This window comes from Gallinula chloropus (genome assembly GCF_964237585.1).
Source record: "Gallinula chloropus genome assembly, chromosome: 5".
NCBI lineage: Eukaryota > Metazoa > Chordata > Aves > Gruiformes > Rallidae > Gallinula > Gallinula chloropus.
Genome location: NC_140090.1, coordinates 38764169 through 38836257, shown reverse-complemented (window position 1 = coordinate 38836257; position 72089 = coordinate 38764169). Strand labels below are relative to the sequence as shown.

At 38.2% G+C, this 72089-nt stretch overlaps 1 protein-coding gene across 1 annotated transcript; it reads left to right on the top strand.

Moving 5' to 3' along the window:
- Nucleotides 1-22481: 22481 nt before the first annotated feature.
- CALCRL (calcitonin receptor like receptor) lies at nucleotides 22482-48614 on the top strand (the record flags this gene model as incomplete). The annotated part of the gene is made up of 12 exons (XM_084264391.1): nucleotides 22482-22532; nucleotides 23541-23685; nucleotides 24818-24928; nucleotides 25856-25968; nucleotides 28499-28590; nucleotides 33851-33977; nucleotides 35512-35665; nucleotides 36855-36915; nucleotides 37041-37107; nucleotides 42804-43022; nucleotides 43377-43418; nucleotides 48393-48614. The coding sequence occupies 12 exons, from the start codon at nucleotides 22482-22484 to the stop codon at nucleotides 48612-48614; spliced, it is 1404 nt and encodes a 467-aa protein (XP_084120517.1).
- Between the last annotated feature and the right edge of the window lie 23475 nt (nucleotides 48615-72089).

Below are 72089 nucleotides of genomic sequence, written 5' to 3'. Positions count from 1 at the left end.
TTTACGAACTTTCTTTGTCCCCTTCCCTTGTTAATATTTTTTTACTCAGATTGATTGTTGTCCATTCTCTTAGAATTTTTCATTCAAGAGGAGGGTGATGACAATTTTGCAAAATGAAATATAGAACCTGTTCATACTCATTTTTTAATGGTGACTGTATCACTACTGAAGATTAGCACAAGTTAGTGGGTGGTTATTATTTAAGAAAATAACATTTTATGGTTTTACTGTGCTTAGTTTCAGGTGGATTTAATAATGAGTTTGGGTGATATTGCTATATCCAATTCTCCTTACTAGATATAAGTATTTTATAGTTTTAGACCCAGACAGTTACTTTGTTCAAATATTACTCTAGGAGTACAATACACAGAGAAATAATTCTGTAAAAGCTCTGTATTAAAGCAGTGGTCACCATCAGCAAACGGCTTGTTTGCTAGACAATATAGGTGCAGTTGTCAGTGCAATTGCTGTGTTAGTATTTATCAGTAATTAATTCCATTGCTTGAACAAGAGTGCTCAGAGACCATGTTATCATTCTAGCAGAGTCCTGCCAAGCAGCTGGTGCTGTTTCTTGGGTTTGTTTTTTTCTCAGGGAAGTAGAATTGAGCTCACTGGAAATGTTTCTCATCTTTCACTAATATAAATCTGTGAGCATAATCATTCAAAGAAAAACACGTTTGACATACATTGCCTTTATAGACATGTATTATGCAGTGGTGACTTCTGTTGATGCTTCATTGATTCTATAGTAGGTAAACTAGTGAGATATGTGTGGTTTAAATTCTATTTATGATATTAGCATACATATTCTCCTAAAATACGGTTTATTCATTACATAAGCCTAAATTGATTTGCCTCTTAGGAGGAAAAACTCTTTCTGTGATGGATGTGAAGGGAAAAATCAATGATCAGCACACTGTGTGACTACCGAATGCGTTAAGGTGCTCTTCTAGAATTTATCGTTCATTAGTTACATGTATTTTCCTAGGGAAGATGTACTTCTCTAGCACACCTACATACTGCAGCAGCTGCTCTGAGGAAGTATTTGCATATAGGAATAATATTCATAAGATTCCTCTATTAGGTGAGAGAATTATGAAAATATATTCACTGTGAATAAGGGGGGGAAGATACAGTGATACAGCTCTTGGTAGACTGTTAATGTTTTATGCACTGAGCAGACTTGTGCTGGCATTTTTGTGTCAGCCTCAATTCAGCAAATGTTTCATTTCAAGATTGTATTTAATAGGTAAATTATTGTGCCTCTGTGCACTCTGTTCATAATATGGAGGAACTTGCTTGTGCTTGAAAGAACATGAATTATACAGAAAGCTATATGGCTTATCCAAATATGCTGCTACTTGTTTGAATAAATTTGATCATCAGTTCCTGATTCTTGGGTTTCAGATCTAGCACCCTCACACCCTGTCTAGTTTGTACAGAATTTTTCTGTCCACTTAATGTGCAGCATCATTTAACCATGTACCTCAAAAAGAAGTCAGGTCAGACAGGACTTGGTACTAATGGTCTTGACTCCAGTCGGAGATGGCTTAGATATATGCTTATACTTGCTGATAAACTATTTTTTTTTTTTTTGTTTTTCTTTACTCTTAATTTGTGGATTGACTTCTGGCTGTTGCACCTAAGTAAGCAGCTTAGTTTTTACAGTTTTTAAGTGGCTGTCAGGTAACTTTGATAACACAAGGACCAGAAGTTTTCTGCCTGGAGCAGTTTCATGGTATTGATGATCTACATCTGATCATACCATATGTTCATACCATAGTTTATACATATTTGTACTGTGCAACTGTAGCTGTAGCTTAAGAAATGTTGTAAAACTGATAAGCATGCCAAGTCTCCAGTAAACTAAAGAAAATGTGCAAGCTTGTTTATGCTGGGACTGAGCTCTTTTTCCCACTGTCACCTATCCTCCAATCCTGATGATTATTTTTTTTTCTTAAGTTTCTAAAAGTTTGGCTCCACAACAAATTGCTCATAAGACTAATTAAGGTTGTTGTGGAAACAGATGTTTTTGATTTGTTAGCAGTAACATTTTGTTTTCAGAGATCGGGTTATTACAGTTTTGTACTGCAACTCATGCTTTCCTTTTAGAATACTGAATGTTGTTTCACAGGTATAACGGGAGCCTTTGCACTCAAAATGGAGGATTTCCCATCTTGAATCAGATCTGGGCCAGTGAGCTTTGGTATCCTTCGTTTGACTTCTGCCTGTGCCCTGTGCACAGTGCTTCCTGAAATGAACAAAATGTATGCATTACCTCAGAAACCAAATTTATTTTTGCAGTGTTTTGCATAAAGTAGAAATTGGTCTTGGAAATGTACTTATTCCTCTGAAACTCACATATGTTTATCTACAGATTTAGCTAATAAAGATAGTATAATATTATCCAGAGTTTTAAAAAAAGCCACTGACTGAAAGCAGTTGAATGAGAGCTCTTTAGTGTTTATGCAGGCTATATGTTGGGCTATATAAAGTAACACTGGATTTTTATAATTATCAGCTATTAATTGTGTTGACTTCCTTCTCCCTAGCACAGAAAGGAAGGCATGCCTGCGTTTTGTTTAAAGCTTGATCAACAACAGCTCCCTAAGTTTCTGGTTTACGTTTCTGAAGTTTACTTGGCCATAAATGTTTTTTGCCATAGTGACGAAGTTCATGTCTGCTAGCTAGGTAGTACGCTTGTTAAGACTTCAATTTCAGTTCTCCAAGTGTGGTAATAAAACCTGTGTACAAGGACCATTTGATCATCTAGCATTACTGAGGACTGGATCAGCTCTAACCAGCTACTATAATCTTACTCCTTCCCACATCAACATAAGAAAGGTTTTAATAATGTGAGCATGAAGCATTCTGCGTTTTAATGATTTCTGACACCCTCAACATGTTAGTTACATTTTAATGACTAGTTTTTCTCATGATGGCATAAGGGCCAGTAGTGTATGGAGAAGAGTAAAAGAAATATAATCAGTTCCTGTAATGAAGATGCTTTTCAGGGAAAAGTAATTATAACACCCAGGCTTCTCCTGGGCCAAGAGTGCTGACAAGCCACAAAAGCACTGAAAGGGAGTAACAGTGAAGAAGTGACATTGAGCAGTGGATTTGCAATGGCTCATCAATCTGTGAGGACATAAATAACACAGGGAGAATGATAAATGTGTGAAGACTCGCATTTGTAGATGTATCAACAAGTCTGTCTCTGCAGTTAAATCTAAAGACCCCAATCAAAATTAGCTGTCGGATGTACCAAAAAAAATGACAGGACTTACAAACAGATTTTCACAGTTCTAAACAACTTTAAGCTCTTTAACAGTTGCATGGGAGGCAATTTATGTTAATAGCATTAAGACTTGCCTTTAGAAGTTATAGATTTTTGTAACTTAATCAGTTCTGCTTTCTTATTTTAATGGGTTTTAGTACAAACAAGAAATAACGTGTAAATAACACTAAAAGTTATTGAAACATTGCATCTCTTGGATGTAAATGCTGCTAATGCTGCAAAAGCACTTCTCTAAAAAAAAATATTAAAAAAACTGAAATCCATAGCTCAGATAATAGCTTTATACAGTAATTCCTTAGTTATCCCTGTGGGATATAGAAAATACAGTTAGGACAAAGAATGCTAACAAACCTTAGGATGTAGCAGCAAGTATGTCATAACAACTTTTGCCAAGAAACTAACCCGATCCCACAGTGATCAGCTCCACCTATGTCATAGTCCTGTAGGATGTTGCTTCAAGAAACACACTTGAGCTATTTTATGGTAGAAAAGAGTATAGATACATAGGTTTTCAATGATAATTTAATGTAAACCTGGTGAGTTTTTTAATTTTTGGTGTTGGCTTTTGATTTTTATTTGTTTTTGTCTTGAAGGAACAGGTTATTTAAAAAAAAATCCATATTATACTGGTCAAATGTGAAATGTAAATTATATGAAAGTGAATATGAGGTTTTGCACAGCCTAATTTTTTTCTTCCCAAGAAATACATTAGAATTACAAGGTAGCTTTGAAAGCTGGCTTCCTGAATATTTTAAGAAATAAAATAAGTCAAAACCATTGTTTGATTTTTATAGAGTAGGAACCTATTACATAGTATGTAGCAACTTTTATAAATAAGACAGTTTTAATAGTTAAAATACCATTGTAGGAAGGCTCTATAAGCACACAGTGTGGTAGTGAGTGGTGTTCACACAATTTTGGCTGTTGGAAGCTGTATTGTTAGGCTGCTGGCTGGGACTCAGGATATCCCTTACTGCTTTCAAAAAATCTCTTGGGCCCTTAATTTCCAGCTGAACAGTCACCAAAAGTCCATAGAAGAGACCTTGAGCAAAACTTAGAACTACTACAGCAACATGGATGCATTTTATTTTTATATTTTTATTTTAAATGCTATCTCAGTTTGATCCTTTCAGCTATTTCTTATGTGGTGAAAATACTTTGAGAAAACTTACAAATTGTTTCAAGGGACAATCTAGGTTTAAGCCTTGTTCCGTTTCAGGAACGGTGACATTTCTCCTTGAATATATATTTCTTCATCAAATATTGTCTCTACAAAGATGTATTTCTTTTGGGAAGTAGAGAAGAGCACTGGCGCGCTCTTTTTGTAAGATTATACCTTCTGAGCTACCAATTTTTAGGACTGTAGGTTACAGTCACAGAAGCAAGCATTGAAACTCACAAGATAATGATACTTAAGTGAAAATAATCTTTGTTGTGAAAGGATACCACCCTTTCCTCCACCTCCTCTCTACATTAAGATCCTTTGACTCTTCTAGTCACTTGAACTGTGGGAGGAGCTGTTTCCTGCAAAGATTACTCTGTATTTCTGCATTTGTATGTGTTTCTGGTATATACCATTTTTTAAAAAGCCTGTGTAAATGGATGAGTTAAACACAGCCTGCGGTGCTCATCTGCCCCAGTGACTGTAATAGATTAGCTGCTGGAAAGCTGCACAAGTTGCAATTGCCATGTTCCTCGAGCTGCCTTCTGTATTCTGACAACCATTTTGCTATGATGTTTCAGCTCTTTGCTGTGGTCTCACCCAAAAGTTTCATAGTGCTCCTCTAGCCCTTCCTGGGATTTATCTGAAAATGTTATTTACGAATTTGCCTTTTCTTTGCAGTCTTTGGAGGTGGTCCAGTCTTTAAGTGTGACCCTCTTTTCACATGACATTTGTTTTTGAGTTATTTGATTCTGCTCTGGGCATGTAATGACTTAGTGACTGTAGTGAAATTGCTAGAAACTCTAAACATAAACATGCTTTTCTATTCTCAATCAAATTTTCATTTTGGTATGTTTTCTTTTTTGGGTTTTGTTTTTTTTTTCCTTCCTGCTCCTTCAGCTAAACTGTTTCTAGGAAGCCATTAATAAGGGAGGGAATTGTAGTGTTATGCATGATTGCCTGGTACAGGGGTATCTGCCCCTGCCTGGGAAGCCCATCTGGTCTGTGGCTGCCTCCATGCAGGGTACCCTGGACGCACTGGGCGAAGTTTGGCACACGTAGTGTAGTATACATCCCCTGGGCATCTCAAAGGGCACTAGGAGCCTCTGTCTGGACAAGTGAACTGAGCCTTTTGGTCTTTAGCTCTCTCATTACCTATACGTGTGAGTAGCGCTGCAAGATGCAGGCTGTGTGTAGTTAGATCTGAGTGTTTACAGATCGCAACCGTGAAATAAATGGAGTTAATATCACGGACTGATTTATCTACTAGTAGTTTGTAGAAAAATAAAAATGAGAGGCAATTGGGTTATTTCTAAAGTTTTTGCCCTGCAATATTCATATGTGGTTGTTCACCTTTTGTTATTGTCACAGATCAATTAAAAATGAAAAAATGATTAGCCAAGCAGGTCCATTTCCACTGCACCAGCACTTGCTGTGAATGTCCCCAGGGTATTTTTCGGACAGTAAAATTGCTAATGGTGCTGATACTTAAAAGGCTATAATTATCTTCTGAAGTTAACAACCTTTCAATTCTATTGTTTTGATTTGAGTGCAGAGATGTGATAAATCCTTGATGTATTGCTACCACTAAGAATAAATTTCCCCAACTAAAAGGACTTGAGAGTTGCTCAAAGTCACAGTTAGTCTGAGGGAGTGCTTGGAAATTTAAATAAAGACTTGAATCTTATGTCTGCAGCTGTTAGAAAAATATATTCAGTAATTTTAACTATCAGATCCTAGGTTTTGAATGTCCTATGGCATAACATAAATATCTAGCTCTTACATATATTATGCATGCTATTTTGATGTAAGCTGTATTCCATTGTACATTGTTAATATTTTTTACATTTTTAGTCTAGGTATAAGTTCTTTTCTAAGTAATAATTTTCTTATGGTTCTTGTCCTTTCTTCACATTTTTTTCCTCTGCCACATGTATCAGACTACTTATTCACTGTACTTCATTGTGCCACTGTAATGACAATAGTGAGACAGTGAGTTTGGCCTCTGTCACCAGGTGATACTTTAAAAATCAAGATATATTTAAAAACTAATATATGTCATGTGCATTAATTTTGTCTGGGGTGCTGTAGAGATGCATTCAGGATTCTTATCAGTCAGGATGGCTTCATTAACAGCTGTGATGCCTTTGTGATTGTGTGACTGGGAATAGATTTCTAATTCCTCTTACACTTTATGGGAGAAATGAAGGAATCACAAAACTCAGTGTGACTGATAGCCAGATTGTTAAAATCAGCTGTTTGACTCACCTTTAATTCATGCCTGTATAGTGCTGGTGTCTCTTATTTAGTGAAATTTAGCTCTAGTGTTTCAGTATATTTTGCTGTGAAGTAGGTGTCAGTTGAAAATTGCAAGTAATACACAACATGAAGTTAAACTTGGTTGTTTGGACACATTGTGTAAGTGACATCCACAATGCTATACGCTATTCAGTATGCAGAGTGAGTCCTTGAAATGGGTAGCAAGAGATTAGAAAGGGACAGAGCTGGGCACAAGGTATCATGTTAGGTAATGATTATACTTTCACACCAGCGTATGGAGAGAGCCTACTTTGTGTTTCTTAGGTTCAAAGAGAATATTAAGGTAGATTGTCTCACTAGAGTAACATTTTAAAACTGAGAATTTCTTGTGGGAGATGTTCCTTTAAACTAAGCCTCTTAAGTGTCCCTAACCATACCACAGACATTAATGTCCAAATCATAGCCTGAGAACAGATTTTTGTAAGTGATTGATTTTTAAGTAAGTGATTGATAATTTATTAGCAGAAATATTCGGTTCTGTTTTCCTGATTTTTCATTTGTCTGGATTTCCTCTTACTTAGCTGAAGACTCTTACTCTCTTTGTGCGTCCCTTTGATGCTAGTTCCTACAGAAATGGATGGTAAATCCACTGCTATTGCTGAGTGGATATTTAAACATCAAATGTGACACAACGTGCAATGTGGTGATGGGCAAGTCACTTCAGTTATGTCTGGGTGGGTTTTTTTTTTTCATCAGGCATATTGGGGGTTTATTCCTTATATCCTTCAAAATTTATCTGCAGGTTTTTGTAGGCATCTCAAAAACTGTAAGTCAAAGTAGACTGATTCTAAACTCTAAACTGCTTGCTGGTATTCTCTTCTACAGATAATGAAAATTATGTCTGCATTAGCAGTTGAAAGACATTTAGATTCTCAGGACTGTCTGTCAGACATTAAGCTGGTTAAAATACTTCTCACTATAGGTATATCTTTAATATCCAGAATTTGCTTATGAATTCCTTCGCAAAACCCTTAGTGAAGATAGAAACTGACTTTCAACTCTTTGATTCAGGATCAGTATTTTAAATATCTTACTCTCCTCTTCTGTTTCTGTTCTTTCTTGGGATTTCTCTGTGACCTTCAAGGAAAAAATACATTGAAGGGTTTTTTTATTTGTTTCTTGATTTTAGAACTAAGCCCATTTTCTTCATAGTGCAAACATTCTAAATTTGGGAGTACTGTATAGTTTCAGTAGCTGATTTGGCTCCCACATTTGGATTAGTCTGAATTTCCCATCAGTTTGGTAGTCTGATTTTCAACAGATGTTCTTAGGGTCATCCTCCTTGTAAAGTCTGACCCTGAGAGATGACCAGCCAAGTGGGGTTCAAAGTTCAGATCTCTGGGTGATGTCCAATTCAGATTTAATTTCTCCTCAATTCCTTAAAAACACTTGTCAAATGTTTATTTCTCTTCATAGCTTTATAAAGTGGTGTAATGAGCTAGCCTGAAGATCAATACTGACTTCAAAGTTAGAAGTTGTCTGATGGCAATAACAGGAGAATGAATTTACTTAGTCTGGTGGTTGTCTATAATGTTTACTGATATCTCAACATCGCACAGAATGCCTCTCTGGGAGATGATAGCTTTTTCGAATAGACAAGCCAAATATAGCTGAAGTTGTCAGTGTCCCTCTGGACCAGGGCCTGTATCTAATCCATTTTATGCTTTGCTTAGACAAAGCAAAATGTACTTTTCTTCCTAGTCTATAAAATATTTATACAAAATTCACATTAATTAATGCTATCATTAAAATGACACTAGTTTTGGAATGATGTGCAACAACTGTTACGGAGTGCACAATTGGTAAAGATTTGTAATGTTGCAAAAGAGAGTGAAAAATAAATATTTTGTGATTTTTGTGCACTGTCTTCATCATCAAGCAGTTAAAAGATATGCTAGTGCAGTAGTTGTTTTCTAATACTCTCCTGAGAAAGGGAAATGTATTTACTGGGTAGGGGGAGGAACCAATCAGATTTTATTCCTTCGATTTTTTATTTCCTTTGAGAAACCTGAAGATGTTAGGGCAATGAGAAGTTAGCTCATGAAATCTCACCTCTTGTTTGTGGGGCGTAGACGCATAACAAGAGTCAAGCAGTTTTGTTTCTATAAGATTATTTACAGGGTCAGTAAGGCACATACCTGATATGGAATTAATTTGTCAGGAAGATGTGCATCCAGTTAAGAATTAGTACTGAAATTTTATGTCTGTTCTTGTTCAGTTATCTATCTCACCAATAAAGTACTTAAAAGTTCGGTGGGAAGGGGGGAAAAAAAGAGGCAAAAAAAAAAAGCTGGTTTTACAGCTTTACAAGAGAACAGACTTCTCTCTCCACATTATGTGCTGATTAATTCAGAATCTCACATTCATTACATGCTGTGTTTCAGCAAATATCCTGCTCTATCAACAGCAGGAGGAAGCCAATGCAGGAGAAATCTGGATTTCACCAAAGGAAGCTTGGCATAAGCTACCTTGATAGAAATAAATTTAGGAGATTTTTTGTTTGTTTGTTTCTGAATGGTTCCCTTGCATGGAATGAGTTGGGTGATGTTGTTTCCGTTGGCTCCAGCAATGTCAAGGCCATTGATGATGAAAGTTTTGTTCTGTTTTTCCCCATCGCTTGGAAAATTGTCTCTCCCCTCCTCCCCCTCTCCTCCCTGCAACCAAATCCCTGCCAAGCAAGCAGCTGTGAACAGAAATTCTCAGCAAGATGAATTTGAAGTTTTGCATGCGCTGTGGAACAGGATACACAAATACAGCTTTGGGAGGGTAACAGTTGAAGAGTGCAAGTCCAGACTCTCTGAATAACGTGTGTATAGATGAAAGAGATGAGCCTTTTAAGATGTCTTATTAAGTTAAAAGGTGTGGGAATGAATTGAAAAATGCATGCAAAGCTTATTTTTTCATAGTGACTTTTGCTACCTCAGTCTCATGTAAGTAACACTTGAAGGTTTGATGTCCAAGCTGTGCTATTAAAGCCAGTTAGCAAAACCAGTCAACAAGTATTGCAGTTGTGTGTGAGACACTGGCAGACCAATGGCAGGAACAGGTCTGTAGAATTATAAACTCATTGAATGGGTTTTAACTTGGTTTTGGTATAGGTTATCCTTACCAAAGCTTTCCATCAAATTCCATACGTTTTGTTTCCTTAAAGGATTTTTTTTAAAAGGAGGAGTGTGAAATCAATACGAGAACTATGTGTGTTTTCTCCAGGAAAATAAATGCAGGATGTGAGTGTGCAGAAAATACGGACCTATGTTAAAGCCACCTAATATTTTCCATGCTTGTAGTGGAAATTGCCAGTTGCTTGCAACTTTGAAAAGGTTTAACAGATTTTCCATTACATGTTTCTGCCTTTATATTATTATTATTTTTACATTTGGAGGGGAGATAATGTGCTTAAATTTGTAAATGAGATATAAATAACACTTATACATAATTTAGGACCAGAATAGCTGTTATTGATTTCCATTCCTCTCCTGTAGCTATAGTGCTTGTAATGCTTTATTACATTTGGTGTGTAATATTTCATCTTCATGAAATAGGCTGTCCAAGTGAGACTCGAGTTTTACGAAGGCAGTGCTTTTTGTGTCCAGTTTATGTAATATTTTTAATGTTCATAGTTAATTTTATTTTGGTTTGCATTCAGGTAAATCAGGGTGGAATTCTGCAAAAGGATATGGAAAAGTCTGTTTGTAATTAAAGGAACACTAATTGGACTTCAGGGACTGTGTGTAAGATACACTAGTCTTTCCCACGGCCACACCCTGAGCATATGATCTTTTAACTGAATTCATGGAAACATTCACACTGCTTCCTACAGATTGCAGCTGGCACTGTCTATAAAATCTCTGCTTCACAAAGAGCAGAGGATTTTATGTGATAATGTGCAATGGTACATTTCATTGTGCTGCAGTGTTACTACATAACTATGCAAAGCAGATGGAATGCATTGTAAAAAGACTGTAATGTGCAACACAATTATGCAATAATATTGAAATCCTAGTAATGGTCATCCTTGCATTTCTCATTCAGAGGAAGTGAAATAGAGCAGTGCTCGACCATCAAATATGTGTGGCTTACAGATTGCATGCCAGCTAAATTTTTAGGTCACCCACCAACTGCTTTTGCTATTTCAAACTTGTAACATCTTTTCCAGCAGCATAATCTCTGCAAGTAGAATTTTTCAGTGGCACAGACTCACTTTTCTATTAACAGCATGACAATGTAATAGGATGTCAACTGAAATATAAAGTCAGTCAGACCCAGGCCCATCCACTTCGCCACTCAATTTCAGCAGTTGTTAATCTCTGGTATTTCAGGGCAAGACTTAAGATTTTGCGAAATTAACTGATGGTTATTAGTGCCCGTTGGGAGACTGTACATAACACAAGAAAAGTTTGAGACTCTCACGTTTATATTGGTGCCAGTTGTTTTGTGTTCTCCCTGTGCACTTTCAAATCAGAATGAGGAATGCATAGGGCAAATACCCTGAGAGAGGTTAGTAGTGGTAGCAGTTTGCTTCCTGTTTGCAGGATATCACTTCTCATCTTGTTAAGATGGTTTGTTAATTGCCATGATCCTGTAGTCAATTCTTAAACTGTTCAACAACCCTAGCAAAACAACCATTTCTTCACTCCTGGATGCTTCAGTTTGTGTCATAGTTGTGCTTCTGTCAGTATTCCTGTAGGTGCAGTAGGATGTGGATGAAGCTGAATTCCCCTTTAGAAGACAGAGACATTGATGGGATGCTATTTTCCTCAATTAGTCAACACTAATGTTAACTTTATCCGTGGAAAATTATGTTAATATAAAATATCGTTGGCTGTAGCAGCGTCTTAGTACACGTCTTCATTTGAAGGACATGTTGGTAGAGAGAGAAAAACTGTATCACTCTGCCTACTTTATGGCTACTTGATTTCTGCAACTTGCCTGTGAGGAAAAAGAGGAAAAAAACCTCAGGGTATCAATGCAAAGACAAAACCTTTGTGTTCTTAATGTGTACTCTGAGTGTGTGCTTCATTTTATTTCTGTCATTAGAAGGCATTCACAAGCCTTTGCTCTTCGTCACTTTACTGAGTATAGGTCCTGATTTTGGAAGTCAAGACCTGTGTCTGTGGATCTCACAAGATGTGAATGTACTGGTATGCAGCTAGGAATCATTATTGATTTAGAAAAAAAAAAAAAGTATAGAAAACAATTTCTTTCCATACTGTTGAGATTAAATACTCCTGATTTTTAACTTTCTTCAGGCTCACAAACTCCTTTTTGGCTAGCATGGTCTATGTGAGCCCAATTAAAAACATTCTCTGATAAAATGCCATTTTAGAACTGTAATGGATGAAAAAGCATAGGAAAGATGGGACATAGTTGTAGCTAATTAAAAGCAAAGGGGACAAGCTTCGCACCACTAGAATTCAAAAGGTTGGTTTTGGCTGCTGCTTATTCTTGGCTTTTGCTACAGCATGGATTAGTAGTTTTGATAATTTAGCACAGTATAACACGTATTGTTTTACATTCAAAGGGTGAAATATTCCAGGTCTTGCACTTATGACTTCTGGCATGTGAAATTTTGAATTTAAGAGGAAACATTCTGAACTGTGGTTACTTAGGTTAATCTGGTAAAGGCTTTGAAGTAGTGGTGGCTTCTTTTGATTTGAGTAACTATACTGAGTTGAATTTTTCTAAAGCTGACTTAAATTTACCTAAACATTTTTGCATTAGTGAATGCATCAGAAATATCCCAGGAGAAAAAACGCTGGTAACTGGCATGAGTTCCCATGTGAAAATTCATTCTCAGCCAGACCAAAATTATTACTGGTAAAAAGAAAACTTCTTTGGGGATACTTTAGTCCTCAAAGACAAAAACCCAAAAAGGCCATAGTGCTTCTGACGTTTCCATGGAGAGTTTATTTGTAATTTATTTATCAGTTCTGTTGAAGTCATTGACCAATGGTGAACCCAAAGTTTGGACACCAGTTCTGATGCAGTGTCTGAAGCAGCACTGTGTTTATGCTGTCATAAGCAGTTCCTTTTCCTGTCCACCTGCTCCCTTCCCATCCAGCTCTGAGTTGCTTGTGTGGCGTGATCCACTTAAGTATTTTTTATTAAATTATTCATTTTTAACTTTATTAAGGTTTATAAATGTGAATCTAGAAGAAACTGACATAAGACCTGTAGGTTTCATAAAATTTAACTGTTGAACTGGCTTGGAGCCATTGAGAAAAAGTTTGAATGGTAGCCTCTGGAAAATCAAAAGTCCTGATGCATTTTGGTTAATACATTCTCCCATTCTGACCTTGAGAAAACCCTTTGAACCATGGAAATACTGTTCTTGTGAAACTAGCATGTGTCAATGAAGAAGTAACAAAAAACTTTTAAAACAGACAGTTGAGAAAATGACTTCATGCTATAAACATTTTCACAAAGAAACCTTTGGACCTTTTTTAGGTCGTTATTTGTAAACAGCATCAGAGTCATTGAAATAAAAACACTGACTGGAAGGGATACACAGAGCAGCAGTTCACTCTGCAGCTTTTAAGCAGCTGTCTGGGGGAAAAAAAAGCAAACATCTGAGCAAGGTTTTTTATACCAGTGCTAAGATCTATTTGATGAATTAATAAATTCATACTGCCACTGTTTTAGTTCAGAACAATAATAATTTTACAGAGAGGTGGAGATAGCTTCTGTGGAGGATTATACTGTATTTTTCATATATATATCATAGAATCATGGAATACTTCAGGTTGGAAGGGACCTGTAAGGATCATCGAGTTCTACTCCCTGTTGGACTACCAAAACTACATCATATTAGTATCATCCATATATTTTTTTCTTTTTCTCTAGGTTATGCTTTTGTTAGTAGTATCAGCTGGTGAATGCTGAAAAAACCAGCATGGAAAATACTGTTGCTTTCTTAAAGCTGGGGCGTGTGGTTAGGGTCCTCTGTTCTCTCCTTTGCAGTCAAAGTCAATGTCTACTCTCAGTTCAGAGCTCCCGCACACCCTTCAGTGTCTCTTGAGGGCCTCTCCTAAAATCTTTAAGTTCACTTTTTTTAATATGTGTCTGGAATGAAGCAATAGAGAGTGGGCTCAGGCAGGAAAAGTCAGTAGCTCCAATGGCATGCTTGTAATGCTTTGCTATACTGTGTAATTGGGTTTGAGGTTGCATTAGTAACACATCCCTGTGAATTTGGGGGTTTGGCCCTTGAAGTTTTGCAGCTTATGTCTGTGGGTATCTTGCTCCAGTTTCAATTACAGGGTTGGTTTTTCATGTTGAACACATGAGAAATACAGATTGGCAAAGGGTAATGAGGCATTAAATTATACCTAATAAGAATGTGGGAGCACGCCAACTTCTTCGCGTGAAAACTGTGGAAAATGGAGAATATCATGAGCAATACCCTTGTCTTTAAAATAACATGTTAATTGGAACATCCTTGTGGGAGCATAGCAGCTGCTTTGGAGGAAAAGAAATTTCAGGAAAGTTTACTGAATATGGGTTTAGCTACTTTTTTATTTACTGTAGCATAGTATGGTGGGAAAAAAAAAAGAGGACTACCAGCACCAAATCATCTTAATCAATCTGCTATTGGAATTTAATGATTTGTTATTCTACTGTCATCTTCATTTCCATTAAGAATCTTTTCTAGGGTGTTTGATCGTGCCATTTTCACAGATAACTGTTCAGCAGAGCAGCCTTCCTTCTAAATTTCTTTGTGCTTGAGTGAATACCACAAAATTTATATGCCATGACATATAGAAATTTGAACTGAACTTGGTGATTTATGCCTAATAATATATATAGCTATGTGGATGGATTTAGACATTGAGGTACAGTTTGGGTTAGGGCTACGGGTTGAAAAGGGTTAAGCTTTTAAAGTTCGTATAGCAAGTACTTTGTGATTACAGAATGGTAGTCAGAACTCACTAAAAAATGTGTGGAGGCATTAACAGCTATAAACTGTGGGAAATCACAGTTACACCTCAGAATAAACTATGTCAGTCAGTTGGTAAAGATTTGCCTTGCCAGAATCTCGGTTGCCTTCATTTAACTAGTACCTCAAGAGGGAAGCATTTTGGGTGTTCATGTCACTGTGTATGACAGGTGTAATAAAATACTATTTAAAAAATGCAAGCAGTGGGAGAAATATCCCAAGTTTTTGCATTTTTATAAAATATGTAAAGAAGCGTGTTACTGGGGAACTCATTTCTCTAGTAAAGGTTGTTTTATGCTAGCTACCAGCTTTTACTCTCTCATTTCAGGTTAGAAATAAAAGAATTATACTGTATTGCACTACCGTACTCTCTTAGAGTTTTCTGTTTAGAAGCTAAAGTAATCAGTACCTGAGGCAGAAAGCACTGTAAACCATATAACCCTGTGAAATTATTTGGAAGTGTGGAGAAGTGTATCTTTTATGTATCCTAATTAATTTTACTTTGATCTTTTAAACATTTATATAATGCATTTATTTGGCACAGTTGGATATCCTGTGAATATTAGCTGTGACCCTAATTAAGTCCTTGCCTATCTTCCCCGTGGAAGTACAGCATGTGCTGCAGCTGCCTTTGTATGTTCTTCAGTCAACAGAATGTTCCTCATTTTTGAGAAGGAGGATTAGAGGGATCAGAGTTTATGGGAAAAGCATTGAAAACACAGAGGCCAGGAGAAGACCCATCTATGTAAAATACAGGAGGAAATACCCTGCCTTTTATTGTCACTGGAAATCCTGTTTTGAAGAGCTAAAATTGGTGTGATGGATAAAGACACAAAACCATTTTAGCTCTGCGGTCTGCTATGTGGAGAGGAGTAATGTTGCTGAAGAGCAGAAATTGCAGAATATTCTGGGGGGAGAACCTTGTGGAGGTTTCCTCCTCCAAACTCTCATTTGGATGTTTTTTGTTGCGGTGGTTTTTGTAGTTCTTGCTTGACTGTCGTAAGTTTTAACCAGACCTCCGTAGCCTTTGTTTCTTCTCAGGATAATTTAAAATGTTATCCAAATCTGTAAATTGAACAGAAGAAAAGTGTTACAAAGCAGTGAGAGTTTTCTCCTCCCTGGGAAAAACTAATGCCATCATCACTCTTTAGTAAGTTCTTAGGATTTTAGGTATCCTTAGAACTAGCCCAAGAGTGTTGGCAATTACTGCTAGTAATTTCAGTTGGATGCAGGAGGCAAAACTTGGCTGAACGGTAGCCAAATGCTATTAATGGGTAAAAGTACACAGGAGTAATTTAATCTGTGTAATCTTATCTACAGATGGTTCTGCAATCCCTGTGTGGACTCTGGCAAGCAGCTAGAGTGATGCAATAGCAAAACCAAACAAATCTGCATGCTAATAGAGAGAATAGAAGATGTGAAATACATTTGTGAACTGGACCTCATTTTCTACTTGCAATAAGCTTGACACCTTGAGACAGACACAACACATGCCCCAAGAGGTAAACAGAAAGTACTTTATCATACTGAGCTGAACTACCACCTAATGCGTGATGAAGTTGTTATAATACAGTAGTGAAACTGAGTTATGCCACTCTGTTTCTTCTTTATTTGTTTTAATCCTCAAGAAAAGATAAAATGCCATTGTGCCACAAGTGCCCCCTTGGAAAAACTCTTGGAAAGAAAGGTAGAAAGAGGAAGCAGTGTTTCTGTGTGGCATGTGTCTGTACACATGGGGAATCCTGTGGGTTCAGATAATAAGATGTCTAAAGAAATTTGTCTTGTTTATAAACTTTGTGTTTATTTCTTGTGGTACTTTCATGGTGGTTATATGAATATTGCAAATCTTTTCATAATTACTGATTAATTTGTGGAGGTCTTTATGCGCCTTATAAGCCCCTTTGTTCTGTGGTGCAAGAAAGGTGGTACACACAGTGATCTGTCTTAGTACTAATGAGTTCAAAATAGAAGCGTGTTTTTTTTAGTTTTATTGTTCCCTTTTTCCTCATGTGTACCCATCTGATTTGAAGAAAGGAAGTCACACTGGGTGTTTGAAAGAACAACTGCTGTTTGGAGGGTAAGAGTGCTGCCTTATATCAGTTCCACTGGAGTCAAAATTGAGTTGTACCAATGTTTTAAACTGGTATAATAAGCTAAGTTTTGTATATTGGAAAGTTCAACAACATAAGCATCTGACATATTTGGGTAGTTAAGCAATTCATTCAAGTGTATATAAAAGAAGGAAAATACATTTGAGAAAAAAAACAAACCCAAGCCCTGTCACTAACTGAATGAAGATAATAGTGCAGTGAAATTGGTTGGAAGCTGTGATGAGCTTATGCTTCTGTATTGTAAAAATTGTCTCAGGGAGGATCAAACTCTTTTGATCTCCCTTCTCACCCGTTTTAGAACAACTGCTGATGCCTAGGAGATAAGTAGGGAATTTTAGTGTCATGAAACTATGCTACCAAGAGCTCATTAGATTTGTTCCATAACTGTTAATTTTAAGACTTCTTAACACCACAGTTATTAGGAAGATGGAGTAATTGCAACATGTACAGCTGTGGGCTGTTGTGTGATACCATAAGAACAGCTTGGTCCAAATCCCAGCAGGAGAGGTTCCCTCAGAAATGAGGGCATTTTACCTGATTAAGTAAATTGCCCAGCATTGCTCTCCATGATAAGTGTGGAGACTTTGTAGTCCACTTTGAAGACTAAATGAATCTGATGTGTATTAATGTTTGGCCCCTATTCTCCACTTGCAAATCTCTTTTAGTTCGATGAGCATCTGCTCCTCCATGGGATGAGTATTTCTCTCAAAGTTTATGTGAGGGGAGATGTAACTGGATGCCCTATCTGTAGTACCATTTGAGACTGTTGTTTTTTTCTAACAATATACTACTGCCTTTCAAAGTACGAATACTTGAAAAGGGTTTGGCATTTTTCAACTTGTATTTTGCCTGTATCTTGGGCTGAAAATACCAGACATTGCCTGGTTGAGTATACACTTTGAGTTGTATACCTCCCACTAAAAAGAACCGAAAATAACAAAATAGCATGTGTAGGTGTTTCTGAGGTGTACTGCAACCAAACAAAATCAGGGAGTGCTCAAACCAAAGCAAGAGTGTTTACTTTTGGTCAAGACTATAGCCATTCTGACACCCAATTTCAGTCAGAGAGAGGTGACAAACCTGTATTTGCACATGTTTGACTTCAGAGGTGCAAGACTAGAGAACACTGCAAGGTCAGTAATTTATGCTGAAAATATTTTGGGGTTTTGTGGTGGGCACTTTGATCTGCTCAAGGGGGAAAAAAAAAGATTAGCAATTAATGAAAAATATTTCTGCATGGGTGTGAATGGACATGAAATGATGGAAATAGACTTTCTCTCCTATCCCACGCCTACCAAGTTGCGTTCTGACTTGAAGTCACACTTAGGGCAGCTGCTTGAGGTGTAGAACCTACACGTGTTTTTTTCTTTTGTACTAAATGTGGTCAGATGATTGAAGTTCAAAAAAATTATTTTTCTTGCTGACTACTTATTTAGTCCTTCTGCCAGACCGTTGAAATCAGAAGTGTCTGGAGCTCAGCGAACATGAACTGTATTCTTAGGAGGACGGGAAAAGGTTAAAAGTAGAAACAGCTGATGAGGCAAGATGGCTCTGTAGAGAAAGCAGGAGGAAGAGAAATATGAAGTGAACATCTGTTAAAGCTATACCAGTGACTATTTTGGCTAAGTTCAGCTTGCATTTCCTTTTGAATTCTTCCTCCTTCAGTAGATGTCATTGCTACCAGAGACAAACATATTATAGGTCTTTGAAGTGTCATTAATTTGGTTAAGAGGACAAACAGGCAGTTCAAATGAAATATTTTTTTTACTTTTCCCAGCATTCAGTATAACATAGACATAACATAAAAATGACATTTTGAAGATCCAATTTGCTGTTGCAGTTCCCCATTCTCTTCCCACTGACATTTCCTTTTTCTGGGAAAATACGTAAGACAGTTGTGGTGGTGTGTCCACTGACTTATAATTTCATTCACTATATATCATGTAAATCAGTCTTGTTGGCTTTTGTTCAGATCCCACTGTCACTGAGCAGAGTCAGGAGATTCTGTCTAAACTTCCATCATCTTTTCTCTCAAACTCTTTCAATCCACACAAGTTAATCTGAGTCAAATACAGTTGTCCTCTCTTCACCGCGGTAAAATTATCAAAGATGTTTAATAACAGAACAAGAACTTGTTTTATTGTTAAAGAAGCCTAAGAATGGGTCACTCGTTATTGATTTATTTTCCCTGTGCATCTGGTACCTCCCAGTTCTGAGAGGGAGAGAATTTTCTGTAAATTGTGTTTGTTTTGCATCTCTTCAGAACATGATCCAAGAAAGCAGCCTGACTTTCTTAGCAGTACTGGCTTGCTACCTCAATCAGTGGGACTAACTTAAGAAAGTTTCTAATAATCTTGTGAAATTTCTTGCCCAGACTAATAGGAATAAATGTTGAGCGAATTCATGTAGTAATGAAAGAAATGCTTTGCTGGAGTCCTAATGGACATCTGAATTGCCTTCATTCTGAATTGAGTAGCAAAGTCCAAAAGTAGGGATGTTTGAAAAAAGATTTTATCACTCTATATATACAGGTTTTGCAGTTACCAACTGTGAGAAATAAGTCAAAAGCATAGAGTGAATTATAGACTTAATCTTTTCTCTCCTGGTAAGAATTAACAATGTAGGATTGGATATTGGATATTGGAATAGTTGATAGAGAATGTCTACAGAACCACTACTTATGCAAACATTTGGACTGTTAAAGGAAGCAAACTAAGAGGTGACTTCTGATATTGTGAAACAGAAATAATCATGGACTGTGATTCAAAGTAGATACATTCTGCCTTTTTTATATGATATCTGTTAGATAAATAAAAATAAGCAAGACTAAATGAGGGCAGTATTTTATATATGTTTTTAAGTTCACCGTCCATTTGTCTTAGCAAAAGGAATTTTAGAACTATTCTAGAGGAAATTGTTTTGAACTCTTGTATGTATAGATATATAAACTTACAGTAAATTATGGTTGCTATGTTCTACTTGATTGGTCCCTTTGTTTGTCCTATGCACATCATGTATGGCTTTTAACCCTATATAGATGTGCTTTGGCGTACTTTGGGGAGACAAGACTATTCAATTGCTTTACAAGCGAGTAGTTAAGTCCCATTTCCTTAGAAGGCCAGTGATTATTTTCCCCTTTGTAGATAAATGGGCAAAAATGTAAACAATTGAAGGCTTGTAATAGGTTTGAATCACTCTCCCTTGTTCCCAGTTATCACGTAGAATTGAAATATCACCTCCTTGCTAATTTAGACATCTCCATTTATGTTTAGTTTTCAGTCAATCTTTAGTCACTACGGATATTTAGATTTTTCATTAGTTAACAGTTAGTGATTTTTTACAATTATTTATTCTCTGTCATTTTCGTCACAGAGAAGTATTAGCTCAAACTGCAAATGCATTTCAAGTATGCTGATTGATCTTCCTGTTAGTCTTTTAAGAGCCTTCAGAGCAGTGTACTTGAATGTCAGTGTCTCACTGAATTACCTGTGCAATTTCCAGCAATCAGTATTAGAGGATTGCTTACCAGTGTTAAAAATAGAGGGAAGATTACTGATACAGCTTTGGCCTGGGCTAAACAGGCACAGCAGTAACTGATTCCATGATGCATTTCTTGTGTTTGCATCAAGCTGTGCAATAAACAGCAGTGTTTTGTAGTCAGTATATCCTTCAAATGGCTGCTTATTGTATTACAGTTGTGTTATGAAAACCCATTCTCTGTGTAAAATGCTTGCTTTTTGTGAATAAGACAGCACTTGTTTAAAAGATGGGCTTGTGATAAATGACTCGGTCCCAAACAGGATTATAACCAAATTGAACAATTTATTAGACGAATAAAGGCAAGCAAAGGGCTCTGGGGTGCAGAGACAGCGCCGGGTGCTCCGGGAGTCTCCGCTCCGCCAGGACGCACACCGTGCAGTTCCAGTCCCTGGTTTATGCATCTTCCAGGGACAGCATCGCCCGCCGGCTTAAGCTGACAGACTGGAGTGCCCGCCAGGCGACCCCCACAAGACATCCTTTAGGTGAGCTTTAGCTTTTGTCTTGCTAACGAAGTCAGGTAGCTGGTTCTGCGACTTGAGGCAGATTTGAGGAGCCTTTCTATTCTTCTTTTCCTCTTTATCACCTCCTTCTCAGAGACAAGTTGTTTCTCCTGAGGTATCACAATGCACACAATGTGCCAACATTATGGTCCTTTAGGCAAAGCTTTGCACATCCTTTATGTGGTTTGTTGCTGCTTCAACATACTTCATTCAGTACATGCAAAACTCTTAAACTGTCCCTCCCAGGCCCATGGCCATACAAGGGTCTGTCACTATGCACCCCAACATTATTCCGTATTAACACGATCCAGATGGACATATATCACAGGCTTTTTGTAAAATTACCCCTGCTGGCCCTTGTACCAATCTTTTGCAGGAGATGACTGCTGAATAAGAAAAACCTCCAAAGACAAGCGATGCCAGGGAGAGTGTGGCTTGGGTCAGGAAGCAGGTTTCTGTGTAGGCACTCAGCTCCCAACAGCACTATGGAGTCGGTAGCAGTGAGATCTTTGAGCTAGCTGTATGAAGGACCTCGGGCTAGGGGAGTTTTGTATCTTAAGTAGCCGTGTTATTTCTAGTGAATTAATCTATACAAGGGAGCTGAACTCACTCAGATGTGGTCCCCTTTATTTTGGCTGATAACTACTTCATTAATCCAAGTACACCGAGATACTTAGATTTTGAAAGGTGGTTTAGTTGTAATGACTTAATCTAAATGTGGACGAGAGGTCTCTTCGCTACCATGCAAGCAGACTGAAGCTCTTACCTCGATGGCAGGCTGAGCTTTGTGGCCTTCACATTCCCCTTCATTTTGAGGGGGTTGTCATAGAAGGGTCGTGCTTAATAGGTAGTCTAGGTGCTTAATAAGTAATTTTATATATTTAAGTGCATTTTAAACTTCCAAGAATCAGTTCCAATAGTAGTCTGCACTGTAAAATAGTGATAGCTGTTTTGGGTAGTTTTCTTCTTCTGTTTTTCTACAGATATAGAAGCTACTTTACAGCTCACTATTGATTCCTGCATTGCGAGTTGTAAATTCAAGAAAAAGTGGTTACTTTCTAGATCAGTTCTTCTACAAGTTGCAAAATCAAGTGTCAGCCAGTATGAAAAGAAAGGAAATGATTGTTTGTGTGTGTGTGCGCGTGCATGCATTTGTGACAGTCTGCCTAATTTAGAGGAAATGGAACTGCAGTTTGCTATGGTTGCCCAAAGGCAGAGATGTCGAGGAGTCAAGTCCTATCTCAGGGCTGATTGCTACCTGTCCATTAGAGTTGATAGCAGCCACTTGACTGAGACAAGTCCTCTGGAGAATTGGTGCTAGTTGAAGCAATACAGGCAGCAGTTCAGGAAAACCCTGCTGCTGGTCTTCATTGCCAGTGAATTGAGTGCATTGTTTTGACATCGTATTGTACATCTCTGTGTATATCACATGGCATCACCGTCTCCGAATAAAAGCTGAGATTACCTCTATTGATTTGTTTTAATTCAGAAAGAAAATAGGAAATCTTTACCAGCTTTGCCTTTCATGAATTACTAAATTTTTTCCTACTTTATTTTTTTCCATTGCAGTTTGAGTTCATCCAACTTCAATATAAAATTCACTGCACCAGATAGAAAGATGACAAAAATCTGGATCACATTTTTGCTGTTCTTCTTATCGGTTAATATGGTGAGTCATATGAATTTTTAAAATCCCTTCCGGTTTTAACAACTGTGTACAGAATACCATAGAAATTATTAATATGGAAATGCAGAAACAACTAGTCTTGTGTTCAAACATAGTTTCTGCACAGGAGGATCTTTATCTACCTTCTGTTCTCCTTTTAATTCCTGTGGTAAAGGAACAGAGATAGTATTTATCGCTGCTCAACTCAGCGTAACTTTTGCTAGCAGAGAACTTTACAGTACAAGTTGACAAGTAACATATAAGCAGCATAATACATACTCCAGGAAGAGCAGAGGAGACACCTAACTCAGATACAGAGGATGTCCTTGAACCTTTTAATTTCACCCCTTGTATGACAGCGGTATGGTATTTCAATCTGCAGCTTTTTCTGTGAAACTTGTTAGCTTCCTGTAAAATATTTAAATTTTTTTCAAAATGACATTAAAAGTTTCAGGTTTTGGTCAAGATACACTGTCTTAATTTTTAAATTTTTAAAAAATGTTAAATAGCTGTAAAAGTGGATGTCTTTTTATTTTCTGAGGGTTGACTGTATAGTCCACAAGACTATAAAGAAACCAAATAGCTCTAAACAAACTAAAAGCTGCAGTGCATACAGTATATGGAAAGCCTCTTCATAAAGGACTATTTTGGCCCCCATTCAAATGCCTTTTAGACTAATGTAACTTCGATGTATTTTACTGGATTTTGCAAAAGCTGTTTACATGCTTCCAAATGTGTCAGTGCTTTCTGTGCATTTCAGTTATTTACAAATCTTGCAGATTGTTACTCCCCCAATGCTCATGCAGGAGATACCTGTCAAGATGCAGTAGTGAGAAGAATTGCTAAATTAACCAGAAAAACACAAAGTCATATTGTCAGTAATAAGATTTGAAGATCATTTTACTTCAGTAAAATAATATTTAAAGTATGAAATTTAAAATGGTTGAAGTTTTAGAAGTTTATATTGGAGTTTCTACATGACTTGCTAAAATAAGGGCTTTTTTCTCTTAGTTTTTTGCCACTGCAATACCATCAGAAGGGCATCAGAACTTGACGGAGGACTTGGTTCAACTGAGTGTTACACGGAATAAAATCATGACAGCACAGTATGAATGCTACCAGAAAATTATGCAAGATCCTATTCATAGGAAAGAAGGTAGAGATTATTTTTTACAAGGTTTTGCAAAGGCAAATGGTCAACAAATCGAATTACAGTAACTCAGGATCCTTTAGTTACATTAATTTCTTGGCTTGGTAGTGATAATTTTTCAGGCTATAAGTGTATTTGTACAACTTCTTTAGAAATGTCCCTATGGGACGTTTTAGAAATGTCACTTTGGGATTCATGAAGATAAGGCAACAAAATAATGTCTGCCTGTAGCACAACTTCTTCTATAACACAAAGCTTTTATTTTTCATAAGAAAACATTAAGTAGATACCCAGATGAAAAAATTATGAGTAAATCTTAATGCTTTATTTCATGTTATGCTCTTATAACACCTCTATCTCCCTGGTCACATCTGGTCTTAAAATTTGAGAGTATCTTGAGGCGCATAATTTTCCTGCTCTCAGGGTTGTGTTAGTGTCATCAGTGCTTTTTCTGATAACTCATTCAGAGCTACCCTCACTAACTTTACCTGTCACTGCACTCACTGCTTCTGACTTCATAACTTCTGGAAACATTGAATGGCTTTTGATGCAGCTTTTGAGACAGGGGAGCATTGTTACGTCTTGAAAAGAGAACTGGGGAAAGATACTAAACCCATTAAATTTGTAGAGAGTGTTAGTCATTCTGTGTGCCTTTTGGGAAAGGAGTTATTTATAAAACCCCAGCTCTTTCTCAAGGGAGGTTTATTTTAGATGTTAAAATTTGTGTGAGTGCCATGAGGCTTTGAAACAGGCTCCTGAGGGACACTGTGGGTTCCCTGTCCCTGGAGCACTTAGTGAGGTGTCTGTCCACAACAATCACTGCAGGCTCAGCTCTGCCTGAGACAGAGGAGCTGCTGCTGCCTCTATGCCAGGCTTTCTGGTGGCGTCTAGGGTACTGCTCTGTTTCCAGTGAAATACTAAGCATATGCATAGACTTGGTATGCTTCCAAAATGTAAATAAATGCAGTACAACAATCTTTGCAACCTGGCTCTTTGATAATGTGCATTATTTGATCTGAATTGATGCACTTTGTTCTGCCTTTGTCTCATGGTTTGTAAATTGTAGCTGTAGATCTTAAATCTTAACTTTGAAAGACTATTATGAAAGAAGGATTATTTTACTATTACTTCTTTGCAGGTCCTTACTGTAACAGGACATGGGATGGATGGCTGTGCTGGAGTGATGTTGCTGCTGGAACTGTGTCAGTGCAGCGTTGTCCTGACTACTTTCAGGATTTCAACCCATCAGGTAAGTGTGAATGGGCTTCTATATCAAGGTATTTTTTAATAAAATGAGGCTTTGGGTGCTGAATGATCCTGTTTGCCCCACTTAGGTCACCAGTGCTCCCTGATTTCAGTAATTCAAATTTGTATTTTCCCCTTATCACATAGAAAACTGAAAAGTTAGTTAATTTTTGTTCTGAAATATGTTCTTCAAGGATGGTCTGCAGATTAGGAAATAGAAATTAGGTTAGTTCCCATTTTTTTCATCTTAAAGATGAGTTTTCCTCTTTGACAGACAAACAGAAATATGACATTCTTTTACATCAGTTTACCAGTTGAAGTCGACAAGGGCTTCTCCCACAAGTGAATCTTTTCCTGCTTCTGTAGGGTAAACTTTACATCTGTGAACATGTGGAAAATGTCATAGACTTCCATTCTTGTCTCTTTCTGCTGCATTTGGTATTTCCCAGAGTCCTTTCTTGCCCCTTTTTATTTGATGATAGAAATCGTTATGTGGTTTCAGAAATTTTCCAGTTCGTTTCCTGAGCAGTTTCTCTATTGATGTTTTCCTGCCTGTTCAATCCTACCTTACTGTGGTAGGATGTCATACTTCAGCTGAGATATTGGACATTAAAGGAGCCACTAAATATTCTTGTCACTTCATCTGTTAGCTCTCTAACAATTTGGTGTATTTTGATACTTAATAGATTGAAGGGAAATCTATTCGTTTTCTTAAGAAAACACATCATCAGTTGCCTTTGCCAAGGAAAAGCAATAGCCTGTAGCTTCTCAGAATTCATAGTAACAAGCAATCTCTTTCTAGTCATATTACTAAAGCTGTCAGTTGTTTGCCAATCTTCATTAAATACTAGGCACCAGGAAATAGAACTTCAGTGCTGACTGTTGTACTTTTCGCTTTTTTCTATTTTTTTCCCATCTACTTTGACTGTAGAAAAAGTTACAAAGATCTGTGATCAGAGCGGGAACTGGTTTAGACACCCAGAAAGCAACAGGACATGGACAAACTATACCCAATGTAATATCTATACTCATGAAAAAGTGAAGGTAGGTAAAATTAATGCATATTACCAGTGTCAAACTGACCCGAAAACTTGTAACCTTTCAAACCTAGACTGGCCCCTGAGTTGATGCAATATTAGAATGAATGATGAAGAAAGCATGTGGAATAAAAATGACAAACGGTGAAAAACAGACTCAAAAAACCTAAACCCACCTGCTTTGTCTTTTACAGCTGATTTCAACTGCTTGTATAACATGATCACATTTTTGTTTATAGGTATTTTAAACATGTAAGTACTAGTAGTTGTATAGATCATTCAGTGTCATCTACTCACAAGCAAAGTGAATGCTGTAGTTGTGTGGATTCACCTCAGGATCCCTGGAAGCCAAAGGGATGTAAATGATGATAAGTATGAGTTGGGACATTTTTCTTTTTGATTCTTTTCCTGTGCACGTCTTGTGTCTTGGCTTCCAGGTGTCCCTTTTTTTCAGTTTCTGAGATATTAAGCTGTTCACTGAAATGGAAAACCTATACTTTGAGTTTATTAAAATGAAATTTTGTGAACATCCAAAATTATCTCCGGCCAGGCAGGAAAATGCTTTGCGAGAGTTGTTTTCTATACATCAAAGGTAGACTCCACATACACCCCTATGTAGGTAACTCTACATACATATGTACACACCCCTATGTAGGTATCTGTAGAGATGGTATTTTTATAGATTTCATTTTATCTTGTTGATTCCTACCCATTGAAATATTTAGGGGTGAAAAAAAATCTCATAAACTTTGAAATGCCCTCTTTCTGGGAAACTCTCTGATATGTGAGGATGTAATGGACAAAATTGCGTATTTTGCCACCCCCAAGTGCATGTCCACTAGTATTCTTTATGTTTATGGAACCTTCAGTGATTGGGAGAAGCAGTAAATTGAAACTGTAAAATGCCCAAATACTTGGAATATAAAATGCAGGGCAGGATAGACTGTAAATTAATTTGGACCTCATGGAAAAGAGCTCAGTAATAGCAAATTCTGTCAAGAAAACTGACATCTAATAGAGATCCTAACTACTTGCATCATTTCTGTCAAGACTGCTTTAGGCTATTTACCGAGAGACCACATTGAGAAAAAGTGGTAAGGGAGGATAATAAAGTGCTTTTGTATTGCTTTTTCACAAATCATGAGATATTCAATATGTTAACAGCAGTTTAATTCTTCTAGCAGAGATGCTGTAATTCATTCCTTCTTGCTATTATTTGGCTGGAAACTGAGAGAATTTTATTCAGACAGGAGAAGATCCATGCAGGGCCTTCTTTTTGAATAATGAGCTAATTTCCCTCAGGCTGTTTTGCCAGCACATTTCAGCTCTGTCATGCATCAGAAGCTATTGTATAAATGGAAAAGTAGCTCCTAAGAAAGCCTTAGTGCTTGCTACAGTTCTATGTGTTGTTATATTAAACATTATCTTTTCATTTTGCTCAGAAGGTGGCATAGATAATGCCCATCACATGTGTCTGTTGTCCATTGTTCAGTTCTTACTGTTATTGCCCTCAGGAGCAGTTAACTTTCACTTAAACCTATTGCAAAAAAGCTATGTCAATTTTTAAAGGATGGATAATTTGAAAAATTCTAGCAAGTTCAAAAAGGTACCATTGTCTTATAACCTTCTTAAAGCTTTACCTAGAATCTTTAGATTTTATTTCTAAGTCAATATAAATAGCAGGCTGCTATTAAATCAGAATAATAAGTTTGGAGGATACATACAGTTTGTAATATGTGAGCATTTATTTGTATGCTCTAATTCTTCCTATCAAATCCAGATAGCTAATGTTTTATTCTGATAGTATAAGGTTCAACCTGGAAATCTTAATTTTCTTATGCACAGCGTGAGATTCTTACATTTAATGTAACAAGAAATTTTGAGGCAGATTCCATGACTACAAACAGAAATTTGTTACTACTGTATGTATTCCAAATATTAATTTATTAGTTCCTCATTTTAAACTTTTGCCTCTACCCAGCTTTTCATAAAACTATGGCTTGGCTGTAGGCTTATTTAACTGTTCAGTCTTCACTGGTTTTGAGTCACTGTTTTTTTCACACCCTTCCTTGTCAAATGAAAAATAAGTTTCCAGTATTGTGATCACAGCTTACTTTTGAAGGTTGCATCTTTAAATTACAAGAATAAGCCTTCTATGAGGGAAAAAATTCACAAATTTATGTAGGAAATATATTTTACTTGAGTTAATAGTTGAATCAAGCCTCAGACATGAATGCACCCAGTGCAGTAGCATAAATAGCCAGATCTATCTAAATACTCAGAAAAATATAGCAGTATATATTACCAACCTGATGTTCAACTGCTGAGGTAAGCGATGAGTTCAGTGTTACTGTTGCGTGCCTTACAGTAAGGAATTGATTTGCAGGATTCTGGACTTGACTCATCTTTATCTGTAATATTTTTGTTCTCTTAATCCTATTAGTCATCTGACATGCAGAAGACATGTATAAATAAGCGCTTTATCACCAATAGTTCTGTATGCATCACGGGTTCTTGGTTTTGTTCTTGTATTGCAGACCGCTCTGAATTTGTTTTACTTGGCCATCATTGGACACGGTCTTTCGATTGCATCACTTCTCATTTCTCTTGGCATATTCTTCTATTTTAAGTAAGTATATTTAAAATCCTTTACCAAATATCACTGGTTGTAACAGTCCTGGATTCAATGCTTTGAAACACCAGCCATCCTAATGAAATTAGATGGATCAAGAAGGTGAACAAACTCCACATATTGGTTTGGCATTGAACATTATATTGTACTAAAAAATTGAGGTTTCTTCTGTCAGGAACCTAAAAATCCAAATCCGCAAACCAAAAACCGTAGAATGCATTGAGAATAGGAAATGGAAAAAGGTTTGTTTGCTTTGGGTTTGTGTCATGGCTTTGAGGGTTTTTGTTCATTTGTTTTGTTTCGGGTTTTCTTTTTTTAAATTATAAGTTACAGCATGAATATGCCAAGCATCAACCAAACCAAAAAGCAAATGGAAACTTAAATCCTGATAATACGTGAGAGGTACAGTAACATTCCAAAGTAGGTAGCCACAAAATGAGATAAACTGCAAAGAAAGTAAGGCTAAGAGCTAAATAGGAATGGGACTAATAAAAATACTCCTGTGTTTTCATCCAGCATGGTATGTCTGTGACAGTTACATCTTACCCACTAATAGTAACTGTGTTACCTTATTGAAAGCAAGTTCCAGCAGTATGGTCACCACTGTCACAACAACGTCTAATGCACAGGTCTTTTAAATAGGCATAGTACTTTGCATTACGCGTACTTTACTGTGGAATAATATTTTTGGTGGGTTTTTTTAAAGAATTTGACGAGGTGTAATAGAAAGGTGAAACCAGGAGTGTTGCCACATGAGCAGTGCTGAGAGAGACAAGGTCTTTGCCAAATGATGCACCACATAGTGTAGTTTTTCTCTGTTAACTGGAACTAATTTAAGTATTTCTGAATTGCTTTTCACTGGATAATATAGATCTCCTCTACTCTCTTACTTGTTTCTTACCACTGTACCCTACTGCATCCATCTTCTATTTTTTCCTAACATTTAAGTATGAATAACCAGTGCACCAACAACTGTGGGACTAGCTCAGATGTTGCTTTTTTCATGCCCTGGAATATAAGTAGATAGGACTAGCAGAGATCTGATTTAAAAAATGTCCTTTTTAGTCACGTCTGGCTTAATGTACTGTCTCCAATTTAAATATGCATTATGTCTCCAGATTTTTGGACAAAATTTACACAAATCCCCAGCAAACTACAGCACTTTCACTCTGTAGCCTCTCTTTGTGGAATCCAGTATTCCAGATGATTTTTCAGTTTTTTCACGAGCACAAACCTTTGTGATTTAAGTCAGTCTATTTGCACATGACCTATAATAACAGTGCTTTACAAATTCAATTTCCCTCCACAAAATCCAAATATGGGTGATGACTGTGAGTCCTTACAACAAGCTTGATTTTGCATTAAAAGGTCTATACTGTTGATATAAATGTCATGAACAGTTTAACAGGCTAAATGCCTAACGTGACAGGAAAAGTGCTTTGACGTAGGCTACTTGGGAGAAACCAAGATGGTCTGGAGTACAGTATGGTTTTAAACGTTCAGAGACAGTAAAACATGATTTTTCTGTACTATAATATGAAAACCAAACCAATTTCATCTTGGTTTGTGGCACTTACTACAAAACCAGATGATCTGCTTTGCCACCGTCATAACTATGTCAGGTTTGTCTAAGCTTCCAGGCATTTTTCCCTCCCTGTGGTAGAAGGATCAGCTCACATGGAATTACTCCAGACCCACAAACCACAAATTCTGGGCTGCGGTTATGTTGGAATATAGAAGGAAATTACAAAATTTCAAGGAAGCTAAAGAAAGTCCTCTACAAGCTGTTCTCTTGGGATGTACAGTTCCTTTAGAGTATTTTTAGTACCAGAAGGGTATTTAAGGATCTAGATTAATACCAGGATGTATAATATATCAGCTGAAGCTTGTTTAATTATTCATAGCTTTAACAGGTGGACTTTTTTTTTCTTTTGTTATTGTGTGGGGGTACCTTTGAATTTGTCCTGTTTCCAAAGAATTTATTCTGGTAGTCGATTGACAGTTTCCAGATGACATTTGCCAGATTTCTGACTATTGGAGATTGCTTTGGTTTGACAAGAAAGGTGGTACTTTTCTCCATAGGAAACATGGCAGGTTTGTTCCAGTTATCTTCAACTTTTCAAGATTAAACCATTTCTGTGTGTTTTGTTTTTCAATTTTAAATTCTCTTTGTCTTTAGAAAATTGTCTTGTTGGCAATATTTGTCCAGTTTGTGACTTACTTGCCCCAAGTGGATTGGAGTTCTTGATAGTAGCATAAAATGGGCTATAAACTCAGAACTCCCTTCCTCTCCCAAAATTCATCTATGACAGATAAAAGTAACTTCTGCAGTGGCACACCTTCCTCATTGTTAAATACTCTGAATTGTATTAAAATTTATTTAATGAACTTAAATCTATTAAAAATCTAGTAAAACAGTTGTATGCTTTTCATAAAGAGAAACAAGGCAAGAGAAATCATAAAAACCAGTGAATTCAGAGAAAGGGGAGCTATAATTTGAAAAATGTCTCCCCTCCAACCCGAAAGAAAAACCGAACAAACCTCCATCCACCTGAAATAAAGAAGTTGTTGGTCAAGCATCATGTCAGATCACAGAGCTTAGCAACACTAAGCTTAAAGAGTGGGCAAGCAACTGATTGAGAGAGAGAGAGAGGAGGTTCCTAAATCACTTAGTTAATCTTGGCTGGATGGTAATTCCCTTTAGGTCCATATGGTGGATCTCACTGGTTGAATTTTGCTGTATTTGAATACCTCAGAAATCAGATCCCAAGCACATCTGGGAGATTTTGAAAATGTCTCTTTTATCTCTTGGAGAAATTATTTTTTTCCTAATGCCATGACACACAGGAGTCAAAATGGAAAGGGAAACAGGTAATTTAGCAATTAATTTTTTTTTTATTTTACTGCACATGATTTAATCTAGGATAGGTCATTTGAAAGTTCTTATATCATAATTATGATAATTAAGTGATTAAAGGATGTTATATCATTAAGAAAAACAGTCAGAAAAAGGAGTATAGGAAGAGTAACAGTAGAGGGAGGGTGGGGAGCCTTAGGAAAAAAATCCTTTTATTACTAAAAGCAGTCTTCATTTTTTTAAGTGTCATCAGTTTTACTGTCTTGTTTCTTGTCCGGTGATCCTTTCAATCCTTTTATTCATGGGTGGAGGTGGGTGTGGATGGGTGGGTTTGAATATTGAACAGGAACAGCTGCTGGATGACCCTGAGAGATGGCCCCATTAGCTGTACGTGCTTTTCCTTGCCTGTGCCTTGAATCTTAACAATAAGCAGACAGAATTCCAGAGTTCTTCAGGACTTGTTTACACAAAGCCCTTAGCTGGAATCTAGTATTGCCTCTCTTTTGATATATAAAATAGTGGTGGTGGGGGGGGAATTATGTATTCAAAGAACATGAAAACAATGTACTGTAATAATCAAAGCTTTCTGTGTTTTAGGCATTAAAGCAAAGACACAATATAATATTTTAAAAGCCTAATGGAGTATATTTTATAACTTAATTCATATCCAAAGCTGTATTTCTGTATTTTGACACCTTTTCTATTTTTCTCACAAAAATAACCGTTGGCAAACAGAGGTCAATGTGAGGTAGTTCCTTACTCTGTATGGCTGCACTGGTCCTTAGAGTGGGTTCCTTCCCCTGTACGTAGTGATGTGTAGTTCACAATGTCTCACCTCTAAAGCCTGACTTGCAGGAACTCTGCCTGCCTGACTCATGGTATTGCACTGTGCACGTCTGAAGCTCTTAACTTACTTACTCCATGTATCTGTGGGGTGATTCTTACGCTCCTCTTATCATAGCTGCAAAGAATGAAACCAAGAACTGCAGTCTCCTCTAAGGCAAATCTTTTTTGAAAGTCTCTCTTCTTCAGTAGGGTCATTTCATTTCTTGTTTCACCTATTACGTTCTCAGCAGATTTTCAATATATTCCTCCAGCTTTCGTCACTATTCCACTTCTCTAAAATGCAGATGATGGAATACAAACAAAACCACAAAGTTCTTCCTTCTCCTGCCATCCCAAACTAAATATGTCCCGACTTCAGTTTTGTTGCTAATGTCCTTACTTGTTTTTTCCCAGACATGTTATTTGAACAGTCTAGAAAATGGGGTTTTCCCCCCACCCCCGTGTGACAACTTAGGTTTGTCCCCTGGTGGCCTTGTCCATGTATTTCTGAGTTCTCTAACAGTGAGGAGCAGTTGCATGTGGAAGTGATAGATTTTCCTCCTCCCATTAGTCGTTTCTTTTGTCTATCAAACACACTCCATTTTGCTGGCTACAAAAAGGAGGTGGCTAGGTGTGGTTATAAAGCACAGGCTCTTTACAGTAGACATTTCAGTAGATCCTTTCTCTGAAACAGCCAAAGAGGATTTCCTGAGAGTGACCACAGTACCACAGTCTTGATTGCTCCTTGCGTGGGAGAGCTTTGAGCAATGCAAAACCAGGCTCTGCTCCTGACTGCTGGTACTGACATGCTGTATGACTCAGATCGAGTCACTTTGCTCAGATCTACTGTGCAACCCCTGTCTTAAATCTAACAGGCTCATTTTTACCCAGTTTTATACTTTTGTCTTTTGCTTTCCTAATCAAAGATAATTTTCTTTTTCATTTATTGGAAGATAAAAAGCAAACCTTGAAAATTAACATTAATAAATTACTTATATATTTTATTTTATTATTGTATCCTATGTATCTTATGTATTGTTTATAACTTAGTTGTATGCAGAAGTCAAGATAAGATTTGCATTATTTTCCTTATTTGGGTATTTTTCTAGCTGTAGGTTTAAGGAAGAAAAATTACAAGAATGTGAGTAAAAGATAATTATCCTCAAAAAATTTTAATAGGTTTGGATAAATGGAAGTGTAGGGTAAGGCAGCTTCTTCAAGCTCAAGTATGAGAGTTAATTGGGAAATTCTTCATGTACTAACAAAAAAAAAGATATAAAACCTGTGAAAAATGTTACATTATCACAATTCAAATCTCTTTTTAGATAGCCACTACAAAGCAGTTTCTTCACGGTAAGTTTACTGGAACTGAAGGCAGTTGCTTTGCCTCCTGTTGGCATTTAAGGGAAGGTGTTACCTTTCACATCGTTATTTTAAATTTGGATGGGAGCTGAAGAAAGGGTTGATGAAAGACTTAATAAAAAAAAAACCCTCTAGCATTTCAAAATTTCAGGGCTGTCCCCAAGTACACATAGTTGTCCCATGTATTCATTTGTTCTTGTTTCTCTTTTCTAGGAGCTTGAGTTGCCAAAGGATTACCCTGCATAAAAATCTGTTTTTCTCTTTCATTTGCAACTCTCTTGTAACAATAATTTCACTGACTGCAATTGCCAACAATCAGGAGTTAGTTGCAGCTAATCCAGTAAGTGAAAGTATATTTGGCAGCCTTGTTAATTTGCATGTGGAAAACTTCAGCAATGTAGAAGACATGAGACATGAATCGTTGATGAAATGTTGTATATAGTGAGGTTAAAACAGTTGGTGATGAAGTATCCATGTTACATAGTACAACAGATGTCTAAAATTATTTGGGTATTTCACATTTGAGGTTCTGAAATACAAAAAACACCTGAAGAGACAGAGCACACTGAATTACTGTTCTGAATTTCTATAAATTACTTACACGCTGAAACAACTGCAAGAAAGTAGCCTCTTCTAGATGATGTCAGTAAGGTTATGACAGTTGAATTCACCAAGGGCAGGCAGTAAAATAAACCCACCCCTTTGCAATGTACTTTGGATCTGTCAGCTACTTTTCTGTGGCTTTAACCTTGCCATTTTCAGTTAAGTTGAGAATCTTTAATTGATTTTTTTTTAATGAAATGAGATAAAGCTGACCCTTGTATTCTAAAAGTAAAAAGCAAACTAAAAAAGTAATCCATTTGGGTCTGATTTTTCTCTCTTTTGTTTCCTTATAATACTGGGGTAAGTGTGAATCAGTAGCCTCTCCAAAAGGCTAGGGGTTATAGCGGTGGAAGAGCCTGAAAATTGAATGCATAAGACAAACAAATCCCTAATTGTGGCTTTGTTTTTATTTAGACCTGGAAGATAAATTTAAATTCAGTGGAAGTTAGGGCAAAAAACTCCAGAAGCTGAATCAAGTGAAAAGATAAATTCTTTTTCTTCTCTCAGAGCTCATGAAAGTGCTGGAAAGCAGGCTGGAGATATCTGCTAATTGTCATCAAGTGAGTTAGGTAGCAGAGAACAGTAAAACAATATTGATTTTTTGTTTGTTTCAAGGTTAGTGCTAGAAATAGGTCAATCAAACACATCAAAATTTCAGAAGGAGGAAAGAGAAATATCTACAGTGTTCAAATCTGCAAGTTAACTATTACTCCTTTTTCATAACTGCACCTTATAGACTTCAAAATAAGCTGCAGCACTTCAATTGAGGAGTATCTTTTGAATGCAGCTGAAAACAAATATACAGCAACAAGAGTGCTTCCTTCCAGAACCTACCGTGCAAGTTCTCAGCTGGCCCCAAGTGCAGTTATGACTAGGTACAATGGGAAGTAATGTAGCATTTTAAAAATATAAGTCATTCTCTGGAGTAGTTATGTATTGTGATTGGTAAAACTGAGAGGGAACTGCCCTCATCAAAATACGTTTTCTTGTGCAGGCATAATCAGATCATTTAAGGTTTCCTTGTTGATTGAAATGGTCATATGTGGCAATGTTAGCAGTAAGGGAAAATATCATTAGAGCTTTCTGTCATCGTGCTTGAGGATCTCAAGGTCCTCATCTTTGAATAATAAAAATCCAGACTCAGTTACCAAATTTTAAAGCAGAATAAACAGGCACATTTGACTCAAGCAGTATCTTTTTCCATTTTGCAGTTAAAGCCCAGAGATTTTTTGCAACTTAAAATTTATTTTGTACTCTGCCTTTTTCTACAGGTTAGTTGCAAAGTGGCACAGTTCATCTACCTGTACCTAATGGGTTGCAACTACTTTTGGATGCTGTGTGAAGGCATTTACCTGCATACTCTCATCGTGGTGGCAGTTTTTGCTGAGAAACAACACTTGCTGTGGTATTACCTTCTTGGCTGGGGTATGTGGCTTCACGTTCTATACTTTCAGGCCAATGCAATCTCTTCCTCCTTTTCATGAGAATGTGCACATCTGTACCTTTGCTTCTCTGAGCTGGCAGCTTTGAACAACGATGACACACCCCTCTTCTTTGTCTGTGGTGTTTGAACAGGCTTAGAAAGGTTAATGTAGGAAGCTGTATGCACCTCTGTCTTTGCTGAAAGAGAGATTATGCATTTCTGGAGTCAGGAAGCGACTCCTCCTTTGTATAGAGAAAATAGTCTCCTGTTATAAAAAAGACATTAAGAAGTAATTATTCATTGTTCCTCATCTCAAAGATGTTTATTCAGGAATGAATGTTTATTTTCAGAGAAGTCTCGTCATGTCTGGGGTGGAGGGTCAGAACTGAGTTAAGATGGCCAAGGATTTATTTTTCCAGCAGTTCCACTTGACCTGTATTTTTCACTAAGCAAATACAGAATAGCTGTAGCTGGAGTTCTCAAGTAATATCAGTATAAAAACTGAGCAGCCAAACCTGGTTGTTTTAGATAATGCACAAGAGAATGTTCACAAAGTGCAAGTGAGGACTTTCCCCTCAGCTCCAGGGCACTGGACGTTCAGATAGAATGCAACTGGGTACATGGCTCCCTAGCTGTCTTGCTACAGACATAACCTTGACATGGTTAAAAGATCATAGGTGCTCAGCAGTTCTGAAAATTAGGTGCCACCTGAGTGTCAAGGAGCCCAGGTAACAAATTTGCTTATTCTTTTTCAATTTTGAATTTGGCCTGGTTTCCAGAGTCTGTTTTCAATTTTTTTATTGCAGGGGACCTTGCTTTCTAAATAACCAGCAAGTAGCAGTGAGGACATGGGTAGTCATACTGCTAAAGTTATGGTCATACAATGTCACTTACCTATTTAACTTCATTGCAGATTGCAGTCTGAAAAACATCTGTGTTAATGAAAATTGATTGTTACATTCTAGAAATTACAATTTGATTTGCCTTTTCTTTCTGCGTGGTGATACGGATTTCTTGGTAAGACAGTGGGAGTAAGTTTCCATACACTCCTGTGAAATAAATCTCAGAAAATAGAAACAGAATTGGTTTAATGCAAAATGATGAGGTGAAAAGATTCTCGCAAGAGATGCAAGTTTAGTTAGTTATTAGCCAGGTTTATATATGAAGAAAATATCGGGTTTTTCTCCACAGGTTTTCCACTGATCCCTGCCTGCATACATGCCGTTGCTAGAGCTTTGTATTTTAATGACAAGTAAGTAGCACCTCAACTTTCTGTGTAAAACTGCTGTGTTCTCATTAAGTGGGAAAACAAGGAATACAACAGATAATAAAATGCCAAATGTTTTTGTTTCTTTCCCTGTTTTTTTTTTTTTTTAGTTGTTGGATCAGCTCTGATACTCATCTGCTGTACATCATCCATGGCCCTATTTGTGCTGCTCTGTTGGTAGGCATTTTTCAGATAATAATTTGGTTTTTTCAACTTGTTTTCTGGCTGTTCTTCATGGGCTTATAAAGTTGGTAAAAGCCTAAAGCTAAGATTTAGAGATCACTGTTTTTCACAGGACACTCACTTAACCCAGTAGGTGCCTTAAATACACCAGATACACAAGTCCTGGCCTTATTACTTGACTAACACAGTACCCATGGTCCCTTGAGAAACAGGTTTTGCAGTTTTGATTATTATTCCACTTAAATGCTGGTGACAAGGAAACACCATCTGTTATCTGGAGTACTGGAGGGCCACGTTCAAATCCTTACTATAGCTGTGCTTATGTGGGCAAACAGCTACCCAACTGGACCTCACCAGGGTTCAGCAAAAGGACACCTGAATGTCAGGACTGACTGTGGGTGGGAATACAGGCTCGAGAGAAACTAGAACAGGTCCCTGGGAAAGAACCAGTGGAAATAGTTCTGCAAGTGTCTGCGTCTGCCCCTGCTCTGGTACTAACCCAGTGATGTGGGCTTTGGCCACTGGGTACTGGGACTCCTATGCTTCGTTAGTCTCCTGAACTCTTAGAGTGCAGTGTTCTGCCCTACACACCAAGTCCATGCTAGCTCTGTTACACAAGTAACAGAGTAATGTCCTGAAGACATTAAATTCTAGACAAGTTTGAATTTCAGTTATTCTAGGACTCAATTTAACCTGTGAAATTCAGTCAATAGATTATTGCTGAATTGAAATGGGTACATAATAAACTGCTAATATGGACCCAATTACACAACTGTCTACATAATTAACATCTATGTGTGCATAATGCTGAGGATGCTGAAGTGTGGAGTCATTCTGTATGTGATCTGAAATCCTGCAGTCATCTCTTACTGTAATGGAAGCTTCAAGCTGCTCTGGTGAAGGTATTGTATACATCTGCTGATTTTCTTATGGCTTTTCATTACATGCAAGGAAATTAATTAAGAATGAAAACGTTAAGTAACTTTTTTTGAAATAATTGCAGTTTCTGATCTAAATTAACTTCCTCTTCTGTTAAATCGTTAATGATTATTTGCAAAGGGCTATTTGTGCTTAGAGAATTCTCCCTGAAAACTGGTGCACAAATCCCATGGTTCTTCTGACTCCCATTTTTACTGACAGTGAAATTAGCTGATGACCTTATATTTTGAAGGTTGTGTTGCTACTGTGACACACCTGGGGTCCTCTGCCTTGGCAGCTCCCATGGAATTATTAAGATCCATGGCCCTTGGGATGTGAATTGTTACTGAAGATCTCCTGTCCTGTTAGTAAGGTCTGCCATATTTGTTTGTGTAAAGGCACTTTAACCAGTGATCTAATCTGTAAAATTAAAACCAATTACAAATATTTTGAACTTACACAGAAGGTGAAATCCTGTTTTCACAGGAAGGGGTAGGATGTTTTGCTTACTTTAGTGGTGCCACATTTCACCCAGAAACTGTATGCTGCCCTGCACTGCCTTGTGCTTACTGCCTTTGTCTGGGTGTTGCTGCACACGGATATATCATGTGGGTAAAGCTCTAGAAAGCTGAGATAGAATGTATATTAGTCAGAGCTAGCTTAAATTACAACAGAAAAAAATCATGTAAAAGTTATGAGACTATACCATCTTCCACAAAGTGACCTCATTTTAGGACACAGGATCATTTTCTCCTTCCCAGCAGTGGCCTCCACAAAGTCACACTGAAAACAGTGGGAAGGCTCTTACTGGTTTCAGATGTACTGGATCAGTCCCAGATTGTCAAGTCTCCTTTCTGTTCAAGGCAGCACTAAGGATGTCCTTGGGTTTTCCTGGAGGTATAATAATCACCGCTCTGGGGTTGGCCTTGGCAGAATTCATGCCCATTCTCTTTGCAATTTGTAAATGTGTGTACCTTTGATGTTCCTGTATTGTTTCATGAGGTGACTGAAGCCATTTCTCCTGCATTTTTCTTGCCTCAGTACAATCAGTAAATTAATTTGAAAACCGTGTAGGAAAACACTGATTAAACACAACCACACATCTTGCCCGTGATGTACCTTAAAAGGAGTTGCTTTCCTTCCTGGTAACAAACAAAATGCAGTATGTCAATTCGTAAGAGACAAGCCAGGGATAAAGACATCAGACGAACTGCATGTGTTCAGGCTTTGTGAACAGAACCCTCATTTGGTTAAGCAGCTTGCTTGCCGGATACAATTTTCACACTGTACTAAGCATGACCTGCTTTAGTAGACATTTAAGCAACAATATTAAACTGCAAATTAGATAACAAGAGGGAAGACACTGTTTCTACTTGCAGGAGCAAGATCTCAAAGAACATGAAGTGGACAGTCAAATGGGTGCCAGAGAGAATTGGCAGAAGCCAGTGGGAATTTAACTCTTGTACATCGCCGAATATCCTACGATTACATAAAGTTAACAATAACACTGCTTTTACGGTCCCTGTTATTACATAACTGTGGTTAGTTCCCTGCCAAAGAAGCTGGAACTGGGAGCAGACATAGGGTGCATTTTCAGTGGAATTGTCTTCCCTTGACCATCTAATTACAACTGTTTGCCTAGGCAGCCACAATTAAAGAAATAGTCTGGGAACGAAACAGTAGAGGGTGATGTTAGTATTTACAGTAACCAAATATTGATCAAAAGGGGGGCAGGGGGAGGAAAGGGTGATAAAGCAATGGGTTTGAGCTTTACTGAAGCCACAGTTATTTCATTGTAGATTTCAGATGTGCCAGTGCACTGGTGATTCAGCTTGCGTCAGTGCCACTGAAAAAGAACAGTTTAATTTGGTTATGCCACTGTTTGTATAAACATTACAGGGCCCTATAATGCCACTATGCATTGTTGCCCTACACTGACAGACTTTTATGGATGTGCATTCTTTCAGCAGAAGGAGCACGTGTTCTCAGTGAAGGTGCGATGGAAGGAAGTTCAGGAGCTCCTAGGTTTGTCACTGACCTATGTAATGACTTTAGACTGGACTCGGTACAAACAAGAGTTAGGAGTCTAGAGGTTGGCTGCTTAGCATCATATACCCAGCCTTGGAGATGTCCGCAGGCCAGGTGTAGCACTTGCCTTCGTGAGAACATACAGGTGTTCTGCCTAAGCAAGCCAGGCTCAAGCAGACTAAGATCTGAAGCTGCATAATGGTATTAAAAGTTGAGCAATGGCTACTGGCTAGTTATGTTGGAATATCTGAGTTCCTTGAGCTGAGAATGGCAAGTGTATCCCAAAGAGGAATTTAAGCCTACATGCCAATAAGCATTATGGTGAAGTACAAACTCTGTGTGGAGAAAAGGAGAAATATCAAGGACTTGAGGAGGTCTAAATTATAGAGCTGCAGCATCTAGTGACTTAAAAGGTCGGCTAGATTCCCAGCCACTCTTAAGGCTGAACTTAAATTCTACTGTGTTCCCAGTACAGGCAACAGCATATTTTTTTATCTGGAATTGCCTTTGCTTTGTTCACATTGTTCATCTACTCAGTTCAGGTCACTGTGGAGCTACCAGTATTTTGCTACATGTCCATATTGCAGCTAGCACAACAGGAGTCCTCTGGGACCTTACCAACCATCACAGTCAGTTTGATGGTAATATATGTGTGAGTAGTTCCACTGGCCTACTTCTGCTTACGTGTAAAAAACTACACACTAGCTCACTCAAGTCAGGACCTGTTTTCATCACGTTGATAAGAATTCAGTTCATCCTCATCTCGCTGCATTTGTGGCAGAAGAGATACTCATCAAAAATTGGTGCTGCATACTTGTACTGACATTCATACTGTTCTCCTCTGTCCTCTCCTTTGTCCATTCATCTTTTCTGTTTCCCTAAGATCTATCTGCACACTCTCTGTGTGCTCATGGTTGTGCGTTTTGGTGCATTGAGTGGAAGGATCAGGAAAATTCCATGTGTTTCAGCATGTTATAAATGAAATGGGTGGTATTTTACTCCTGGCTGGTGCAACTTTTATCTTCGGTTAGTATTTAGGACAGTAATACAGGAACTGGCCATGCTACCAAAACACAAGAGGGCTGAAAAGTCTGGGTTTGAGAGGTGTTAATGTTGAACTAATAGATTTAAATGAGAAGGATTAAATATAGAAATGGAGGAAGGACTTATTGTCTATGTGTACGGTAGGAAGTTGGATGAGGGTTGTGGGCTTGCATAAAGTCTAAATAAATCCCTGAGAAAGAATCAGAAGACCTTGGTTTCTCAAACAAAGCTTAAAGGTAGCTGGAGACTTCCAGGAGAAATCTATGCAGTAGTTTCCTATGTAAAACAATTTCCTGTTAAACTGATTTAAATAGCATGTCAGTGGAATATAAATAGCATCACATGTCTGTCAGGGGCTGTGTTGCTATAACAATGCACAGCTGTTTATCATGAAAACCTGAACCGACATGAAAGAAGTCTGCCAGGGCTGTGGAGGACATGGTGACACACACGGTCTGAAATGGCTTCCCTGTTTGCACTTGTCCTACAGGAAGACAGTGGCCTCCCCCAAGACCAGGAGTTCCCAGTCTGTTTAGGAGTGAACTGTCTGTCTGTCTGTTTGGTGGCTCCTTGGAGCTGGGTATTTGTTGGGGACAGACAATTATCTGGAAGCAGAGGTAGGACCAGACTCTGGGGGTCTCCCTTCCATAGCTGTCCCCTGCGCAGCATTCTCGTGCATCTGTACCCTTGGGCGAGGTGAGGGGACTGGCTGAGCTCTCAGGGTTTCTCCTACCTCCAGTTCCCGTAAGGGGCTGTTGCTATTGCAAGAGAAGAAAATACACTGCAGTCGCCCCTAATGGTGCTGTGGCTCTGGTTGCTCATGTCTTAGGCTGGTGTGGGGGTGTGTGTACACACACGTGTATGTATGTGTGTGTTCATTTTGTGGTTGCTCACGAGTGCTAGGGTGTTGAAAGGGTTTTCAGTTGGGGATTCTTTTGTGTGTGAAACGGAATGAAGAGAAACACACCACTGGGAACAAGAAAAGCCTGAAGAGCTGTGGAAATAATCAAGTCCAGAAGTGCATGAGAACGTTGTAGAGCATTGTTGACATCGAGTTGATGGTTGGACTCAATGATCTTGAAGGTCTTTTCCGACTGAGACCATTCTATGATCTCCTCAGTGCTTGCCCCACTTGCAGTTCTGCTGAATGATTCCCAAATTCAGCTGTTGGCTGCTGTGAGAATGTTGAATCTGCTGTTTGTCTGCAGGAGCATATACAGTTCCTTTTTACCAGCATTTTGCCTGCAATTTTATTTTTATTTAAAATCTGATGCTTTCTTCTTTATACATTTGTCAAATTCATATTTGAAAAATAAAATGTAGGGTTTTTTAAACTATGCTTAAATACAAAGAGACACAACCATTTTAAAGAAGGTAATCATTGACCGGTGTACTGCTGCTGTGATAGCAGCACAAAAGGCATGTGGATTGTTAACACTGGAAGACTGACACGTATTGGGATGGACACCTGACGAGTAAGTCAGAGGAGTGGATGTGGATAATAGATGTTCGAGCACACTTTCAGCTACTTAAAGGTGTTTTCAAAGAGCTTTAACTCACAGTTACTGTACAGTCACAAATGCTATCTGTGTAGATTGAATTTTCTTGGGGTTTTTGTTTGTTTGTTTGTTTTAGCATCACAAAGCAGTGGGTGGGGTTCTTTTTCAGCCTCTTCTCATTGTCATTTTCATTTCCAACAGGTTAATCTTTTCTTCCTGCTAAATATTGTCCGTGTTCTGATAACCAAGCTGAAAGACACCCACAAGGCAGAATCCAACCTGTACATGAAGGCAGTGAGAGCTACCCTGATTCTTGTGCCGCTCCTTGGCATTGAATTTGTGCTGTTTCCATGGCGACCAGAAGGCCGGATCGCAGAGGAAGTGTATGACTATGTGATGCACATCCTTATGCACTACCAGGTAGGAAGCATTAGACAGGTTTTGCTCGCTTGAGCTAGATAGCAGTTGGCAGGTGGAGCAGATAAATGTTCCTGTCATTTTAATTTTTAAAGACTTTTCTGCAATATTCTTATAACTTACTTCAACCTTATCATTATGCTGAATTTCATTTCTTAAAGGAAAGAAACATGCCCTGGTAGGGAGCTGGCTCAATACTTCTTAGTAATGTAATTTTAGAAACCACTCACTAAGTTCAGATTTTTACCACATTTTCCTTGCTATCTGTAGCTGAATTTTGTCGGAAAGTTTAATTATCTCAAACCTGAAAAAAATCCATGTGCATGTGAAATAAAGCAGCATCTTTTTATTTCACAGGGTCTACTGGTGGCTACTATTTTCTGCTTTTTTAATGGAGAGGTAAAGTAATAACTTTTAATATACTTACAATACTTTTTCATATATTTCTTGTTTTGTTTCAGTAATTAAGGAGATGGTAGGTTTTGAGTATTATTTTTCAAACTTTTTAAATCTGTCAGGTAGAAAATTGAAACAATCTGGCTGCTGAGAGCAGAGCTTAGGAAAAGACTATGCCATCGGTCATGGCATCGTTGTGTGCTTTAGGACTGAGTCTTGTGCTGAGCAATATATGTGTCTCTGGATGATGTAGAGGGATTGAAGACACCTGTCACTTTGATATGAATTCTCGGTAAATGGTATATAAAGACAAAATGTAATTTAGTATGCAGAAGATATGTTAGAACCTGCACAACATGGGTTACCTGCAGAATCACTGTCCTGCAGGAGGAACAAGACATATTGTGCCCAGGGTCCTGTGTTACAGTGCTGTTGTGTTACAGCAGCTCTTTGGGGAAAGTTTAGGTTGAATTTTGGAAGACTGTTTTTTTAGCATTGCTGAAAAATCTTCCAAAAATCAGAACTTAATAGGTTGTGGTGCTTGGGTCAGAAAATTGTGTTGAATAGAACTGTGCTTTTAAGGAACCATCACCAGTCCAATCTGAGAAATAATAAACATCTTTATTTGTATGTTAGAAGACTATGCCATATTCCAGTGACATAGGGTAGGGATCGTGGTGCTTGGCTGTTACCTTGCATAGGTCACGGTTCAGGAACTCTGGAGTGCACACAGTGACTGGCATCAAGAAATTCTGGCCCCCAAGCTGTAGCGCACTCTTGCAGGGCCTTAGTGTCAGAGATCAGTGGGGTAGAAAGGCTAAAAATATATTTACAGATTGATTAATATGGGTTTTTCCTGCAAAAACGCAGTAAGCCCAACACAAAGGAGTAGAAACACCCCACTGAAAATACAGCTGGTTCTTTCCCAAGCCTTTTGGCAGAAGAACAGTTACAATCCTACACTTGTTCCTACACATCTGTTTGTCCGTTTGTTCCACGTTTGGTGCAGCTGAAGTATGTGGGAGTGACCAGATGTTTTTATGTGACTGAACCCTTAGTTCCCTTTCTCAGATGTTCTAAGATTGAATCAGTGTGCTTGTATGATGTTACTGGGCTTACAGGTAAATATTTGGCTAGAATTGAGTCCTGGAGATCTCACTCCCTCCTCTTCTGAAGTCTGAAGCTGAATTAAGTGCAATGAAACTTCCCTGGGGGGGGGTCAAGGTTTGGTTTTATTCCCCCCAGCAATGTATGAGTCTCAGTGATTTATATTTTATTGTCAAGGGTACAGAACGGATGCAGAGAGGGATTCTCACAGGTTAGTGAGCATGGGACAGTGGTTTTGATCGTGTTTTAACATACAGTAGGTACAGATTGAGGTCCCTCGTTATATATTTGATTCAAAGCGGAATACACCATTAAGCATTCTGGGTCTGATTTGATCACTTGCCCACATTCAGCATTGATACTTCACACACTCTTTCCCTTCTAAATTTTATTGCTTAGGATACCTTCTAAAACCAGGTATTTGGAAAAAATCAACCAGAGAATTTGTTCTGTCCAGTGCAAAGTGGGTGCGGAAGCACACGAGTCTGCAGCACACGTGTGTTCTGTTGCTGTCCTGGCTTGCCGCTGTCGCAGCGATGCCCAAACAAAACCTGTGACTACAGCTTAGCTGCTGTGTACAAGGTGCTGCTTTATTGTTTCCTGTCACAGCAACACCTCATAAGAGGCTGGTCAGGCAACAGGCAGCAGGGAGGGCCACTACCACTCACCTGCAGCAAGCTGGTGCTTGGCAGGTGAATACTCATACTGATATTGACACTTTGAGCGACAATGGGGCACAGAGTTTTCCAGCAGGGTATTAGCAATTAAAAATGCTAAAAGCACTAATTTCTATTAAAATCTTAGCATTTCACAGCTGTTGTCACTGCACCTTTTATTGTGTTCTGTACCAAACGTTAGGGGCCAAACTCTGTTCACGCACAAATCCTTAACCTTTACCTCCTGTGGCTGGGCTTGCCTGCAGCAGTCACCTTCTGCTTGGTTTGGTTTGGCCCAGAGTGGCCTTTGGGGTGACATGGGCTGCAGTCAGAGAAGCTTGTCCCACATCTCTTAAGAAAGATTCCTATTAAAGGCAGGCAATAATGGCTTACGTTTTCCATCGAAGATTTGTGGGGTTTATTTTTTTTCTTCTACTGTCTATAGAAATGTTGCAGCAAAGCTCATGGTCTCAGGTGTGCAGGACTGGGCAATCCCTCCATCAAGGGGTGAGGTCGTGTTGTGGTTTTGGGTTTTTTCCTACTTGTTGGCTACTGAGCTGTTATATTTGTGCTGAATCAACTGTTAGAGACACTAGTAAAGTAAAGAGCTGAGTGGAGGGAGCCCTCAAAAAGAAGAGCCATTCCTACCTGTTAAGGTTAGAAAGCAAGAATCTTCCACCTGGAACTGGCATCTCTATTAATGACAAAGAAATACAATTATATACTTTTTTTTCATAAAATGCATGGCTTTTGATCTTTTCTTGTAACAAAGTGCTACTCCCTCCTGAGCTGAATTTGCAACTCTGTGCAACTGCTTGTAGGTGAGGAGTGAGATGAGTTCTGATTTCACTTCATGGCTACACGCACAGATTACTGAACAGAGTATAATTAATGGTGAAAATGAGTTGTCTCCCATCTTTTTCCCGTATTTCTCTGTAACTGATTGGACAGTTGAGCAAAGGCAGAAAGGCAGTAACAAGAGGCTGATTCTGCTTAGTTCTGGTCTACAAATACTGTTAACAATAAATGAAAGGATGTCACACCCTACGGGAACAGCATGCAGTAGGACAGAGGTGAAATACTGATTCAGCAGTCACAGAGAGACTTTGGGAAGAATGCCAGAAATACATGACTTAGCATGGCACATGATGGGCACTGGGGCGGGCATCGAGGAAACAGGGTTTGCCCAGACAGGAAACTATTTATAGTGTCTGTCACTGGCCAGGGAGCAAGCTCAACAGACTCTCTTCTCCCTAGAAGTAGCCCAAAGGCTTGTGGGGACTCTGCTGGCTCACTGGAAGTTCAGGGACTGATTCTGTTTAGGACTGGCCTACAAATACTGTTAACAATCTGCACGTACGCAACCAGGAGGAAGCATGGGAGAGGACCAGGTGTAAGGCTTACTGGCACCTTGGCATCTCTAGTTTATCAGCAGATCTGAGAAATTACTTCTTTGGCCTTGGTTGAGCTGTTTAGCTGCTGATGCTTTTCCTTCTCAAGCCAAGATTGTCTGAAGTGAAAATTGCATAAGAGGCCACAATACAGGACAAATCTTATAAGGGTGTAGAGGGCTGTGGAAAGGAGAGCAAGTGGAACATAGGTGAGTGATATGCACAGGTTAATTCATACAATTTAAAATAAATTCCAAGCTTCCTTTTTGGAAAGGATGGAATCTTGGTGATGTCTCTTCTCTTGGATTTATGGGGGATTACAGGAAACAGGTTCAACCTATGTGAAGACTTAAGGCTGTATATTTCTATGCAATGCAAATGAATTTAAAGCATCCTGTGGTGAAACAAGAACTCTCCACTTAGATTTGAAATATGGAATTTTGACACAAAGAGCAGTAAGTTCAGATTCTCAAAAGTATTAAGACATCTGATTTTTCTTTAGTGTGTGTAGAGATATGTTTAGGTGTGTAGAGTGGATTTAAATGGTTGACAGTACTGTTAATGAGCAGTAAAAGAGTATCTCATTTGCCCTAAAATACCAATTTCTTACGTTGCCCACTCGATATTACTTCTCTTCCCCTTTTCTATTTTCTTTATAAGGATTTTGAGAAATACGAAGTTCTTTTTTAAAGAGAGGCTTCTGCCTGCAGGAAGTCTAAAATACATCCCTTTTCTTCTATTTATTTTTATTTTTCATAATTAAAGACAGAGTAAAATCAGACAAAGAAGCTATTGTAGTAGGGAAATTCAAAGCTAACACAAAAGAAACACTGAAGACATATGGAAAATCCTAAAAATACTTAGCCACAGTGTTACCATTGAATGGGGAATCACTGTTTAGCTCTTTTGTGTATAACAAAATGAAATGAAGGTCATGTTTGTGAGTGGGGTCTGTTGTTTGGGGTGCTCTGCTAGATAGCTGTTTGTGTCCCTGTCCCCTCCAGCTTTTCCTGAAAGTCACTGCAGGAGTACTCTGTGTACAAAGTTTGGCTGAAGGGGAAATGAATATTCACCATCTGAGAAAGGAACAACACTGGCTCTTCCCATTCTCTGCATTCCTCGCTTGGCAGCCTCGCTGAAAACCTAATTCCATGTGACTTTCATGACTGTGATGCTGCATCACTCCAGTGTGTGCAGGTGTTTAACTGTACTGTGGGAGAGGAAGGAACTAGGACCAGGAGCCCAGGACAGAAGGCTCTGACAAACATCACATCCTTTCAATGGAGACACATAAACCAGCTGGGGCTTTCAGATGTTCTATCAGCTTATTTTTAACCCTGGTAGAAATATGGAGCTTGGGAAAATGTTCATTTTATTTAAGGTATGGTCAGGCATTAAGAAAAGTTTTCTTGTGCCAGTACCATAGCAAATATAAATGATGGCTTGTTGCGAGGAGCATTGAGTGGTGCTGAGGAAGTTGCCTTTTGAATATAAGGGTGAATAGACATTATCTTTTTCACCTGCAAGTCTGATCTGTCCACACTGGGCTGGAGTCCACAGGAGAGAAAGTATAAAATTGTGTTGCTGCTGTTGCTGCTCCTGTAATCGGTGCTTTTCCTGAGCAACTAGTATGTTACAACTGCAAAATGTAATTGTTTTGCACTGAATTTGAGTAGCACCTACTGAACTTGTAAATCTTTTAGAGTATCTCATGTGATACATCTCATGTAGCTACTCCCATTTTCCAGGATTAGTGAGCCTTTTCTCAGACACACAACATCTTCCCGAGTGGTTCATGTGTATCTGTCTGTCTCCTGGCATAGGTCCAAGCTGTTTTGCGAAGGCACTGGAATCAGTACAAAATCCAATTTGAGCACAGCTTCAGCCACTCGGATGCTACGCGCACCGCTTCCTACACCGTCTCATCCATCAGCGATGTTCAAGGCTACAGCTACAATCATGACTGCACCAGTGAACATTTAAATGGGAAGGGCTACCATGACATGGAGAGTGTTGTTTTAAAGACAGAGAAGCTGTATGGTTGAGTGCCAAAGACTGAGCCTGAGCCAGCGCGCTTACCCCTGTGAACACCGAGTTTGACTGAATGACTTCCCTGCCAGAAGATTTTACCTAACTTGGGATGTGCTTTTCTCCTGAATGATGCCAACTAAACCAACACATTTTTCATATGTATGAGTATATACATATGTTTGTGTTTCTGTGTATCTATATAGTATGGACATCTGCACATACGTGTATCTACATGCATATGTGCATTTATATGAGGATACAAACTTTGCCTCTTCAGTTTCTACTGTGTAGACAAAGTTGGCAATTTTTTTGTACAAAGGGAATCAATGTAGGATTTCTTATGGGCGGTTTGTATAAGACTGTGTTGTGTTGAAGCCACTTCATTTGCCTATAGAATCTTAGAGTGTAAATACCAAACAGTATTGTCTTAATTCAACTTAGAAAAGAAAGAAGGGAAAGGGTTAAAGTAGGTGCAATAATAACAACAAAATATACATGATAATTTTGTGTCCAGCATTCGACTGCCAGAAAAGCCCAACAGGTAGTCTGAGATACCAGGCTCAAAGATGATGACTTGGTTTGGCCAGTTTGCTCTTTCTCATACTTTAAATCAAGCACAGAGACCCCAGCACAAGTCTGAGACTCCACTTACTTCTGTACTGCAGTGTAATATTTTACACAAGCTCCAAGCAATTTTATTTAAACTATTTTTGCATATACAGGAGTTTCTCCTCCTCTTCAAGTTCATGGAAGTTTCGCATTGGCTTTTGCACAGAGAAGATGAATGAGGCCTTACAGCCAGAAAGAAAAGCAGGTCCCTGAATAACTGCAAATCTTTCCAGAGGCTAATATGTTATTGAAGCTGATAGAACTTCGCTGTGTGCTTCAGAAATTTTCACAACTGGGAAAAGTTCACGTACATAATTTGTTGTAGTCATGTTGTTTAGTTTTATTTTTAAGCATTTCCCTGGCCATAGGCTTGATAATTTATTGGTTCATCTTTAGGGCGAAGTCCCATTAATCATGTGGCTCAGGTTTTTTGTCTGAGAAAAGCATGCAAAACTGACTGCAGTGCACATGACATGACATACTACCTTTAAAGCCAGGGTCTGAGGTTCAGACTAATCAAGCAAACTGAGGTTAGTAATTGTTGTTTGGAAACTCCAAGCTTGTTTTATAAAGGTTCAAAAAATTATGGATGGAGAATTTTAATATTACTATGGTGTGCTTGATTCTGAACCTCTACCTCAGTTAGTTAGCTTAGAACAGTACTGTAGTATGTGCTGGGGTGGTTCTACTGGTGAAGAAAGGTCTTGCTGAAAAGGAAGCTCTTGAGAAAATGTGTCTTTAGAGCAATCTGTGTTTTAGTAAACCTTTCTGCTTTAAAGAAAGAGGAAGTTTCTTTGGTAAAATGATAAAAATGTTCAAGAATGACACAGTATCAGGTGAGTTTAGAAAAGTCTTACGAAAAATCCCCAAAGCAGAAACATGTGTTATTGGTTTATTTTGCAGTTAAGTCTGCTTCAAGTGGGAAAAAAACCCCAAAATGAAGTAGAAGAGTAGATGCTGGAGTTCATAGACTATTAAGCTAATTAACATATATCTGGTGCATTTAAGCCAGTCAAAGAAATAAAGGACAGTTCTTTCTGAGACCACTTTAGTTTTAATACTTAATTTTGTATATGAAAAACTTGATTTTAACATGTATACATTTTTGTCAGTAGCCTTTCTGTAACTTTCATTAGCATCTAGTTAATTTCCTGTCACCATGTTTATTGGGTTTAGACTTCATAAGGCTTTTAAATGCTTTTTATTTAGAAGGAAAATGGTAAGAGCATGCAGTAAGTTCACACCACTTGCACCTTTCCGTAGTTTTTTACAGTTCTTATGGATGAAGTTTGACTTTAGAAAGTTTTATTAGTGATTTACTTTCCTAACGCAGGATCTCAGCTAGCATGCCCAAATCTAGATTTCTGTTTTTCTGCAAGGCTGGCTGGTTGGTAGATGGGAATGATTTGAAAATCAGTTGGATTCTGGAGGTCCTATGCCACACTCTGTGAAACTGAAAGAATACAGTAACAGTATCTGCTACAACATGATTAGAGGGTACTTACCACTCTGCTTGCTGATCTGTGCAGTGTTTGTTACAATCTGTGCAATGTTCTGAAAACAGTAGTGGTGCAGGAAACTCCCTGCTCTGGGATAGCAGCTTTACATTTACACATGGGGGACCAGACTGACAGCTGGGGCACATCCTACAACTACCTGAAGGGAGGTTGTAGAGAGGTGGGTGATGGTCTCTTCAGCCAGGTGACAGGAGATAGAACAAGGGGAAATGACATGAAGCTGTGCCAGGGCAGGTTTAGATTGGATATTAGAAAAAAATTTTTTACTGAAAGAGTTGTCAGGGCCTGGAACAGGCTGCCCAGTGGGAAGTGGTTGAGTCACCTTCCCTGGATGTGTTTAAAAAAAGGGTTGATGAGGTACTTAGGGATATGGTTTAGCATTGGATGGGACTGGTTGGACTTGATGATCTTCAAAAGTCTCTTCCAACCTTGTGATCTGTCTTGAGCTCCGTTTTCAGAATCTGTGGGTAACCAGGCAGAGACCTGTCCATTCACAAGTGCTCTGAAAGTTCTTCACTGCGTATTATCAGTTACTTTGGTGGTACCTGGTGGGTTGTTATAATTCAAAGATAGGTAATAGTTTAGAGTGTGATACAATATTAGGTTTTGAATTAAGCTTCCTCTCAGGTTGGCAGTGCTAATTTAATGGCCTGATAATTTTTATCAGTTAATGCAGAGTAGAAATTGCTAATTGTTCTCTGTTCTCTCTGACAGACAAATTTGTAATGGTAATTCAGGAGTGAAAATTGTTTTTCCATAGAAATCGTTCTACTTTTAGGTGGACATTCACACCGTGCTTCTAGGCACACATCTGCATTCTCTCTGGAAAAGAAACATATATCCAGCTGGATGTGCAAGCAAAGGTGTTGTAGCTGTGGAGAGTTGCATGGCACAGGAGAGCTGCATTTCCCACCTCCTCGGGAGGTTAGCAAACTGATTTACTATTTTGCATAGGAAAATACAAATTCCCTGTTTTGCCTTCCTACCTCACCTTTTCCAGTTCCAGCACAACTAGGAGAAGGCTCTGCTCCTTAAAATGTTTTTCTGTCTCACAGTAAACTAAAAACAAAGCCTTATGCTGGTTTCTCATGGCTTACTTTCTACTTTACAGAATGTTGTAGTCCCTAGTGGTGTTCTCTGGGACAGAAGTAACCTCTGCTTTGGTGGTGCTGCGAGATTCCTTTGAACATGCAAACAGTTAGCTGTTGTTATTTTTTTTTTTTTTTTTTGTTATTTAGCGAGGATTTATTGTATTAATCTACAGAGGCTACAAAAATACTGGTCTTAGAGTTGGGTAGCTGTGCTACCAGCATGTAGGTTTTCTACAAGGGAGAATGTCTATTTTAACACTACTGTCTTCACTCAACAAAACGCTGCATTGCAGGGTGCCTGCCATTGTTTGGTTGTCTAATGTTAGCATTTACACTGTGTATTTTTTCGTTGTGATGTTCTACTCGAGTATTTGGCTGTAGAAATGCTGCAACACGTACTGCTTTTCATGTCATAACACCTCTGTGTTGGAAACTAGGCAACATTCACACATTGTACTATGTAAATAAGATTAATAGATGCTGTAGCATTGTATTTATTGCTTACACTAGGAATGAAATGGAAAAAGATGTGAAGTTATTATTTGTTTGTGCTTTATTTTCACTTTGTTCATATGAATCATCAAGCATTTTAACTGCCGAAAGAAGTATTATGTTTGTGATCAATAAAATACTCTTACATTTATTCAGATCTTGTGTTGTTATATGGAAATAACAAAGCAGATCTAAACTAGGCTTTTGTGATGTCTTAACTCTGTGTTAATTAAATATTAACCAAGGAGAAAGTAATTAGATAGATACTAACAATTACTCAGGTTTTAAGTGTTTATTTAATGATTACATTTTTAATGCACAGCAGAGTGTTGCATTTCTAGAGGAAGCATGCATAGGTGACAATACAAGATGACTGCACTTAAAATTATATTTACTCAAAGGCTTCATATTTCTATTTCCTGGCTCCTGACTCTGCCTTTTTATTAAAAGTTACTACTACTTACTCAGGTTAAGAAGCCCAATTTCCTGTTCCATAATGAGCTGGCCGCATAGAGGAGAGTAAAGTAAATTTGTCTATACCCCTCTTCATTCTTCATTCCACCAGTGTAGGTAGCGTTCTCACCCTGGTGCTGAGCCAAAGACACCCATCTGTGCAGAAGCTGGTTTGTTCTCTGGGACCTACAAGAAGCAAAGCCACAGCAAAAATGAATGAGATTCCCCTCACTGCCCCACCAGAATTGATGGTGCCTGCACCAAGCTATGAATTACCAGGTATGTTTTAAATCTGTAGAACTGAGACTGTAGTTTAAATCCTTGAGCCTGTCTGACTTCAGGGAGATGTCTAGCAGCATGGAATTGCTAAACTTCTAAATCGTATCAGTCGATGATCAAACCACTCTAATGTAGACGGGGGAAATACCAGATTACAGGGCACATAATCTACAGCTGAAGCTATCGCCTGCCCAGCTTGCACTTCAGCACGGGCACCAGCTGCAGCAATATATGGCTGAGGCAGCAGTGTAGTCGTAGCCAACTCATGTCTCCTGCTGCTGTGGCAAGTCGAAGTTATGTAAGTTACCCAGGTTATGTGTGCTGCTTACCTTACAGTGATATGACACATGAAGTTTAGGAATCCAGTTTAGTGCAGTTGGCAGGAAGTCAGTTTTAACTTGCTCTGTCATCTGAAACAGGGATGCTTTGGTACAAATCCCATGAAATTTAAAGCTGGACTGCTTACCTGCTTACAGAGTGAAACATACTACTTCAGATTCTTTATATTAACTCATTTGAGTGAGTTTCTAACATAGCTGATAAAATAGCTGGCAAAAGAACTTTAGAATAACTCATAACCTGTCTGCATTGGTTGGTGTCTCAGACTTTGTGTCTGGGTGCACGTTTTTTAGGAGACAATAGAAAGAAGGAAGCTTTTGTTGCACACAGAGCTGTAACCAATCCAGAAGATAACAGAGCAAGCGTCTCCTCACAACACAGAAGGTGAGATACTTACTTACAAGCTAGAGAATGGTGACTGACTTGAAAAAAAAAAAAGCTCAAAATAATGTGGAAACTGAAAGAGGGAAGGCAGTACCAGACTCTTTAGTCTCACATCATTTATTTTTTACAACCTTCTGTGGGGGAAATAAAAAAAAAGAATAAAACCTGTGCCCCTGTTTGTTTGTTTCACGTGAGACAGAACCCTTTTGAGGTTGGATGTCAGGAAAGGATGTCTGGTAGTGCTTGAAAGGGGAGAACCAAGAGGAAGAGATTCCTGTCCTGAGGCTTTTAAACAAGCGCATTCTGAAAGTACAGTTCAGCTGATGTATATAAGTAGTGCCAAGCCCCAAAAATGTATTCAAGGAAAAATGAAACTAAGACTGCCTAATTAGGCCAAAACCAAGGATCTTAATGTTTCTGTGTCTATGATAACCATGTCTAGTCTATTACTCAAGCTAAGTCTATGGCTCACTGCTTTCTACCAATACCTAATACTACTTACTGCAGCTGCGTCATACAGAGACACTGTATCTGCACATACAGAGTCCAAACTAATACATTTAACAATTCTTGCATAATTTTTATAAGTAACTATAGAGAAAAAGTAAAGCCAATCCACATGTTACCTCTTACAACATTTTTTCCTGCCCAACAGTAGAAAAATAGCACAAATTCTGGCCCCAGTAACACTTAAAATCGGAGCATATGTACCTGAAAGCTGTCACCACAGTGTTTTTCTCTTGAAAGAATACTAGAATGGAATATCCTAGCCTCCCTAGATAAGAGAAAACCACAATTCTTGCATTTTATACACAATTGTAAGAGGAAATGCTCTTACAGAGCAAGCAGCCTTGCAATAGACACACCAACAACTAGAAAACAAACATAAAAACTGCAACCAATTTTATATCATCTCTTGCCAGAGAGTCCTATTCAGTTATAACCATTCCACTCTGCAAGACACAAAAATTACTTCGAAAATATCCCAAATACTCTACTAGCCTGTCTTACATGGTCTTGTCATGGAAGTCACATCAAAATAATAGTTCTAATCCAAACTTTTACTTTTTTATGGTCATCTGATTTGAAAAAAAGTATGTGCAAAGAAAACACAAACTTCACTTGGCATTAGTAGACTAAATACATGCCAAAGTGACTAATTCCCACTGGTACCACTGAGCCTGCAAACTGACCTACTGCACACTGAGATGTGAAATAAAGGAACAGAATTAAAGGACCAGAACTAAAATTAAAACCCTAGTGAACACGAGTAAGCTTCTTTGGAGCCAGTACTGAACTACAGTGTGGGCTCTCTATTTGGAGAGGGGACAAGCTGGAACTAAATGCAAAACTCTGCATCACAGGGCAGTTTGTTTGGCCTAACAATTTGTGTTCACCTAATACTGGAAGCTAAAACAGGCAAGCAGAGAATGGGAGAAAGCGGGTGGCTGTGCCAACACACGCATTCCCCAGTCTCAGGTATGTGGCTGCAGGGAAGGTTGTGGAGTTAGGAATCCTCTAGGAACAGCAGGATAATTTGTCCTTATACTGTAGTAACAATAACACACATTTAACATGTGACAAACACAGGTCTGGACGCAAAAACCCGGGGGGGAGGGAGGAGGGGGGAAATCTAACCTTTTCAAATCTCACAGAACAGCCTGAGTAAGGTCTATTTTTACATATGTTACTCCTATAAATAATAATTAACAAAGCAAAAGCTTTTTCCGCATCACTTCATCCTTACAGCATCTCTATTTCAGGAGCCTGTCTCTAAACTGTAATGAGAGCTTGACTGAAGTTCAGAGCTGACAGCCCCCTGTTTTTAATGAATAATACTTCTATATTATCCTATCAAACCACCACTGTATGTTTTTAATAACTTTTAAAACACTTTGCCTAAACAAAAATTTAGGTTCATTGACATGGAGTTCATGCTTCATTTCAGACAGATGACATGCATGATTACAACTTTTTATTTTGGGTTCTGATAAAACCGAGTTTAATTTAAAATGCAAACTCAGCTGTGAAGCTATTTGCAGGATAGATCCTAATGATGGCTTCAAAGTTTTCTTCCCCTCATCAAAACACAACATTTCCTAAATGAAAACTATTACAAAGAGAAAATATCTTCTGGTAAGTGCTAACTAACATCAAGTTTAATCATTTTATGTGAATTTAACAGAGTAGAAATGCAGGAAAATCAAGGCCTACTTTCTGAAGAAGTGCTACACAGTATTATTAATTCCTGATTTAAGATGATCAAACTTCTCTGGCAATTCAGGCTGCATAAACATTGACAAACCAAAGAAGGCTACAAAAGAAAAAGAGGTGAACACAGGTGGTGGGTTACACCAAGTTTTGATGCCAAGTACGGTCAACATGAACTGCATTTTTCACTCTGCAGAGCTAAGGGTTGACCAAGAACACAAGCCTCCTGTGTGCTGTGAGTAAGGTACCAATGTCCCTTCTCTCTGATCTAGAAAAGCATTCTCTTCTATGTAGAGAAATGGAGCAGAGTTTGGGGTAGAGTTCAGGAATGGCTCCTACTAAAGCTCTCCAGCAAACATACAGAAGGAAATATCACTTGCAGAAATACTGAAAGTAGAAAAGAAGCTTGAAGATAAATGCATATTTAGTTCCTTACCTTGATATTTGCAAATGAAACCTGAGAAACACATCCTCGTAGCAAAGAAAGTGCTTCTGAAGGTCCTTCATGCATTGGCATCACTGATGAACTCTCTTGACAGCGAAGTCCACAAGCGTCAGGTCTCTTCCTTCTGCAGTAGGGTAGTCACAGACTATTGCTTCAGGTTGTGACAGCCCATTGTACACGCAATAGCTTTGCCGATAAATATATACGAAAACAAAATACTGAAGTAGTAGAGAACAGCAATCTTTTGATGTTACAAAATTACATTGAGCTGAACAGAAACACCAATCAGAGTTTTGTTATTTTAAACACAATAATAAACCTGATGATAAAAACACTGCTGGGTATATTTGACTTTAAAGTAATAGAAAAAAAAAAACAGAATGAACTATTTTATTGCTATTTGTATGTATGTGCTACAGAAGGGCTTAAAATCAGAGCATTTTTATCTTTCATACCTACTTGGAGACTTAAGAAAAATGCTAATAACTGTGCCCCCCCAAGTTCTGCTGGACATTGTTTGGAACACAAATACTTCATCACATTTTACTTAGCTAATCATGAGTATGAGCCAAATACATGCATTTACCAGAGAGCTTAAAAGCGCATTTGGCTGTGTGCCCAAATATTCCAGAGTATAGCCCAATTTGTTCTGCTACTCACAAGGGACTCCCGTTTTGCGATTCCTGATGGACTCCAGGAATCTGAAGGACTCTTGTCCTGAGTCCTGATGAATTCCAGTCTTCAGGAACTGGCTCTTTCCATCACATTTCAGACAGGTGATGACAGGAGTTGTTTCCTTGTTCAAAGGTGTCTTGATGCCCTGTGGGCAGGCAGTCACCACGGAGACTTCAGTGTGCAGCAAGCACAAACTTCATAGCAAGAGATCTTTGACACAGAGGACCTGGAAAATCAGAATAAAGTTGTATCTTCATCTTGTGATCTGTAACACCATACAGGGATACTGTCTTGGTTTTCATATTTGCAACTCTCTCACAAAAAGCATCTCAGTTTCACACAATTGTGATAGACTTTATCCAGGTGATGAAGGTGAATTCAGAAAGTTTCAACAGTAATTCCATCAAAATCTCCACAGCAAATACTTGCAGGAAAACAAATTCAGATAACTTCAAAGTGTGGACTTTGACCCAAGAAGTCCTTCTGAGTCCATGTTTGGGCTTGCTATAAGGTATAGGAAATGTTTTCAGTTCTCTATGATGTAGTGGAAAATGACAGTAGCTATTTTTTCATTTTCATTTAAAGCTAATCACCTCCTTTTTTTCTTATTTTTTCCCCACTGTGACTTGTTTATATCAGCCAGGAATGCTGTAAATAGCCTGCTAGAGCTGTAATTAAAGTGCTGATTAGAATGATCTGTAATGGAAGTATAAGAAATTCTTAATGAACAAAGTTGAATCAGGAAGCTTTCACAGAAAGAAGAAAAACATTGAAGCAAAAATGGAAACGTGTCAGCACCAGAATTCTGGAAATGTGTTTTTGTTTCAGACATTAACAGAACTATACAGAGTTATGTTATTTCATTATATAATGGGAAAAGATTATGGGTCTCTTTTAAGTCATGTAACATGGGGGTTTTTTTAGAAATAACAGCACTTAAAATAGAAAAATACTTTTTTTTTCCCTGTAAGTTTGAGCAAAATATTTTGGAATTTATACTTTAGCCACTCTCCCACCATCTCAGATCTCAGTACTTCACTGGCATTGATATGATTTTGGCTTATTCTTCCAAATAAAATCCTCCCCTCATTTTTTATTATTCATTGTAACCAGCACCCAGTGGGTATCCATATCCTTGTGAGACTCCTCTTCCACCAGCTGTCTCCAAAGGCCTTGGGAACTGGAGGCAATACCAGCCTAAAATCTTTTTCTCAAGGCCACCGGCTGTGCTGGGACCACAGGAGGAGCGCAGTAGGCCAGGCACTAGCACTCACTGACTTTCTGTTTCAGTGGAGGTACAGTTGGCACAGGAATGAAGGAAGTGAAGATGCTGAGAGCCTTTAACTCACACCCATTTCCTCAGTAAAGCTGTTCTGGCACTGGGGAGTAACTGGCATTGCGCCTCCCTGCAAGGAAGAATGCACTGAGCTGGTTTTCTGGCTGTACTCATCTCCCTGTGCTGTGGAATCTCTGGCCTTCTTCTCAATCACTCCCCGTTTATGCTTTTTTAATGCTGTTGAAACAACCAAAGGGAGAAGGAATCCCCATCAGTTTCTACAGGCAGAGGCAGCTGCAAGTTGCAAGCCAGGCAAATCTAAGAATTCATCATTTTTCTAATCCAGCAGAAGCATAAAATAAGCAAATCATGAAATTACTAAACATACACAGAGGGTAAAAACACTCTGTGAGCCAATGGCAATACTGCAAATGCAGGAAAATTCAATTAGCATGCAAAGCCTACGAAGAGGTGTTAGCAAAGATGATGCTTGCACAGTTATGAACTGTTGGTGATTTAAGAACTTCAAAAAAGAGTCTCTCTTCTATCATTGCAAAAGAACTGTACTTCAGAATAGAGAGAAATTGCATATCCCTCTGTTTACATTCTGCACTTGCCTTCCAGGCACACACAAGGGAGCCTGAAACATCAGTGGGCACATGCTTAAGGGAAAGGATGGGGTAGCAAATTTAGAGTCTTTTCCCTTTTCTTTTCTTTAACTCCCTAGGCCTCTCTTTTATTCACAACATAACATTACCTGGCTTTAACTACAGTAGACTGTACATGAACTCAGCTCAGTCTCCTACAATGGCTGCCAAGATAAAGAAATTATTCCTGTTTCTGTAGACCAGTATCTCCTGTTGAGGGTATTTAATGCAGAGTTTAAATACTGTCTCTTGTTTCTAGACTAGACAAGAAAGTTCCCATAGACTTAAGTAAAGCCTAATGTCTAGAAGAGAGCATGACCTTTTTAAAGGTTGAAGACTTGTTTTTTTAATGTCCCCTTTGGTCACAGCTGAAAACAACAATATATTAATATAATGAGCATGACTAGTCTAGCAGTGGTTCAGTATCATGAAAATAAGAGGGGCTTTATCACTGCTGCCTCATTACAATCAGCCTCAGGTATGGTAGGGAACCACCTTTTTTGGACCCAGTATGATTTTGAACAGTCCAGATAATGCACTGCTTTCTGCTTGATAATTACAGGTTCAAGATTACACTTCACTGCATAAGAGTGATGTTTAAATTTAAAGGATGATCCTGGCAGATATTGCCCTGTCATCATCTTCATACCCTATTTTTCAAACAATGCAGCTCAAAGGATGTAGTCAAGATACATGCAATATGATCCACTATGTTCTTTTGGATGCAGAGAAAGGCCAAATAGACTTTGTCTGCTGTACAGCATTGCCTTTCAGCATAAACAGCTGTTTAAAGCTTGACAGCGTGAGATGCCCGTCTCACGCCCTCAGTAACAAATAGATGGTGTGAGCAGCATACTGTCATTTCAGTGATGACAGAAAGCTCAATTCAGCAAAAAAGAGCTTGTTTCTCCCTCCTTGCTTTGAACCTGTCATTTTATTTTTACAAGCTTTCCTCATCATCTGTAAATACTTAGCATGGCCATGTGATAGGGAATTACAATACTGTATCTCTTCCAACTATGTGTCATTAAAATTATTCCGTTTTGCTTTGAGATTCAAAGTTAATTCAACTGCAGCTTAGCTGAAGTGCCTCTGAAGCCTGCAGTCGCAGGAGAATGTGAACCTCATGCCTACCAAAGACTGTAGTAGGAGTGCAAGAGAGGTGCACCTACCCTGCCAGAGTTCCTCAAAGCCATAGGCAGGACCTGAACTCTCAGAGTTAAATACTTATGACATGATCCATGTTTACCTGTCAGTTCAGAGGAGGTCTGTGACCACTCAGCCATCTTGACAGGAAGCCAGTCCAGGTATCCTTTTTAGATGATGCTGTCTGGTGCTGGATTATTTTCGTATCTTTCCTGTAAACCATACAGGAACATCTGCAAGAGAAGATTTCCACCTCTCGTGTGAATTTGAACAGGGACAAACATATTCTGGCCCTTTTTCATTTGAATATTTAGTTTATTTAATTTTCTTGCTTCATTTGAGTCTATTTTGACTCTATGCCAAGAGCCAAGATGTTCTTTTCAACATCTAATGTCTTTTTTTATAAAGGCGCTACAGTACCATCAGCAGGCACTTCGTACACTGGCATTTTACCGCAACTGCTATTCCAGAACTGCCCTTGTGGACACAATTCCTCCAGAATAAGAGAGGGCTATGTGTTTTTATTCTTAATTTGCTTTCTTCATGTTGTAACAAAACATTTTAACCATAAATAATTTTTCTGGAGTATCTACTTTGGCAGATTTCCAAGCACTCCCATCAGTAGCTAATGGGGAAGCAAAACATAAGGCTCTACAAGACTCCAGGGAATACTTTAGATCTATAAATCAGCATCCCCTGTATCAGGTCCTTGAAGAAGCTGTGTTTAATAATTTTGTGCTAAAACTTATTGTTCTTGTACAGTTGCCTATATCTGGTATGGCCAACCACTCAGCAAAGAGACAAAACCAGTGAAGATAAGTGGGTTTGCTGAAGTATACAACGAAGAAAAAGGTTGCAAAAAGCCTGTATTTAAAGGCTTTGAGAACTGTGTCTAAAAATCTGTGTGTGGGTGTGTGTGTATTTTGCTAAAGCGCAAAAGCACAGAAATTGCAACCAGCGTGTGCACCACCATTAAAGGAGGCTGTATAATCAAGCCAAGTCCCCAATAACTTCTGCTTTATTCCTGCATAACCCTTCTGAACTCACTATACTTCAGGCTGACTTCAGAGTCTTCTCCCAAGAGGCAGCCTACTTGGAGACAAAGAAACAAACCCATTCTTTTCTTAATTTAGGTCATACTAATCCAACATGATTTTCTATTACAGCAGCTGAATGTGTAAATCAACCAGCATTGAATCGGCAAAGTGCTCTAATCAATCAGATCCTCTGCAATTTTCAAGCCTGCCTTACCTGTGCAAACTTCTGGTATATGTTGCATTGTCGTTTGCCAGGCTACATCCAAAGGACAGAGACTTGTCATAGAAGAAGTCTGAGAGAAATTTGCCAGATGTGAACTCTTCAGTGGAAGTCAGTGCCCTTCATACAGAACAAGATGCAAAACTGCTGCTGTTTGTTCACTCTGCGGCTGGGGTCTCCATCAGATATGGCTTGTTAGTACATGAAATAGCAGGTTCTAAATCAAATGGCAACAAAAACAATGTTACTGATTAGGCTCTACTTTCATCACTCCAGAAGAAATACAGTAACTGAAGTCCCCTCTAAGAAATTAATCCTTTGAATTATTTTTTAATTTTTTTTTATTTCCTCCATAGCAGTTTTCAAACATTGAGGAAATAGAGAAGAATTGTTTACTTTTAGAACAAATTGAAGTTATTCACTAAAACATGATGTTAACAAGAGAGGTCACCATATTTAAGAGGGTTTGATAAAATACGGAACACAAAATTAATATACATAAGACTCTTCAACAAATATGGAGCACAAAAAGCAAAAGTCTGAAACACTAAAATTTCTTTAAGCAAACACTGATCCAATCTGCTTACAGTTAACATATATATGACATGTACGTAACACTCTTCAAGAAATAACAGCAAACCCTTTTAACATCTTGAATAACATTTTGAAGTTTCTCACCTTGAGCAACAGTTTTGAGTTTCTGTCAAAAGCTCTGGAATACAGCATTCATATTTTAGGAAAAAAAAAAAAAACAACTGTGGATTTGTGTTTTCTGATGTCACTCAACGTGAAGGGATGCTTCGGGTTGTCCTTTTAGCCAGTGCATTCAAACACTTAAACAATTTCAGGTCGATATTCAATTTGCAGATAGAGCTTTTGTAGTATCTAAATCATTTATCTGTCTAGTCTTAGAAAAAGGGGATAATTTTCCAGGATAATTTTTGCAATATATTTTTTTTTCCTTTCAGACAAACAGCATGACCCTTCCACAACTCCAGACTTTTTATTCCCTAGCCCAACCCATTTAGATTACAAATCTTTATCTGATTGCAATAGCACTAAGATTTGTTCATGTCTGTGATGCACAAGCTGCAAATCTCAAGTTTTACTTATAGCAGGACTGTGCCAGTATTCTTCTTGGAAAGGTCTCCAAACAGCTGGAGTTTACACTTGTTGTCCCAGTAACACAACCACTCAGACTAGTCACTGAGACCACAGAGTCCAGGTCTCATCCCTTTGCATAGCAGCAGTGTCAGATTGCTGATTCATGCAACTAGGGTTAGGAAAAAATGTCTCCATAAAGACACCCTTCAAAGGAATCGATACACTGTCAGCTGAGGAAGGCAGGACATTCCCTTTGACCCACTACTAAATCTCTGTGCATTCACCTCCTTCCCGAGATTATTATATTCAGCATCATAAATTAGGTTATCATTTAGCTATAGGCTGACATTCCTGTGTCTTTACAATGTTGTTCTGAGCCTCTGTGATGATCTCCAGCTTCCTCTTTTAGCTTTCTCACTAAATCCCTATATTAATTACATTTGCCACAGGTTCAGCAATGTATCTGAAATGTTGAGAAGTTGTGGTCCCCAAGCTAGAGATTTTCTGATCACTTGTCTCAAGACAATCAGGAACATAGGGTACAAGGCCCAGGGGCTAGAGGAACTTCCTCCAGAAAGATGACAGAGCCCCTTTGCCTAGGAACAGTATCACTGTCTACAACAGAATCATATATTTTAGGTGGTCCTAGAATTTTGTATTCTTCCTCCTGCCTCCCCCATGCCTTCCAGGGAGAATCATGCTACATCTAATGTGAGTTACTGAAGACAAGAAGCTGCAAATAAATGTTTTTCTTACATTGATTTCCTGATTTTGTCCTGTCCCATAGGGTTAATTTTCCTCCTAGCAGCTGGTTAGAGCTGTGCTTTGAATTTAGGATGAGAATCATATTGATAACACACTGATATTTTAGTTGCTGCCAAGCAGTCAAGGACTTTTCAGCTTCTCATCCTGCCCTGCCAGTGAGAAAGCAGGGGATGCCCAAGAAGCTGGGAGGGGACACAGGCAGGACTGCTGGCCCCAACCGGCCAAAGGGATCACAGAATATGTTAGGTTGGAAGGGACCTTTAAAGGTCACCAAGCTCAAACTTCCCTGCAGTAAGCAGGACACCTTTACCTAGCATCAGCTCTGGGTGGTGAGAAACTGAGCTGTGCATCACTTATTTATTATAATTCTCATAATTTTCTGACCTCTTAAACTGTCTTTAACAAAACTCAGGGGTTCTACCTCTTTCTTTGTGATTCTCTCCCCATCCCACTTGGCAAGGAGAAAGGGTAGGGAGTGAGTGAACAGCTGTGTAGTTATTTTAGCTGCTGGCCGGATTAAACCATGACAATTTTGTTCATATGCATTTTGTTGGAAGAGTTAGAAAAAGCAGTGTTTGCTAATTGAATTACTGCGCTTCCCTACTGAAGTCACTTCCTGATAAACAGCCAAACTTTCTAAAACAAATAAATGAGAGCGCTTGAACAACCCAGTCATCTTGGCTGGTCACAAATGGTGTAGTATTATTCTGGCTAAGACAACCTGTGTTATTACTTTAGTCCTAAACAATATCTACAAGTCAACTAAAAACATTATTAATTTATTGTAGGATTCTGATTTTTACACTCAAACAGGTAAAAACATTTACAGCAAGCCACTGTCAAAGATATTAATTTTAACCTTTGTTTTTAAATGACCTCAAGTGAGGTTCTGCTCAAGTTTAGCAGGTAGTAAATTATATTTTTTAAAAAATGGTTAAAATATGTGTAAATATAATTATCACCCCCACCTCTTCTAAAATCTACACCTCCCATCTGAAATTTACAATCAAACAAGCATCAGACTATTCGCACAGAACTTACAAAGCAATCTAAATAATGGTATGTGTAGAATGTAAGGCTAACTAGTACCAAATACATGTGCAGGGCTTTTTAATATACCTGAAATGAAAGAGAACATGCAAGCTCCAAGCATATAAAACATATCATAAAGCTTTTTGGAAGTTCTATTAAAGCTACTCCTGATGTTTTATTGGAAGTAGTTCCCATCTGCAATAAACTTCTTTCATGTTCTGCCATCACGTCAATGAACCTTTGTAGTCATGCTTTGGCTTCCACAAGAAACCAAGCCAAAGGAAGGAGCTTTCTTTTTTCACTTTTATAAGTAACTATTTTTTCAGAGTTATGATCTTAATTCAGAACACTTGGCTGCATTTTAAAAACTCTCTTTGAATTTAGAGCAATTATAAGCTTGAAACCTTCGAGTTCTGCTGACTAGAGAGCGATCTGTCTCTGCATATTAGAGTGATTTGCTACACAAATAAGACCAATAATCAATGCAATGCTTAAAAGCTATCAATCCATTATGGGAACAATAGTAAATTAATTTTAAAACTTACTGGAGATGATAGACTCTCTAGTAGAAGCAGTAAAATTTATAAATGTTCTTTACCAAATCTACCACCCTCTTGGCAGTCTCCATCCCCTGTGGGAAGAACTTCCTGCTGAAGAAAGGCGTAGTGGCCTTTCTATGTCTCTCTCTGTCGCTATGGCCCAAAGTCTGAGCCTGGTTACACAACTTAAAAACTCCTTTAAACTTTTGTTGAATAAGGGACCAAAGTTTGTAAAGTGCTTAAAGTATCCACATAACCACAACGGTCCACAGAGGGGCTGCAACAACATCGATAGCTTTCCAAGCACCTGTGTGTATGTGATAGCACGTCATCATACAATTGTTCAGTGTTTTTCATTGATGCATTCTAACCTTTTGGAAATCCTCACTGTAAAGACAGGGCTTTATTAGAGAGATTATAAACATTTCAGGAGCTTGCCCCCAGCATCAAGCACAGTGATCAGACTGCAATAAAGATGGCAAGAGGTCACTGCTCACCCAAGCTCTCAACTGATGATGACTCAACACTTTTTATAAAAATGATTCCCTAGTAAACAACAAGTATTCCCCTGAACTGATAATAGTGGTATTCCACGAAGGAGCTGGTTCACAAGCATCAAAAGTTTTAGGCAGAAACCAACTGTAAAATCTAAGATATTCACGTTATTTGGTATAGCAGATCTGATCTCAAACTGTACCTGGAAGCAAAAATGAACACACGGTTCTGTATTGGAAAATTAACTATGAAAGAAGCAGAAGAATCTGGATTCAAATTTCTTAAGTCTTATTCTAAAATAGCACTTACTTTTGAAGAGTACGTCAAACCAGTTCAAGGCTGTGTTTCCAGCTTCATCACGCACTGTACACTGAACATCACAAGTTCTGTACGGGAAGCGGGAGGCACTGGATATGGAGTCATTGTCACTGTTGACACAAATTTTGGGTTGCTCCCAGCTGACTTGTACTGGATGAGTCTCAGTGGTTCTGGTGTCAGTGGAGTTTAAGAGTTATGATGAGCATGTCAGGATGCTGCAAAATAATAAAGCCCATTTCAGAAAGCATAACATAATGAACAAACCAGATAGATGTCATGTACAAATCTCCAAAGAAAATATTCCCTACCTAACCAGATTCAAAAGTGGTAACAATATCACTTTGTATAAAACAGTGTGGCATTGCCAGTTATAAAACAGGATATAAAAAAACCTCTAACAGTGAATACCAACAACCCACCTTAAAAGCATCCAAGACATATGGGAAACTCTAGACCACCAAAACCTAAAATTTTCTGCAACTAAATTAACTCTTTAAAGTAAAGGAGCACTGAACATTACTGCACAGCAAAGTGAGCATCCTTAAATAGATTTCTTTCTCATCTAAATTTTGGACCACACTAAGACACTTTCACCTATGAATTGAATTGCTCTAAGCTTCAAAGCAGATTGAAAGAGATAAAAGGTACAGATTCTTTATTTCAAATTATAAATGATTTTTCAGTTCAGTTGAAAGTACAGGGTGTAAAGTTCTTTTTATAGAACATAATATAATGTGTGACATCATTAGAAGTCTAGCATACCACTCTGTCACTGTCTACTGTGGCTAAGGAACAAACCCAACAGATACACAAACACCTAATGGCAATGTGACACCTACCTGCCATATGTTAATTACCCTGAGACCATTTCCAGACATTTATTATACACATGTGCCTGAATGAAACAGTAATTGCAAGGCAATATTGTGAAATAAGTAACAATTACTGAGCATTTCCTCTATTTTCTCCTCCCTGCTTTCCTTTACCCTCTTGCTCCCTAGGGCAAAAGTTCGCAAACACAGGACTGTCCCATCTGTTCACAAGATGACTATTACCACTTAGGTTCTCAGCAACTTCAGTTTACAAATATTTGGCTGCAGAAAGAGATGATGTGCTTTTTATTGTTAGGGGTTTTTTCACCCAGAATGAACTCTCAGACAAAACTGTTACTTTACTATTTACTCCACCTTAATAGAGACAATTGGTGCTTAAAGTAGTAGATTATTATTTATTACCACCATTTATTTGTATTCTGTTATATTCAAAGCTCCATATACAATCAGGACTACCTGCTATCGTAATGTGGAGTGACACTGCCTTTATACATTTATCAGAAAACAAACAAGCAAGCAAGAAAAAAAAAAAAACCCAACGAAAAGAAGAAAGCCCAAACACTCCCCTCCTGCCCAAAAAAACCCCTCCAAAACACCAAAAAACCCACCAGCCAACAAAAAACTCAAACAACAAACCTCAAACCAAACTGGAAAGCAAAAGACAATCAGGAAAATTGGAAAATTCTAGCTAGCAATAAGGTAACTAATTGTTATTGCATTCAAGTTAATAGCAACTTGTTGAAAACTCGCCACAGAGGAAATAGCCTGCTGGTCTATCAGCCAAATATATCGAAAAATGGTGTCATTTGAGGGTTAGAAAGAAGTGAGGAGAAGGATTCTGTCAGACTGATGGGCATAGACAATGATCTTACAAAGATCTTGCAAGGGCTATGAAACCAAGAGAGCAATACAAAGCACCAGCACTGTAAGGCGGTTACTTTAACTAGAGAATGACAGAAGACCGATATCAGTTACTGAATTTCAAGATGGAACATGTTAACATGAGGTTATTCAAGAACACATATTGTTTATTTCTGCCACATTTAGTGGAAACACAATTTGGTGCAGAAAATATCACAGTATTTTCAAACACCAGGATATGAATCACACCAAAAGAGCTGCTTCAGTATACAATGTCAGTGCAAAAATAGGTTGCTTTAAATGTCTTTAAAACCTTTAGATCAAATTTACTAATCAGCTGACCTTCCCCACTGACATGTTGTGAAAGGCTGAAATTCGGCCTTTACATCAACCCTGTTGATTCCAAAGGATTTGATTCTAAATGTATGTAGTGCTCAATATCTTATAAGAGATCGAAAATAAGCATGAAATATTTCTGTCACAGAATGACAAAGAACTGTACACATCATTCTGAGCACCAGTTTCAAAACTGTGTCCCTTGTTACAACCTTGCTGTGACTAGAACTACTGACCATTCACAGGCTCTTAGTGATTTTATGGGAAACTGACCAAGTTATCCAATATAAAAATAGAGTTATAAAACAACTCTCTTTTTAAAAAAAAAATATTCTGGAAATTCAAAGTTGTCCAACACATTCTCAGAAAAAAGAGATTTTTTGCACTGATTCTCCTAAGTATTCTCCTGCTTTTATTAAGGAATAAATTCCCCAGATAGTTTTCTTTCCCCCGGTAACAATCAAGGAAGAATTTATAATCTTAGTTGTTAAGTGATCCAATGAATAAAATGTAAGCACAAGAAGAGAAGTACAAAGTAGAACTACAGGACCTTACACACTGTTACCAACGTATATCTTATATAAGGTATGAGTGATTTAACTGTTCAACTAGTTACTACAGATGTACTGACAATAGGTCTCAGATGCGTAGTCTGTCAGGGTGGCTGATGAAAATGCCTTCAAAAGCTGGAAGGAAGATAAGATGGGGTTTGTTTGGAAGATAATACTGGATTGTAAACAGACTGCAGTTAAACCTCATTTCATGTTTTGACAAAGGGAAGAGGACTTGTGCTCTGGCATACACACAAAACCATACAATTGTTTCTTTCTTGTATTGCTCTGCTTATCTATGTCAGACATATTAATACACCAGAATGACAAAATTCCTAACAAGATCATCTCCAAAAATTGGAGAATTAATCACTGATCATGGCCATAAGCACAATTTATTACGAATCTCCCAAAAGAATAGGAATTCTATCAGGTTAAAAAGTTGTATCTGTTCAATGTCTCTAATATTTCACCTTTTACTAAAGAAGTCGTTGACGTTCTGTTTTATTTTTCCATATTATGAGATGATTTCCAAATCTTGAAATAACCTGGCAGTCCTACAAACATTTCTCTGTTTTCTTAACATTTCCTTGTTTACTTATTGGACGCATTAGTCTTTTGAACAGTAGTTTCCCAACAGAAGAGTGAAAACTTGCTACAGTTTTTAAAGGGAAGATAAAAGAACTCCCTAGTCACACAGAACCCAAGCTGAAGGGCTCAATTTTGGAACTCGTCATTGAGAGCATCCTTGAAATGACTAATCTTATTGACTCCAGACACTAAACTATTTGCTAAAAAGCAGTGGGTCACTAGCGTGAAAAGATTATAAAATTGAGTCCAAAATGCTGAAGATCAAAAAAAAATTAACTACTAGTAGGATAACAGTAAAAAATGAAAATCAATCAAATTAAGGTTCATACATGCTACTATTTAATGCAGTTACCTAACCTGTATATTTATGAAATACTATCAATACCTGTACAAAAAATTGCCATTGTTTGGGGTTTTTTTAATACAGATACACTCAGTTACTTAAACTCTTCTTTCTTACTCTTTAATTTACAATTAATTTATGTTCTTAAATCTTTTCTCTAAAATCCTAATTTTTACAGCAAGTGTTACAACAGATTCATAAACAGAACTTTGGTAAAATAACTCAGACACATAAATGCTTCTCTCTAATGAAATGCCTATCTCAGATCATAGATGACCCAACTTCATTAACAACAAACCCCTGCTTCCTTCTGCTATAATCTATAATACCTTGATTATATCTCAAGGTATTTTCCACTTGTAATAAATGTACAGAGCTCTCAGAATATCATCCCTTGAGTAGGTGTAAATTTTACCTTTTCAAAGTCTTCCGCTTTGCATGAAAAGAGATTCCATAAAATTATGAAGACCTATTTCTTAATGGAAGAGAAAGCAGAAGCTCGTTATCCAACAAATGTTTTGTAAGCTGCTTGACATACTTCATCAATACACTTTCCCTCTCTGCTCAGTTCAAGATGTTTTCAGGTTGACAAGTATTTCTGTTACCTTCTCTCAAAACAGCTAGAACTCACTGGTTGGGCTTTGATTTCTAAAACTAAAACCAGGGGTGTTCAGAAGCTAGGGTGTAAATTAATGGAAACCACATAAAGCTTTAAAGTTGGTTTGGGTCAGAGTAGCAGTTACCAGATTTACATCAGATAAACAACTTAAATCATAAAACCTAAGGGTAAAAACACCAACGTACTGTAATTCAACCTTTGTCAACATAAGATAGCATTTACCTGGTTGTTATGATTTCTTCAGTTCTTTAACTTTTACAGCAGCAGCTTACATGAGCTGTGAAGACATCTCCTGGGATATACACATCACCATTAATAACAGTTAAAAATACTGCAAAACTCGTAGGAATTCAAATGCTGCTGCTGAAAACAAGAGAAATAAAAATAATAATTTAAAAAAGAAAGATAATGAAAAGTCATACGTGACTCCTCCAGGTCTTGTTAGGTGGCAATATATACATGAACCCTGAAGTTTTGATCACCACTGTCACAAATATGGTACCTTAAAGAAACAAATGTGAAATCCACAAGGTCTCTTACTCTGGATTTTTTAATGGCACTGGAAATAGTTTTAAGTGTCATAATGCAGAGGCTCTCTCAGAGGTGCTGTGAAGATGTGTGGTTTTTTAAGAGGGCTTAGGACATATTTTCAGAATTTCATGCTTCTTTATGGCAGATACTGATTGCTGGTGCTTGTACTATACTCAGCATAGCACACTCACAAATTGTCTGGGGACTATGTGCGCAAATATAATGGAAATACAAAATAATACTACCTTTCAGGTTGGATACGCTACAGAGAAGGCACACAGTGTAATTAGTCAATTGTTAAAATATCAACTTCAGTAAAAATAAAGAATTTGGCATCTACTGGAATGGACTATGGTTAAAACCTCATTGAATTGTGAAAAGGAAAATACAACCACCTACCATCTCAGCAATATTAGCAATCATCTCTTGTGAGATTTCATACTCCATGAGGACCTCAGAAATTCTTCTGGTATTCCATGCATCTTTCCAGCTCCATGGAAATATCTAAAAAATTTTGGCTGTATTTTTTTAATGAACTCTCAGGTTGAGGCAGACATCTAAAAAAGAAAATAAATCCCCCATATCAGATTTTCATAAAGTTACAAGCATCAGAAAATGCAACCGTATAAGAAGACTTATCAGGAAACTTTAATACAATGAGTGGTTTTATCTATCCTCCTTATACTGCAAATTTATCTATGTTTATATCTTGCAATGAAACCACATATGCACTATTGTAACAAAATAATTTTAATAAGACTCAGCTAGAACAAAAAAAAAGCTATAGTAGAAAGACTACTTTTAATAAAGATAACCGATAAAGCATATGGACTGGACCCATAGGGTAACTTGAGGAGGAAAAAAGCAAAAGAGAGAGAAAAATGTGCAGAGCAATTTTGTCTGCTCAGAAGAGTAATATTCAAGGCATGACTGGGGGAAAAAATGAACAGGCGTACCTGTAAAGATCCTTAGTAATTTTTACCATTTTCAGGTCACATAAATAAACACAGGGTTTTAGTGAATAATCTAAACAAGCAGCTATTATTGACCAACAGAGAAAGCCTCTTTTTGAGAAAGAGGCACACAACAAAAGAGGAGCTCCTATTCCAAAAGGTTTAGTCACCACCTGGGTGGAGTCTCTGCTTGCAAATCACAGAATCACAGAATAACAAGGTTAGAAGAGACTTTTGAAGATCATCAAGTCCAACCATTCCCATCCTATGTTAAACCATATCCCTAAGTACCTCATCTACCCCTTTTTTGAACACATCCAGGGAAGGTGACTCAACCACCTCCCTGGGCAGCCTGTTCCAGGCCCTGACGACTCTTTCAGTAAAAAATTTTTTTCTAATATCCAATCTAAACCTGCCCTGGCACAGCTTCATGTCATTTCCCCTTGTTCTATCTCCTGTCACCTGGCTGAAGAGACCATCGCCCACCTCTCTACAACCTCCCTTCAAGTAGTTGTAGGTGGTGATAAGGTCTCCCCTCAGCCTCCTCTTCTCCAGGCTAAACATCCCCAGCTCCCTCAGCCATTCCTCATATGATTTGCCCTCCAGCCCCTTCCCCAGCCTGGTTGCCCTTCTCTGCACTTGCTCAAGAACCTCAATGTCCTTTTTATGGTGGGGAGCCCAGAACTGCACACAGTCCTCAAGCTGTGGCCTCACCAATGCTGAGGACAGAGGCACAATTACCTCCCTAGACCTATTGGCCATAGTGGTTTTGCTACAACCCAAGATGCCATTGGCCT